This window comes from Anas acuta, chromosome 32 (assembly GCF_963932015.1).
Source record: "Anas acuta chromosome 32, bAnaAcu1.1, whole genome shotgun sequence".
NCBI classification, from domain to species: domain Eukaryota; kingdom Metazoa; phylum Chordata; class Aves; order Anseriformes; family Anatidae; genus Anas; species Anas acuta.
In genome coordinates, this window is record NC_089010.1 from 271191 (window position 1) to 331772 (window position 60582).

A 60582-nucleotide genomic window follows, 5' to 3' on the forward strand; every position below is an offset into this window, starting at 1 on the left:
CTGTGTGTATGAGCAGTGCACAAGGCCAGTTCAGAAGTGGGTGTTGCAGGAAGAAAGGCCAAAAACACAACAGACACCAGCATGGTCAGATCATGCTCTCTCTTTATTACCCGAATAGCCTGACTTTTATAGCAAATTTAACAGAGGCGGATAGTGTCTCACACAAGATTAATGGTCAAAAGCACTCAGATAAACAACTGCAAGAAAACAACCCCTTGGGATTAGCAGTCACATAGATCTTGTCCTTGAAGCCATCTGCTGGCAACAATATTTTTCTAAATTCTCAGTCGGGCTATGTGGAAACACTGTCATGGGAACTTCTCATAGTTGTCCTAGTAGCTTGGTTTGCTCAGCTGCAGCAAGTCACGGCCTCCTTACTGTTTCAAAAATCCCTCAACAATTCCCCTTTTTTCTTTTTGAGCAAACCAAGCCCAATGTAACAGTTCTGCAAGTAACCCTTTAACCACATTTATTACAATACAACACGCAATGATGATTAACAACACAATAAACAGAATCCTTAATCCCTCTTTGATTAATCCCAGGAACCATCTATGCATTGTTCCAAACAAATCAGTGAGCCATTGATTGAAAGGATTGATATCATACTGAATCTTTCTCATGTGCTCTTTCAGGAAAGTAATGGATTTGTGAATTGACTCATAATGATTAGAAAGGTTTAAACAGCACATTCCCTCAAAGTCCTCACACCCATGCCCTTGAGCCAAAAGCAAGAAGTCAATAGCAGCTCGATCCTGTAAGAGCGCGTGTCGCAGACTATTTTGAACATGTCCTCAAGCATCTCTGTCGTGCCATGGGCTTACAGCATACCAATTTTTCTAAATCATTAAGTGCGGCCGCAGATGCCACTCTAGTCAGAACACCAAGCAACTCAACATTATCATTGCAATCCGATGTGAGCAATGCCCATTTATGTCTGGTGATTTATGCAAGTGTGACAAGCTAGGAGCAAATCTAGTGAGTTTATCTAAGTAACAGGACCTCCAATAGCATTTGCAGGGATACCTTACCAGGCCCTATCTCCGCAAATCAGAAAAACATCAGGAGGTAAGGCCATAGCTGTACGATTGTTCCAAACGCTATAGTTGTTACCCCTTGTCTCCGTGACATAAGCCCCTAAACCCTGCTTAGCAGCGTCATTGTAATCACAGGTGTTATTTGTATTTCTGTACCCGAATGGCCCTTTCCAAGTTCCTGTAGCAGGATCTCAGGTAATTCACTCTTATTTGTGGTAACGCATTTGGTGCTGCTCTATTTACTGTTTGAAAATGAATACTTGCAGGAGGGTCTTCTCGGTCACTAGTCAAACATAAGTGGTTCAAGACAACCAATGCCTTGGACAATCGCTCATCGATGTCCTTGATTTCTTTTAATCTGGCTAATTGTTCCTTTAAAACCTGATGTGATTGCTTGACAATCGCTTGGCCCGTGGGAGAATATGGAACACCTGCGATATGCTTTACTCCCCACATTTTCATAAATTTTCTAACCCTTTTCCTGACATACGCTGGACCATCGTCCATCTTGATCTGCTGTAGCACTCTCATAATGGCAACACACACCGTCAGATGTCTACATACATGGTGTGCTTTTTCTCCCCCCTGCGCCGTTGCCCATATGAATCTTGAAAAAGTATCAATACTCACATGAACATATCTTTTAGTACCAAATTCCAGTACATGCGTTACATCCATTTGCAATACCTAAAGTGCCTTAACACCCCGTAGATTAATACCCAAACCTAGCCCTGGTCCATGATGACTACAGGAAGAGCACGCTCTTACTATTCCTTTTGCCTCTGTCCAAGTAAATCCAAGCATCCTCCAAAGACCCCTTGCATGCTGATGGAAATTTTCGTGCGACACTCGCACACGTGCAAAATCACTCTCAGGCCCCTCTGTGACTATACTCACCAACTTGTCTGCTTGTGAATTACCTTCTGCTAACCCGATCGAGAACTGATGACTATGTATATGGATAACACAGTAAGGTGCAGTTCTCCCCTGAATGGCATCTCGCAGCTGCAGAAATAATCTGTCCCTCTTAGTTGGCCTTATCAAGGCATCCTCTATCTGGTTTACCACGTTGACAACATACACAGAGTCTGAGAAGATATTCATCGGCTCATGCATCCAGCATTGACAAGCCCAAACAACTGCAGACAATGCCAATGTTTGTAATGAATCCCCTGTCTCCTCCGGAATTATGTATTTCTCCCAACTTTTGTTCTCGTACCACACACACACAGCCTTTCTACTTGCCACACCTGCATCAGTGTATACAGTGCGACCCACCACTGGTCGGGACGAAAGCCATGGTACTACATGCCATTTATATGATCTTATAACTTGCCAGAGAGGCCCCTTTGGAGTTTGGGAATGTACCAATCCTGGGTAATCTAACACAGCTTCTTGTAGCGGTATGGATTGCTGTAAACACCATTCCAAATGGTCCTGAGTCATCGGCAGACTAATATCTCCTGGTTTCTGCCCGCTGATCTCAATATTCTGAGAGCGACCCTTAAGTACTAACTCTGCGATAGCTTCCGCCCGTGTCTGAACACGCGATTTTTGCTGAATCGGTAGAAAAATCCATTCCAGAACTCAAAAATGCTGCCCTATCATTCCACCCTTGCTATCACCTGTTTCCTTTATGCCATTCCCATTCCCAGTGCTGTTAGTGTCAGTGGTATCCTCCTGATACCGTTTCTGTCTTTGTTGCCCCTGACTCTCCCCCTTTTCTTTTTGCCACTGACCAAGCACCGCAAATGGATGAGACACACGATTGCTTACCAGTAAGGAGAGTGCAGCTTCTGCTATACGTCTACAAACAGCGCCAGCTGCAACCTGAGAAGCTACTTGTGAAAGAGCCTGCTGTTGCTCATTTGTTAGCGTAATCTGGTGCTTTGCACTCCTGCACCGCAATAAAGGTAGTAATATAGCTAAGACATCATTAGTAATCTGGACAATGTGGCAACCCCACTGAATATTATCCAGGAACATTTGTACATTTATCAAATTATGTAACACCGTAGTTATATCAACTTTCTGGGGACGAATAGTAGAGTCTGATATTTTCCAACCCAAATATAGCCATGGCTGTTCCCATTGAACCTTCTCTGGGGCTATCTTCAACCCTTTTGCTTCCAAAGTATCACAAATAAACTTGAAATCGGAATCCTGGAAGCATTCTGGCCTACCAAACCGAATGTTATCCATATAATGGTAAATAATTACGTCACACCACGCTGTCTGAATTGGTTGTAATGCCCAGGCCACAGATAATTGACATAATGTAGGGGAATTCCTCATCCTCTGCAGAAGCACTAGCCATTCATAGAGCTTTGCCAGGTCCTGTTTGTTAATGGAGGGTGAGATGGGGAAGATGTTAAATGAACTATCTGAATTAGTATCTAGCTACATTACGTATATGGTAAAATATCTTAAGTATTGGGGATGTGGATGAGAACCTCAAAATATCCTAATTATAGGGATGTAGATTAGAAGGAGATGTAAAAAGAAGGTATCGTTCAAGGCTAATGGATGAGGGAAGAATGAACGTCTTGTTAAAAAAGAATGAACAACTTGGTGGCAGGAAACAAGGCAAAGATAAGCAAAAAAGGCTTAAACTGTCCAACAGAATGTCAAAGTCCACAAAGGCAAAGAGAGCTTAACCCCCTCTTCCTCGGTGCCTTCATCCTGAAAGACCCCTGCCCACAACCACCAGGATACATTGCGCAGGCGCAACCAAAAGGAGCTAAGGGTGGGGAGTATGGAAATGAGTACTTGGAAGAGGTCTGCCTTTTCCGGAAATTAATGAATATGTATTAGAGCTCATGTAATATGTAACAGTGTTTGTGCATAAAATTGTGAGAGATGACCGGGCAGGTGAGCACTTTTTGAGGGAAGCTATTCCCAGTGCACCCGGTGCCCTATAAGAAAGTATACCTACGTTACAACCCAATGGTTGTGGAGTCTTTTCCACACGTCAGTTTGGCAAGCCAGGCAGGAGGACTCTGTTCGGTTGTGGGATCGACTGTAGAGTGGACCTCCTAGGTGCACCCCAAGCCCCTTTTTTTCTTTCTCAGAGTAGCTCCTTTCCCTGCCGCTCACTACGGGGATAGAGGAAGATCCTGTGGTTGTGGACAAACGGTATATGTTAATAAAGTTAAGCCAATTTGCCGGGGAGGTCGATAAGTCTCATAGAGACGTCTAGCACGCGACATGAACCCTGAGGGTGTCCTGGGAGGTGGCCGGTAGAGCAGCCAAAAGGGTTTTTGGGGGCTGATAGAACGGCCAAAAGGGGTTTTGAGTATAAGCCATTATACCCTGGTTCCAAGAACCACAAGGAACCTCCTAAAAGATTGTGAAAAGAGACGGGAGGGGGGGTAAGTGAGCCTTAATGATAACTGTTATAGCGTTTGCATCTGCTGGGGGAATAATTCGAATTGGAATAATAATTGTATGTTGTATTTGTAAAGGCCTGGACATTTGTTGTTAAAGTATTCTTTTAAACATCGGTAAATACAGTGTAATATAAGGACTGCTATTGGGGTGTATGCCAAAGGGAACTAAATTTGCTCTGGTGTATTATCGGTCTTTCAGGCTCAGCTGTCCATGGTGTAATCGTTTACAGGCAGTTGATTTACGGTTGCCTGATTTTAATTGCATATACTGTGGATTTTGGAGGGATTGGGATAAATTAGTAAACAGCTCCTTAGAGGACGGTGGAACGTTAACTGCTATAGATTAGAATGGGACAAAGTCAAAGCAAAGAAATCTCACAGAAAAGTCCCTTAGGATGTATACTTACACATTGGAGGGATATAGTGGGGCAAGGGGGAACAGAGAGTAAAAGAACTCTTATCAAATATTGTGTTAGGAATGTTTTAACAATTTGTGTCAATAAAGAACAGTCCTGTCTGCCTCTGGGTCCTGCACTGGCAATTTAATTCTTGAACCACAGATGCAGTGTGTCCCAGTCTCCCCCTCATTCTAGTCAATTTATCAAGTCTTCAGAAAATACTCCTCAAATTTATGAACCCATTTGCTTTTGTTATTCCAAACTTCTATTTCTAACAGTTACAGCCCTTTTTTTTTGTCTTCTTCGAGATTAATTTAACACGGCTATAGGTGTGACTGTCCCTGTGAACGGCTGGTGAGGAATGTTTTAATTACTCATGAAGTGTCAATAAGAAAGCTATTTGTGTTTGTATGAAGTCTTTGATGTCTGGGGGTTTCAGAACAACTGATAACAACTAGTGACTGTTATGGGATACTCTGCAGTCCTCTGATATCTGGCCAGGTGGCCAAGAGATTAAGAAGAAGAAAAAAAAGAAGCTGAAGGATGGCTAGGAGACAAGACCTGCAGGGGATGCTGTATAAACTTGACATGGTGCCAAGGAGTACAAAGGGGAAGGACAAGAAAAAAACTTGGAGAGGAAGACTACGAGCCTTCAGCATGAAAGACCCCTAGAGACCCCCAGAGGGACCACCAGAGACTGATGCGCATGCTTCAGTAGGAGGGACTGGACCCCGGAAGCTAATTATAATAACCTATTTTTTTTAGAAGTAGTAATGAATATGTATTAGTCTAGGAGCATAAAAATCAGACACTTGATGTAACTGGTGTGCGTCCTGGTGGAGCGGAGGCTCCTGGTGCACCCAGCGCTGTTTGCTTACCTCTATTCTTTCAATAAATCCTATTTTTTTTTTATTTAATCTTATTTTGAAGGCTGAGCCATTTCTAGCATTTCAATCAGTGGTGGCCACTTTATAAATTAGAGGATGGAGAGAAGTGGCCCCTCAATGGAACTATTACTTATAACACTATATTACAGTTGATGCTGTTTCTGAGAAGAGAAAGAAAATGGGATGAGGCTGCATATGCAGACATGTTTTTCACTCTCCGAAATCACCCAGAGTGGCAGAGGGACTGTGGAATTGTGCCTCCACAGGACCCCATGGTGTTAGCCCTTGAGCGAGGAAACAGTAAGGGACTTAAAGGCAAGTTGAGATGGTGTTGTTCAGCGTGCAGCATCGGGCAGAGGTGTACTAAGACAAGTAAAATTCATCAGGGACCAGAACAAGACCTGACAGATGTATTTAAGCCTCCCCCTCGACCACAGGAACAGGGTGATGACTCAGATGAGACTGTGACTCCTCCAGATAGTCATGTATCCTCCCGTACTAGTGTCCTGGTTTCAGTTAGAACAGAGTTAATTTTCTTCCCAGTAGCTGGTAGAATGCTATGTTTTTGCTTAGGATGAGAAGAGTGCTGATAACACCCCGATGTTTTAATCGTTGCAGAGCAGTGCTTATACTAAGCCAAGGACATCTCAGCTTCTTGCTCTGTCCTGCCAATGGGCAGGCTGGGGGTGCAGTAAGAGCTGGGAGGGGACAGACCCAGGACAGGTGACCCAAACTGGCCAAAGGGGTATTCCATACCATCTGACGTCATGATAAACAATATATAGGGGTGGCTAGACGGGGGATGGGGGCCAAACTGCTTGGGGTTAGGCTGGGCATCGGTCAGCAGGTGGTGAGCAATTGCATTGTGCATCACTTGTTTGTACACATAATTATTAGTAGTACTATTATCATCACTGTATATTATTATTATTGTTATTGTTGTTATTATTATTATTGTTGTTGTTGTTGTTATTATTATTTTCCTGTCTTAATAAACTGTCTTTATCTCAACTCACGGGCTTCGCTTTCCCGTTTCTCTCCCATCCCAGAGAGGGAGGGGGGAGGGTGAGCAAACAGCTGTGTGGTGTTTAGCTGCCGGCCGGGTTAAACCACTACAGGTCCACAAATGCCAACAGGACATGAATGCACAGCAGCCCCAGCACGGGTAATTGCAGACTTATCCTTCACAGATGAAAAAGGTGACCCTGCTCAGTCTCTTGATAATACTGCGCCTATCTTCTGAAGAGGATTCACAAAGAATGGCTTGATATATCTAGAGATTAAAATATAACCCAAAAAGGTTAAAAATATTATATTTGTAGATTAACTTATAACCCCAAAACAGAAGCATATGCCACCACATCCCAAAACCAAGTTAGCCAGCAACTGATGCTAAATATCCCCCTATTAAGAGAATTCCAAGCACTTAAAATCCAGAAGGTTACAAGACTCTACAGCCAGCAAAAGAGCAGCAAAAAGCTCCAAAAACAAAAGAAACTGTCTCCAACCCTGAAAAAGGCTACATCTTACATGCCTACTGCTGTTGTTTTCAGATACACTCTGGCACAGGGAACTTGGATGATACATTTCCCCTAAACCCTGCTCCATCACTTTACCACCAATGTTGCAACTTTGATAATATTTGAAATAGAGGTGAAGGCATAAGGTCACAATTGCAGGAAGCCCCGTAATTCTGCAAAAATCAGAAGGGACCTAGAACCACAGAGAAAACACGCAAAATAACATCATTTGTTAACAACGACGTAAGAAGTTGTTAACAAAACAACAACTATCCATAAGCACGCTGTAAAAATTACTCACTTGAAGAAGAGCTGCATGCAGTAAAGGCACCTACTACTACAAAGATGGCTTTACTCGCAAAGATCCTACGAGTTGTTACCTCAAAAAGACGTGCTTCTCTCTCTCAACTTGGAAACGCATCAGCCCATACTCTCTGACCCACCTAAAGAACCCTGCACGCTGGCAGGATGCAGCGGTGCTGCGGGATGGGGACATTTCCTGCCTCTGCAAGTGAATTCTGAAGCCTGCTGCACGCACTCAGGGATTTCCCCACAACACTGCGCTCATGGCATTAATGCATGCCATTACCAATGCTGCATGCATTAGTGGAGATGCACTTCACTTGGGCCATTGCCTTCTCTCCCAGCCTTGCCATTGTCCCCCCGGCACAGCTCTAACAAGCTGTTTCAGCCCCGTCCCCCGTCTTACCTAGTTTAAAGCCCTCTCAATGAGCCCCACCAGCTCCTGGCCTAGGATCCGTTTCCCCCTTAGAGACAGGGAGATACGATTATGTAAGGGGCAATATCTGGGTAAATATGACAACCCTCACCCCTCCCCATCTACCCCCAAATGTACAGCTCCTCCAGGACGTACGTGCAGGAGGAGCAGGCAAAGAAAGGCTAATTCAATTAAGGCTAATTTCATGGGCACCATGTTTCTTCTTCAGCCTTGATTTTGTGGCTAGAACTCAGTCTTATATACAAAAGCAAGGCCGATACAACAATTTATCAAGTTCAGCAATCCCTTCAGCTTGCTATGTTACATCTTTTCTGTTTTATCCTCATTGTTTCAAAGAGAGGAGAGAAGCCACAAAAGGCACTATGGCCCTTAAGGTGGAGTCGATCTTCAACATTGACCCTTGCGGAAGGGGACAGGCAGGGCTCCACAGGGTGCTGAAGGGTGTTCCCCGGGGCTATGGGATGAGCTGGATGGCAAGAGACACGAGAGCAAACGGGGGCCTCGGCAGACCCTGAAAGGAGCCCGGTGCCCACAGGCAAGCTGACTTAAAGAAAAAGGAGTCCACAATCAGTAAGCTTGTAAGCGCTGGGCAGAACGGGGGGTAATCCCACCAATGACTACCTGACGTGGCAACTTGCCTTGCTTATCTACAGCAGAGTTACATGGGCCTGAAGTTTCACAACGCGCCCGTACATATTCATAGCCTGTCCCCGCTTCGTCTTAAAATTAGTCCCAAGCAGTCATTTCCGGAAACTCCTCCCATTTGCGCTTGCGCAGTGTGTCTTGGTGGCACACACGTGGTGGCACGCACCACGGTTAGCAAAGACACTGAGTAGCATCCTAGCTTAATGCCATCAGCGCTCTATCTCGACTCGATGAGATTCCCCCACCTCCCTCTCTCCAAGCTGCCCCTGTGCCCCTGCAGGGGACACCCGGCCCTCCCTGAGTCGGCAGCGGGTCACAGAAGGGCCCTTTGTGACATCACCTGGGCACTCCCCACTGCTGCGTATAAAAGCCAGAGCAGCCAGCCCCGGCCACCCAGTGTCCGGCACAGCTGTGACGGGACAGGGCAGGAGCACGAGGCTGCGGAGCAGTCCCCGAGCATAGCCCGCGTCTTCACACAGCGCCGAGCCATTTCTGTGAGATTGCCTCTTCTCTACCCTCAGCCCGCAGTATGGAGGAGAGACGACCACCCAGCAGCCCCATGCTGGCATGGGTGGAGGCCGAGGCTCGTCAGGACAACACAGCTCCCAGTGAACACCATGAGCACGTCAGGGAGCTGCTGTTGAACGGTGAGCGAGGGCTCCCATCAGGGGGAGCAGGGCTGGGGCTAGGGAGCGGGGGGGGGCCAGCAAGAACACCCTGCTCAGCGTCAGGACCAGCATGGCAGCCCAGCCCCCGGACACCCCCAGGGAGGTTGTGCCAGGGGAGCAAGCACGGGGCTGGAGGGAGGCCAGAGCTCCTTCCTCTCCTCCCTCCTGCCTTTGGCCACCCTCTACAACCCTCCTTCTTCTCCTGCCTTCTTAGAAGCTGACAGCTTAGCTGTCTACGAGAAAGAAGAGGAGAGCTTGTACAGCATTCTGACCTTCGTCAGCAGCACACAACAGGTAGGTGTGGCCTTGCCATGGTGGCTGTGCCTGTGTCTCCTGAGGGTCGCGCAGCTCTGCTGCCAGGATGCTGGCGGGCTGCTGGCGAGGCAGAGCTGCCGCCCTCCAGGAGCCCCGCACAGCCCTGAGCCCCTCGAGGCTTTGGTCCTGCTGCCGGCCATGGGTCTCCCCTCTCACACTCCCCGTTGGTCTCTCTGCCACCCGGCTGCCAGGATAAAGACCTGAAGATGAAGTTCCTAAGGAGCATCATCAGCGTGTGCAGAAGTGCCAAAAACTGCGACCTGTGGTGCGGCCTCGATGCCTTCTGCAAGAAATACCAGCTGGCAGAGCATATTAAGGTGATGGGACACCCCCTGGTGGCTCTGGGAGGGGTGCAAGGGCAGGCTGTGGGGACGGGACTCTCGAGGGCTTTGGCGGGGGCAAGCGCTGCGTGGACACTCAGCTGCCCCTGACGGCCTTGGGGCCATTGAGAAGCCCCGCCAGCGGAGAGCTCAGCAGCAGGGAGGTGGCAGGGCGGCCCTCTGGGTGCCACAGCTGGCTGGGGGCACTGGGGCTCCACCGGCCCTTCTGACCTGGACCAGCTCTGCTGGCGCTGCCGAGCTGGGCCGCCCGATGCCCGGTGCCATCCCGGTTGTGCTCTGCAGGTGCTGCTGGAAGAGGAGCCCTTGGACGTTCTGCACACAGCGGTGCAGCAGCAAGCCATGCTTGCACTTGGCCACTTGAGGTACGTGCCCAGCCCCTGCTCTGGCCCTGGGCCTGGCTTCCAGGCTTCCCCTGTCTAGGCAGCAGCCTGGCAGTGCCAGCCGCGGGGCCGCTGCTCGCCAAGCCTCGGGGCTTCTGGAAGGTGGAAGGCAGTCCCCATGGCAGGGACCGAGGCCCCGCAGTGCTGCGTCCTCCTCCCTGAGGCCCTGCTCCCAGCACCGTGACAACGAGGCCCCTTGCTTTCTTTGCAGCTATGTCAACTCAGTGCTGGAGGGCAAGAAGAAGAGCATCCTGCTCGCCTGTTTCAGCAGTGTCTTCTTGCTGCCCTCACACGAGCATTTGGAGTGCGAGAGCCGCATCTACTACTTGAGGGTATGCTCTGGGAGAGCTCTTGGAGCACCCATCCCTCTGGGTTGATCCCTGGCTGCTCTGTGCTGAGATCTGTGCAGATCCTGGCAGAGGGAGAGGGACTGGAGATCCACTGCCACCCCTTTGTTGTCCTTGCAGACCCTGGATGCCATGGACCGCATGCTGAGGCTCTTCATAAGAAATTCTCCCACCTCTGGCTTCACTGAGCTGCAGGACATCTTGCAGGTCTGCCACTTGCCAAGAGCAGTGTTCCCAGGGGCGCTTCCCCACCCGGAGGGAATTCAGCATCCACTCCGGAACGGACAGACCCTACTTCAGTGCCACGCACAGGCAGCACAGGGCAGGAAGGGTGCCCGCCTCCCTTGGGGGAACCGGGGGCTGCCCACTGAGGTCTTCTGGCAGCCCCGTATCCCCTGGCTGCAGACCTTTCCCCTCCACAGACTCCTCCTGTGTCGGAGAAAAGCCTTGCCCATGGCACTCCTGGGCTTCCTTTGCGTCTACACAGCGGCAGGAATTGGACCCCTCTTCCCAGGCACTGCACTGGTCACCACTGGTGCTGCTGCTGTCCACCTGCCTCCCTGTCCGTGGTGCTTTCCTCCCGAGATCGGAGTGCTGCGGGAGCCCAGCACTGATGCTCCTGCTTTAGCGGGCATCAGCTCCCAGGGCAGACCAGCACTTTCTCCCCTCACAGATTCTGCTGCCCTTTGCCAACTCCCACAGCGAAGCTATTTGCGAGAGGGCCGTGGGGAGGGCCGCGAAGCTGACCAGCTGGCTAGCCACACGCTTCTCACCGGAGGTAAGGAGCCACGCACCCCTCCAGCCAGCCCACCTCCCCTTCCCCGCAGACCACATCAGCCTGCAGCTCAGGGGTGCTGCCGAGGCAAGCCCGGCTACAGACCCTCAGCTAGGGCTCAGCCCTGAAGCAAGGGCCTTCAGCCCTCCTTTGCCCATGGACCCCGAGTGGGGGATGTTCCCAGTCCCTGAGAGCACTCTTGGGAGCCAGCTCTGCCCCCCGTCCTGTGCAGGCCTCAAGCGCCCAGGGAGCACGGTGGGAGAGCAGGCATGGCCAAGGCTGCTGACTCACCTGGGAGCCAGCCCTGGGCACACTCTTGGCTCCAGGACTTTGGCCCCAGCTGCCTCCCACAGCACTTCCCTCCTCTCTCTCTCGCCCAGGACCACAGCGCTGATGGAGGATACACTGAGTGCAATGTGCCGCTCCTGGGACAGTTGGTGGGATGGCTCCTCCTTTGCCACACTTGCGAGAACAGGCAGATACGATGGGAGGCTTCGGATGCTCTTCATTACCTCTTCCAATTCATCCAGAAAAACAGTAAGAGAAGCTGTGTTGGGCTTCCTTCCCCTCCAGACACAGGCACTGCCTGAGGCACTTGCTTCTTCTCCTAAGTAGTGCCATGGAGCGCTCTTGTGGAGACCTCTAGAGCGGTCTTCCTAGAGAGAGGATCCCTGTATGTCCCCCTCGTATCCCTGCACTACAGCGCTCCAGCCCTTCGAGCCACCCCCCACACCTCAGTTAGGCCAATAGCGTTTTAGTTGTGCGATTTGCACGCAGGGCTCTCGTTCCTTTGCGTGTCCCAGGCTGGGAGCATTTGCATGTGTACCCCTGAGGCACACGTCAGCCCTTGCTCTCTTGCCATCTCCGTTGCTCCCATCAGCTGTCTGCCTTTGCTTTCCATCTCTGTCCAACACTGCCTCCCTGGGCTCTGCAGCATCTCTGCCCTCCTCAGCCATTCCTACTCAAAAGCTCTTTTCACCACTTGGTAAGCCTCCTAACAAAAGTGGCTTGTCCTTGTGAATCTTCTTCTTTTTGTCCCCCTCCGCTGCCGTGTTTAGGAAGAACAGCACCAGAAGCTAGTCAACAGCCTCAGGGGAAAGCTGAGGCCATACCAAGGCTTCCTTTACCCACTGCCACGGACATTGCCACGGTAATGAGTTCCTCCCTTCCTGGCACACTTGTCCCAGCAGCAGCAGGAGACTTGTGGGAACACAGGGCTCCAGCATCAGTGCGGCTGGTGTGGCCTCGCTGTTCTGGCCCGCGCGGTCCTGCTGTCCCTGAGTAGGGCCTTTCCATAGGCCTCCCAGCAGCAGTTTCTCCTGGCCCTCCTGGCCACCAGCAAGCCCCGCATATCTCCAGGGCCAGCACCCTGGGCCCATGCCTCCAACCCTGGTCCCTCACCCCGAGGGCTCTTCTCAGCCCCCACCACGCAGGGACTGCAGCCCCTGCTTCCTGCTTTCCCGTGGGCACTGCTGCCAGCACGCTCAGGCATCTGTCTCCAGAGCTGCTCTCACCGCTCAGTTCTGCAGCACCATCGGGGCACTTGCTGCAACGTGTCTTACGTCCCTTCCTCCTTGCAGAACTTTGGAAAATACCTCCAGCAGTCTCAGAGGACAGACGTCATCCTCAAGGTCATTGAAGCCCTGAGAGACTCCAACACATACGACAAACAGGAGGTCAGCGGTGTGCTGGACATGGCCATCGAAGACCCTGCCTCCTGGCTGACCGACGTAAGTGGCCTGCAGTTGGATTGCCCTGCCCGTTAGCCCATGTCAGGCCCCGCTTCCTCCCTCCCACGTCCAGCCCTCTCAGGCACCGCAGGCAATCCCTGGAAGCCATCCCAGAGCCATGGGAAGGGCAGTTGTGTGAGTAGTGGCTGAAAGTACGTCTGCACTCCACTTTTGCCTCTCCAGGTGCCAGAGATCGTGAGGTGCATCTACAGACACGTGGAGTACATCAACACGGCATCAGCCCGGCGCAGCCTGGACATCCTCATCCTCTGTCTGGCCAACCAGCGGCCAAGGGAGGTGGCCAGCACCCTGCTGCAGATCTCGCCATCATCTGACAGGCATGCCAACCTTCAGGGCTTCTTGTATGGGAGGGGAGGGGACAGGAGAATTTCTGCCTCACACATCCACAGCAAAATCCACGCTGCGTTTCCAGAGCAGGGCCCTCCACGCCGCCATGCTTTCCAGCCGTGGTTGGCCACAGCCAGGGCAGCCAGAGCTGAGCAGGCCAGCCAGGATCCCTGCCACCACAGGGAACGTCATCTCTGCCCTCTCCTGCTTGCCTGGACAAGGCTCCCAGGGCACCCCAAGGGAGGGGGGCGGCAGGGCCAGGGCTGCAGGACAGCCTGGGGCCTGCAGGGCCTGTGCAGGCCACGGCGCTGGGGCGGAGTGTGCCCTGCTCACTGAGTGCTCCGTCCTTGCAGCGCTGCCCTGGCCATGTGGGAAACCATGTTCTCCCAGAACCAGACGATGGAGAATGTCCTGAGGGAGACACTTGGCGTGCTCCAGGAGCAGAAGCTGCGCGGGCTCCCGGGCTTCATCCCAGAGGACAACTGCATCCCTCACTTGGCGGTGAGTTACTGGACGAGGCCTTGCTCCTCTTCAGGGCCGTGTGTGTGCCTCTGCCCATCTACCCCCAAACTGGCAGCTCCTTCAGGACGTCTGTGCGGGAGGAGCAGGCAAAGAAAGGCTGCTGGGTGCTGCCAGGCACAGGGCACTCAGGGGCCCTGCGGCCCTCCTCAGCCACAGCTGCCCCTGGCCTGAGGCACCGGGAGAGCCAGGAGCTGCCTGCAGCCCTGCAGGCTCCGACAGTCTCTCAATGCTGTGTTCCTTTCAGCTGCTGGCCCACCCAGATGTTGGAGAAGACGACTCGGAGGCCCTGCGCCACCTCCAGAGGCTCTTGGAGCATCCCAACCGAGTGACGTACTCGGTGGTGCTCAGCGCTCTCCTCCCAGCGTCAGAGACACCTGTCACGGTGAGCAGGGCACACTACTGTGAAGGCCGGTGGGCCTTTGTCCTGAAGGTATCATGGCCTGCTCCCGGCCAGCTGGGAGGGCTCTGCTCTGCCCGCAGCTCTGTGGCGCAGAAGAAATGGCCAAGAAATGAGCTGGCCATGGAGGGGCCCAGCGGCTCTCTGGGGAGCTTTCCATGCATGCCGTGTACCTTTTGGAGCGGGTCCGAAAAGGGAGCACAGAGTCTTTGCTCAGCTGCCCTCCTTTTCCTACCCTTGCTCCCCTCACATACGCAAGGGCTGCCCATGGCCATCGCCTGTCTGGTGGCTGCTGCCCGCTGCGACTCTCGTGCTGCCTCTGCGCGAGCAAGATGGCAGCCTGGTGCTCTGGCACCACAGGCTTCTGGCCAGGGTGGCCTTTCATCGTTTCACCAAATGGAAACTCTGTCCTTCCTCCAGGCAAGAAAACTTCCCGTGCTGCTGCCAGGCATCATTCAGGGCCTGCACGTTGCCAGGGCTGACACCAAGATGAAGGCCCTGCTTCTCATCCGAAACCTGATGGATCACGTGAAGAGGAAGCAGGCCAGCTCCATCGCTCTGCAAGTGGCTGGGGACATCCTGCCACTGTTTAACGATGTAAGGCTGCTGCAGGACCTGAGCCCACAGATGGGCACTCTCATGACAGCTGCCCCCCGTGAAGGAGGCCTCTTACGTTCCCTCTAGTGGGGCTGCGTCCTTTCAGTGTGGCTACAGATCTGGCCACAGCTCCTTTGAGCACACTCTGATTCTGTAGCACCTCCGTTCACGTCAGCCACCCTAACGCCCCTGCTCACCGCGGGCAGGGAGCAGCTCTTGCTGAAGTCTTCCTCTCTTCCTCCCTACCAGGAGTGCAGCCAGCTGCAAGAGCTCTCCATCTGCCTCTACAACAAAGTGATGCAGGCTGTGTTGTGGAACCACAAGAGGCAGCTGAAGAAGGTCGTGCAGAGGGGCCTGCTCCCACTCTTTTTTCACCTGAGTGACCAGACCCAGAGCGTGGCCAAGGTGCGTATGGCATATCTGACTAGAGGGACTAGCAGACTGACACCACAGGGGTTGCCTGGGTGTCCGGGGCCAGGGCTGAAGGTAATCGGGCACTTGGCATGTGTGTCCCTTCGGGGTGCAGCTGCCTGTGTCATGGAGAATGGGGGCACAGCTCCCCTCCTTCCTTATGCCAAACACAGTTCACACTCACCCCCCACTGCATTATCCCACCGGGGGCTGGGAAAGGCCTGCAGCCCTGCCAAGAGGTGGGCGTTGCCAGGTCCCCTTCCCTGGGCTCTGGTGCCATCTCTCAGCCTCTGCTGCTCTGCAGGCCTCCCTGGAAGCCCTTGTCACCGCTGCAGACTTCCTGAAGCAGGGAAAACTCAAGCACCTGGCGCAGACAGAGCAGACCTGGAGGATCGCAGAGTACTTGGTAAAGACAACAGCTCTCTCCATACCTCAAAACCCCAGCCCCACAGGGCTCGTGGCTGGGAGATGGGAATGGCCTGAGGGGAAGGGGGGGTGTTGGCAGGAGGGGGTGGTCTGTCCAGCCGGGCAGGGTCTGCAAGCCCTGTAACCTTGCGCTCTCTCCAGCTCGTGCAGGACAAGGGAAAGGTGGAGAAATACCTGCAGCAGAGCCTGCCGTACCTGCAGCACACTCAGGTCGCCTTGCGGGAGGCAGCCGTCAGGTTCATCGGTGAGCCACAGCCCCCGGGGTCCCTCTTTTGTCAGCGTTTAGCAGCCCCAGTGTCCCTAGAGACCCCCCCGGGACTGGGTCCCCATGCAAGTGGGCCTGGGGGCAGCCTTGCAGGCTTCTGACAGCAGCTTTGTGCCTAGGTCTTGCCGCGCAGCACTGCAAGGACCAGAGCGAGATGAAGATCCATGAAATCTGCAGCAGTGAGTGAGGGCAGCGGGGTGTGGGTCCACGACCGGTGGGGCAGGGGGCATTCACCTTTCTCAGAGGGAAGGGAGAAAGTTTGTATGGCCAAAAGCTCGGCTGGGGTTGAAGCTGGCCAGTACTGCGCTGGCTAAGAAAAAGGGCTTTTCTGGAGTATGTTAACAGCAAAACACGTCTGTCTACAACTTCCTTGTGACGGGGAGCAGAGAGGGAGGCACCGAGCTCTCCTCTCAGGCGACCGGTGATAGGAGGCGAGGGAGTGGCTTAAAGCCGGGTCAGGGGATGTTCAGATCAGATTTTGGGGAAAAGTTCCTCCCTGAGAGGGTGGTTGGGCACTGAAGCAGGCTCCCCAGGCAAGCAGGCATGGTGCCCGAGCTCGCGGGTGTTCAAGAAGCATTTGGACAAAGCTGTTGGATATGTGGTGTTAAGTCCTGTGCCATCCAGTGTGCAGTCAGGAGTTGGGCTCAGTGATCCCTTCCAACGCAGGATAGTTAATGATTCTCTGACTCTAACCCCTTGGTCCCTCTGTGTCTTTGCGGGAAGTGACGGGTGGAGGGGTGACAGGCTCTGCCCGCAGTCTCTGCAGACAGGTGGGTTTAATTTCTGCTCTGTTTCTCTCCATTGCAGTCCTCCGGCCCTTGCAGAATGACGAGGAGGAAAGTGTTGTGTCTCTGGCCACTCAGACCATCTTCATCCTGACACGTCCAAGGGAGCAGCTGACATCGAGCTGGTGCCGGCGGGCACTGTGCTGCTGCCTCTCCTAAGCCAGGGAGAGGCACAAAACCTTCAAACGCCTGCATTCCATTAAAATTCCAACACCACGTGCAGGGCCGTGGAATCCTTTGCATGGTGTGCTGAGCATTCCAGCCTCTACCGTAGTGGGCAGCTGTAAGGGTTTTAGGTGGTGTGGTGGGGAATGGCTTAGGGGCGGTGGATTATGGAAAACGGACTCCACAATCCATAAGATTGTAAAGTAGGTGTGTTTATTCAGCGCTGGGCGGCACGGGGGTAGTCCCCCTGTGAGAAACAAAGTTGTGTTTTTGCAGTACAGAACTAATTTTCTGTATTGCAAGGTAGTTGTGTAGTCATAACAAGGAGAAATGCTAAGTAGATGAGTGGACGGTAGAAGGCCTCGCTGTTCCAAAATAAGTTGCAAGCTTGAAACAAACAGGATGAGCAGTATGAGAACAGTAAAACAAAGATCACAAGACCTCAACACACAAGAAGGGAGAAATTCAAGGGTTGAAAACAAGAAAAATGGTACATATATGGTATAGAGGAGGGTCGAGCAGCTTGTGAACCTGTAGTACTCTGCCAATGAGGAAACAGGGGAGGTGATCAGGTGTCGGCTAATAGGGAATAAAAGGTTAGGATTTGTTTACTAAAATGCGCTCCTGATTGACAGGACGCCCGCCCTTGCAATCGCAAATAAAATAGCTTCACAGAAGATTCTGTCTAAAGAAAGTTATGTGAGATTTTCCTCACACCACCAAGGTCATGCGCACCTCATGCGGCAACTTGCCTTGCTTATCTGCAGCAAAGAGTTACTAGGCCTGAAGTTCCACAACGCACCTGTACATATTCACAGTCTGTCCCCACTTCGTCTTAAAATTAGTCCCAAGCAGTCATTGCTGGAAACTCCTCCCATCTGCGCTTGCGCAGTGTCTCCTGGTGGTCGTCATCAGGGGTCGTGGGGATGAAGGTTGGTGACTCTTCCTCGTCACTGCAAAATAACATCATCTTCCTATCCATAAGCATGCTGTAAATATTACTCACTTGAAGAAGAGCTGCATGCAGAAAAGGCACCTACTACTACATAGATGGCTATACTCTCAAAGATCCTAAAAAAAGCTTCTTGCTTTAGGTAATTTGCACAATGTACCACGGCTAGCAAAGACACTGAGTAGCATCCTAGCTTAATGCCATCAGCGCTCTATCTGTGCTTGATAAGAGTCTCCTAACTCCCTCTCTCTGTCCCCCCATTTCTATATAGTTAGTGCATTCATTTCTAAAAAGGTACTAAATTATTGTATTCTCCTAACTCCCTCTAACACTGACCACCTCCCTGGTGCAAATGGGAGGAGTTTCCGGAAATGACTGCTTGGGACTAATTTTAAGACGAAGCGGGGACAGGCTATGAATATGTACGGGCGCGTTGTGAAACTTCAGGCCCATGTAACTCTTTGCTGCAGATAAGCAAGGCAAGTTGCCACGTCGGGTGCGCACGTCTTGGGTGGGACTATCCCCCGCTCTGCCCTGCGCTGAATAAACATTCGTCCTTTCCAATCCTACTGACTGGGGAGTCGATGGGGACGCCTTGCGGGGTCTCATTTGGGGCAGGGGTCACTGGTAAAGGTCAAGAAGAGGTCAGGGGCTGGGGGTCAGGCTCGCAGAGCGGGACCAGGCCTCGTCTCCATGGCGACCGCTCTGCTCCGGCCCCCACAATGCGCCCCGCGCCGCTGCCCACTCAGAATCGGGTCCGGCTGTGATTGACAGCGGAGAGGCGTGACCACAGAAGGGCCGACGGGGCGGGACCGCAGGAGGCCCCTCCACCAATCGGATCGCGGGGAACCCGGCGAGGGACGGGGTGCGCGCTCCAATGGGATCAGGGCCTCGGGGCGAGCTCAGCCAATAGCAACCGACGCGGATGGCGGCCAATAGCAGCGCTTCGTGGGCGGGCCGAAGGGGCCGGCGGGGCCCAATGGGAGGCGGGCGCCGCGCGGCTGCGCACTGAGCGCCCGGGAGGCGGAGCGGTGCCGCGGGCGGAGGGCGGCCGCCATGGAGCAGGGCTACGGCGGTAGAGAGACCCATGGCCGGCAGCAGGACCAAAGCCTCGAGGGGCTCAGGGCCTCAGGGAGGAGGCCCCCGCCAAAGCCCTCGAGAGTCCCGTCCCCACAGCCTGCCCTTGCACCCCTCCCAGAGCCTCCAGTGGGTGTCGCATCACCTTAATATGCTCTGCCAGCTGGTATTTGTTGCAGAAGGCATCGAGGCCGCACCACAGGCCGCAGCTTCTGGCACTTCTGCACACGCTGATGATGCTCCTTAGGAACTTCATCTTCAGGTCTTTATCCTGGCAGCCGGGTGGCAGCGAGACCAACGGGGAGTGTGAGAGGGGAGACCCACGGCCAGCAGCAGGACGTCGAGGGGCTCAGGGCTGTGCGGGGCTCAGGGAGGAGGACGCGGCGCTGCGGGGTTTCGGTCCCTGCCATGAGGACTGCCTTCCACCTTCCAGAAGCCCTGAGGCTCGGCGAGCAGCAGCCCCGTGGGATACAGGGCTGCCAGAAGACCTCAGTGGGCAGCCCCCGGTTCCCCCAAGGGAGGCGGGCACCCTTCCTGCCCTGTGCTGCCTGTGCGTGGCACTGAAGTAGGGTCTGTCCGTTCCGGAGTGGATGCTGAATTCCCTCCGGGTGAGGAAGCGCCCCTGGGAACACTGCTCTTGGCAAGTGGCAGACCTGCAAGATGTCCTGGAGCTCACTGAAGCCGGAGAGGGGAGAATTTCTTATGAAGAGCCTCAGCATGCGGTCCATGGCATCCAGGGTCTGCAAGGACAACAAAGGGGTGGCAGTGGATCTCCAGTCCCTCTCCCTCTGCCAGGATCTGCACAGATCTCAGCACAGAGCAGCCAGGGATCAACCCAGAGGGATGGGTGCTCCAAGAGCTCTCCCAGAGCATACCCTCAAGTAGTAGATGCGGCTCTGGCACTCCAAATGCTCGTGTGAGGGCAGCAAGAAGACACTGCTGAAACAGGCGAGCAGGATGCTCTTCTTCCTGCCATCCAGCACTGAGTTGACATAGCTGCAAAGAAAGCAAGGGGCCTCGTTGTCACGGTGCTGGGAGCAGGGCCTCAGGGAGGAGGACGCAGCACTGCGGGGCCTCGGTCCCTGCCATGAGGACTGCCTTCTACCTTCCAGAAGCCCTGAGGCTCGGCGAGCAGCAGCCCCGTGGGATACGGGGCTGCCAGAAGACCTCAGTGGGCAGCCCCCGGTTCCCCCAAGGGAGGCGGGCACCCTTCCTGCCCTGTGCTGCCTGTGCGTGGCACTGAAGTAGGGTCTGTCCGTTCCGCAGTGGATGCTGAATTCCCTCCGGGTGAGGAAGCGCCCCTGGGAACACTGCTCTTGGCAAGTGGCAGACCTGCAACATGTCCTGGAGCTCACTGAAGCCGGAGAGGGGAGAATTTCTGATGAAGAGCTTCAGCATGCGGTCCATGGCGTCCAGGGTCTGCAAGGACAACAAAGGGGTGGCAGTGGATCTCCAGTCCCTCTCCCTCTGCCAGGATCTGCACAGATCTCAGCACAGAGCAGCCAGGGATCAACCCAGAGGGATGGGTGCTCCAAGAGCTCTCCCAGAGCATACCCTCAAGTAGTAGATGCGGCTCTGGCACTCCAAATGCTCGTGTGAGGGCAGCAAGAAGACACTGCTGAAACAGGCGAGCAGGATGCTCTTCTTCCTGCCATCCAGCACTGAGTTGACATAGCTGCAAAGAAAGCAAGGGGCCTCGTTGTCACGGTGCTGGGAGCAGGGCCTCAGGGCCTCAGGGAGGAGGACGCAGCACTGCGGGGCCTCGGTCCCTGCCATGGGGACTGCCTTCCACCTTCCAGAAGCCCCGAGGCTTGGCGAGCAGCGGCCCCGCGGCTGGCACTGCCAGGCTGCTGCCTAGACAGGGGAAGCCTGGAAGCCAGGCCCAGGGCCAGAGCAGGGGCTGGGCACGTACCTCAAGTGGCCAAGTGCAAGCATGGCTTGCTGCTGCACCGCTGTGTGCAGAACGTCCAAGGGCTCCTCTTCCAGCAGCACCTGCAGAGCACAACCGGGATGGCACCGGGCATCGGGCGGCCCAGCTCGGCAGCGCCAGCAGAGCTGGTCCAGGTCAGAAGGGCCGGTGGAGCCCCAGTGCCCCCTCTAGCCCCCCTCCCCCTTTTTGCCCCCAGTCCGTCTGCCCATCCCCTCATACCCCCTCTTTTTACCCTACCACTTGTACCCTATTTCCTCCTTTCCTCCTCCCCCCCTCTTTTTACCCTTTGCATTTACCCCCCACCCCACCAGGGGTTTCCAGCCAGTCCCGTTTTTTTGGGGGGGAGCCTCTCAGCTGGAGGGGAGGGCAGCCCAACACAGCTTCTCTTACTGTTTGTCTGGATGAATCGGAAGAGGTAATGAAGAGCATCCAAAGCCTCCCATCGTAGCTGCCTATTCTCTCAAGTGTGGCAAAGGAGGAGCCATCCCACCAACTGCCCCAGGAGTGTGAGAGGGGAGACCCATGGCCAGCAGCAGGACCAAACCCTCGAGGGGCTCAGGGAGGAGGACGCAGCGCTGCGGGGCTTCGGTCCCTGCCATGAGGACTGCCTTCCACCTTCCAGAAGCCCCGAGGCTTGGCGAGCAGCTGCCCCGTGGGATACGGGGCTGCCAGAAGACCTCAGTGGGCAGCCCCCGGTTCCCCCAAGGGAGGCGGGCACCCTTCCTGCCCTGTGCTGCCTGTGAGTGGCACTGAAGTAGGGTCAGAGCAGCCAGGGATCAACCCAGAGGGATGGGTGATCCAAGAGCTCTCAATGGGACCGCCCCCCCCGCTCGGGGGGAGGAGGTGGAAGAGGGTGGATGGGGGGGAAGGTGCCTTTGGTTTCTTTCCTTTGTTTCTCACTTCTCTATGATCCTATATATATAGGATAATAAATAGAGAGCTACATATATAGAACAAAAATATCAAATAAAAGTACTTAAATATGTTTAAGAAAGGTCAAATAAACAAATTTAAAATATCTTAAAATACGTATATATTAAATTTTATATCCCTATATGAGATACTATTTACTAAATTGCTTACAAATAACAGAACAGTGTGCAACAAAAGTCTCTGGAGAGGAAAAAGTATGTTGAAGACTACGTGTCGGACCAGAAGGCTGAGATTTCTCTCTTAATTTCCTAGTAAGAAAAAAAAAAAGACAAAATTATGACTCAAACTACTATCACTGATCCGGGGCACAATCAAATGCAAACACGTCCCCTATTCATTCATAAGTGAAGGATTGAGACCAAAAACACAACTTCATGATGAAAGCGCCCAAGTGGACTAAATAATTAAGTAAACAGGTACAACTTTGGGAATGAAAGGTTTGGTTATAGAACTAACTACCTGGTGGTATCATCCTGACCATATATATCCAGTACCAGATTTGCCCTCCATGGAACAATGCAGTGTCTCCACATACCACTCTTTTGTTCAGGTTGTCAATTTTTTTTCCCCTATAAAGTTGGACTTTGCCATGGTAGCACTAATGTTGAATTTCAGTTCTCACCTCTGTATTTAGCAAGTTGAAGAGGAACTCTCTGTCAAAGCGTCCTGGTCTTCGTAAAGCAGGATCTATAGAATCCAGTCTGTTGGTAGCTCCGATTACCACGATCTCCCCTCTGTTATCTATGCTGTCCATAAGCGTCAGAAGAGTTGAAACAATGGAACTAATAGAAAAATACAAGTTTTACTTACCGGTTCAGTAAATTTTGTTACATTCCACATGACTTTCTTCCAGGAGTAGTCATAATGGACAAGCTTTTTAAGGACAAGACTCGTTTTAAGACATAAAAAATAGGTAAGTTAACACAGACCACATGCTGATCTCAGGCTTAGTAAATTGGTTTCAACTATCGTTTAGAAGCACCTGTTTTGGCATTGAGTTACAAGTTTTCAGGATAAATTAACGTGTTCACAGTAAATTAAACAGGTCATCATCCTTTTTTTGTTTTTTTTCCATTCCCCAAAGATCAAGCAGATTTTATGTAGGTGCAAAACTGTAATACCTATGAATGTCAGAATTGCGTGGAAGTGCACTTAGAACAGTTGCAGAAATCTAGACTCAGGCCAATCTTTATCACAAAACTTTGTCATAGCCAGAACCAAGAAATCCCTACCCAACCACTAGCACATTGTAATCTCTTCACAGACCAAGCATTAGGAATCACCAACCCCATAACACAGTACTTTTCCCACACTGATGTATTTTTTCCCTAAGACTAAGATTGCAGTCACCAAGCAGATACCTCAGTGAGAATCTATACCAGCCTTACCACATTAGGGAAAGCACACCAAAACCAAGTTAAATATATTAGAAGCCACAAACTTGCTGGACACAAAGTTTAATCAAGACGTTTTAGCTGGGGTGCGTTTCATTTCTTAAGGGTAAGGCTATGCTGCAGTCTGCAGAGTGGGAAGTTTATTGGTCAAATAAATTGATTAGTACTCAGTTCTGTGGTGATGCAGGTCCACTGCTCCAATCAGGCATGCCAAGTTCAATGAGACCAGACATCTCAGCACTGCTACTCCAATTTCCAAGTTCTGTTCGGGTCTCTGAGACTGCTTGATCTCAGCATATAGATCGTGCAATTAGTGTTAAACTAAAAATGAAACTCTACAATGAAAGTGTACAACTGAGTATCAAGTATCCATTGTCTATGAATTCAAACTTGTTTATATTTTACATTTTCTTTGAAAGCTATACCTCCATACTGTATGTATATGGAAAACAATCTAAGTACAGCTTCAGCTACCTTAGCGACATTTAAGTAAAAACAGGAATTCAAAATACTTGTTAGAATCTGCAATGCGGAAGGCAGTGCTGTGCAAGGGCTACGGGTTATAAGTTTTGCTACCAGCTTGCCTTGAGGGATGGAACAACTAGGAATATATATATGAAATTTTTAGTTTACATAAGATACGGATATTGAAAAAGCTTCTGAATTCCCCTACAAGCATAAGGCTTAAGATTCCTAGAAAACCGATTTTTTAAACACCAATTTAGTAAGGCCAACAAATGATTAATATTTGCTATAACAGTTGAAAGTTACGCATTTTAGCTAACACCAAAGTTCTGTTTTCCAGGCAGGCTAGAAATTATGGTCAAAGTATGGAACAAAAGCGTAATCAGGTATAGAACTAAAGTGTTTTGAACTAGTTTCTTACTCAGCTTCAAACATTTTTGCTAAGGAATGTTGCAGTTTGAAGACATACTGAAGACATGTTTTCCATATAATTGAGAGGCTGCCTGTGAGAATTCAAACACTGGTAAACATCATGAAATCACAGGCATCATAGGCCAGTTGAAACAGGAACTAATCTGGTGAGTTAGCACCTAGGGGTCTCACTAAAGGAAAAGAGCCACAAAGACACCTCTCATACTATCATTTAAGAAATGTAAACAAGATCAGGGGAAGAAGAGATTTACCAGCTAGCTCATGCCAGTCAATTTGGAGTATTTCTGGCTTTAGTCAAACTAGCACAACTGGCAGAAAGCAATCAGAAAACAGGCAGATGTGAAGGAAAACAGAACTGTCTCCTCCACACTGACCTATAAATAAGCTTTGTGTGAAACAAAAAAGAAAATTAGCCTTACGTGGTTGAGCAACATAGTCATATTAATAGAAAACAAGAATGATACCGAAAGATCAGGGGGTTGGCCTGTTCTCCCACGTGCCTGGTGACAGGACGAGGGGGAATGGGCTTAAGTTGCGCCAGGGGAGTTTTAGGCTGGATCTTAGGAAGAACATCTTTACTGAAAGGGTTGTGAGGCATTGGAACAGGCTGCCCAGGGAAGTGGTGGAGTCACCATCCCTGGAAGTCTTTAAAAGACGTTTAGATGTAGAGCTTAGGGATATGGTTTAGTGGGGACTGTTAGCGTTAGGTCAGAGGTTGGACTCGATGATCTTGAGGTCTCTTCCAACCTAGAAATTCTGTGATTCTGTGATTCTGTGAATGCGGTCTTGTTTACTGGAGCGCACAGGAGCGAGACCATCTATCTCGTCAAAGAAAATAATTGAAGGTCGCATCTGATAGGCCTAGCACGAAAACACAGAGTAAAACAGCATTATTTAAAGGAAAAATGCACAAAAACATCATGGTTGGAATGTCATCTAAACTACATCTTTCATTTTAGCCTCTGGGACCTCTACTGATAGAGCTTCTGGAGTATCTGGCATGACTAACAGAATACAGTCTGTCTCAACCCACTGTATCCGGGTGACAGGAAGCAAATCGTTCCAGTAGTTCTTACAGCTGACATTCACAGCAGAAACACTGGCATTTCCATTTCAGTGGGAAAAAAAAAACTAACAAAATACAAAAAAAGAGCAAGTTCTACTTAAAAACGTTGACCACAGAAAATAATGGTTTCAACTCTGACAGAATACACTGTGCATTTCAACCTCACCTGTTCAAATAACACACGAAGTTGGCATTCTGATTCCCCCACGTATTTTCTCATGCAGTCCGAAGCATTTCTCATAAAAAATGATATTTTCCTGTCACTTCGGCTATATTCACTGGCAAGTGCACGAGCAACTAGTGTTTTCCCTGTTCCTGGGGGGCCATAAAATAGACAGCCTCTGCAATAAAAAAGCAAAAGTAGGCAGGAAAAACAACTGGGCTTCCAGGCAACATGTTACAATTGACTTCCACTAGATAATCCCTTCTTGCTTACAACCTAATCAAGCTGACTTGTACATAAAACGGAGAACAAAACCACTCCAACCCAACTAACCCAACTTTTTAAAAACACCAGATGGTAAAACTTAAAATTTTAAGACATTGCTTTTATTTTTAACCTACAAATATTCTTGATTCTATCCGTTTTTAAGAAACCACTTTTTGCTACTACTAAAACAAACGTTCACCGCTGCCAAAAATGTTGAAGCATGGAAGCATATTGATACCTTAATTGAACTTTCTCCTGAAAACAGCTGACTTACGATTTATCACTGTAATGAGTTACCTTGGGGGCTGAATATTGAACCGCTGAAAAACTTCTGGATACAGGAGGGGAAAAATCACCATCTCTTTCAAAGCTGCGATGTGTTCCGAAAGACCACCCACGTTCTCAAATCCAATCTAAAGAGAAATTCAACACAACAGAGTTTGTATGTTAAAGAAAGCAGCAATCTAGATCAAGGTTTCATCAGAAATTATCTCAGCACAACGGAAACATTCTGGGCAATTTTTGAAGTTGCTTTAGAGAAAACCATCAACAAAGGTAGTTGTAGATGGCACACTGAGATCTTTCGTAATCCCTGGAAACACTCGCTGACACGATGATTAGTTTACGACTTACCGCACTATCTGTTTGCATTGCATCTCCCTGACTTCTTCCAACTTTCTTTTGATCCCTCTGAACTCTTTAGGTCCTGTTTCTGACGTTTCACTCGAAAAGTCCTGATTTGAATTAAGGAGAAGTTATAGGGCTTCTTTTTCTTTAAGACGCAGCTCGAAGATTTTTGTTTTTCATAATAATGCCAAGCAAATGTAGAAGACATTAATTAATATATAGAAGACCTAATTAATTGACATAAACTTACACAGTTACATTCAGATAAACTTAAACATGGCTAAATATTCATTTGAAGGAGGTTCATCCCTCCCCTATTCTCTAACAACAGCAACCTTCTTTGAGATATGCTCTCGCCACCGTCCTCCGTATCACACGTGCTAAGCAAGGGAGATGAGCAAGAGGGTGTAGAATCACTGATGTCATCTGCACGTCTCTGTCTGCAAGCAAGCATATAGACCAGAAAGTTCAAAAGAAAATAGAGCAGATACTCAGTAACACCAAAAATCAAGGGAATTCTATCTCAAAATTTACTCTGAGATCTATTTTCCAGTCCATTGTACTCCTTGGGAATCTGATTTCAAAGGCCATGACATGATTTTCCTCGTGACAACTGTCTGCTTTCAAGAATGCTCAACAAAATATCTGGCAATCAACAGCATTCTCTACGCACTAACTGCTTACAGAATCCAAAAAGCCTTTATCATTACTAAGGCAATTTATGATTTCATTTAGATCTTTTATTGTTTAAGGTTAACTTCACATATAAACATTAGTTGATTCCAAACAGAAACTAGAGTCAGTATTTGAGTGATAATTTTTTTTTTTTTTTTTAAAATCTAACAAAACTTCCATAAAGCCTCTCCCTCTAAATCGAATACAATTATTTTTGGTTTTAAGAAAATCATTTGTATCCTTCAAGATTAAATAGTCTGACTAAGATTTTTAAGGGGGGATTCTGGCTTCAGTTCCAGAACCAAAGAATTTCAGTTACAGAAACCCAAGACACTACCTCCATAATCATCTTATCAGTGACCCACAAATATCGGATTTAAAAAAGAAACCAACTTAAAAGTATCCACCTCCTCCCCTCCAAATATTTCTTTCCTCTCTACCTTAAGACTACCAAAGTACCGTTCATAAACTTACTCTGTAATTACCACTAAACTGAAAACCCTTTGAAGCATTATGCAGTAAGGAGACTGACAGCTCTACGGATAAGTAAGAGCTATCACTAGCCATACACCAACCTGGCACGTCTCCTACATTTTTGTGACCCAGCATTTTCAAGTGACTCTTTCTGTCTGACAGAATGGGGCTGGCCCGAGTTAGTCCTCTCTCGATCTTTGTCTTACTGAAAGGAAAGAATTTAGAATAATGATACAGATACATTTAAGAGAGGACGATATCACAAGATAAAGAAAATGCCACGTGTTTCACTCATCCCTAATTCCAGAAGAATTTTTAACTGTTTTTGCTTTTCATCAGTGCATGGTACAAGTGGAAAACTACGCCCTGCTTAAAGGTGAACTGAAAATCACAAGAGCAAGACTATTAAGTGTGATTAAGTACTGTTATATCAAGGATACATAGCACTAAGTATGCCAAACAGCAAAGAAATACAATGTGCACAGGACACACGTGTCTGATAAAAACAGTGAAGTTCATGTGCAGAATGAAGGTACAGAACTGAAGCAGAACTGTGTGCGCAAACACATGTATTTGCATTCAAAAGTTTTATCTCACTTATGTGCACGAAATAAGGTTTTAAGAGAAACTGTGCGTTCAACCTACTTTCCATAGGAGCTTGGTAGCGGTCAGTAGGTTTACTCTGTCGAAGGTTGTAACGCCTTGGAACATCTTCACCACCATTTTCTTTGTTCTCACTTCCTTTTGATGTTTGTAGTGTACCACAACATGACACCGAATCGTTAATTTGCAAAAGTACTTATATGAAATCCAAAATGCATTACACAGATGCCTGTAAGTTTTATTATTATCATTATTTTAAGGACACAGTGGATCCTGCAAAACCTTAAGATGAATTTATGCAAGTCACGTTTCAGAAATCACAAATCCTAGCAGATGAGCATGCATCTAGACTTTGTTCTGTCCTCTCTGAAACTGCTGATGGACTTGTCATCAGCCTCAGTGTTTAACAACAGGCAAAATTCTGTCCTATTGCTTAGCTAAGATGCAGATCTTCTGAAAACAGCTATTTCAGAAAGTCGCTTCTTAGTTTCAGAAAGTATTTAATGGAAAGGGTTTTAATAATCTGTAGGGCTAAGACTAAGCGTAGTAATCTAAGTCCAAGTCTAGCTCTGCCACAAATTCTGTGAGCAATAATGGGCCAGACACAGGCTTGAAGCTCACCAATGAGAAAACAATGCCAAATGCACATAAGCTTAGGCCATTAGCTTCTGTCAAGTAACCTGAAGTTGTTTCATGAAAGATGGTAAAAAACACAAGAACCAGAGTGCAATTATCTACTGGGTTCTGGAGAATATCCTCTCACGTTAACAGCAGGACACCGAGGAAGGAACATACATACTCCGTTCACCTACCTGTTTGCCAAAAGGATCTTTTTTTCTTGGAAAGCACTGCCCTCTTTGGTTTTTATTTTTTAACCCCAAAGGCTGCATTGCTTTCTGAATGCAAGGTAGGTGCCATGGGTTATACAGACAGCACACGGAAAACTGAGCGATCAGTAAATGAGTTTGTGATCACTACCATCTCCAGTCCTTGGTGTTCCAACCCTTCTATCACAAAAGCATGAATTTCTCTGCTTTATTGCTCCTCTAACCCTTTCCTTTTTCCAATAACTTCCTTTAAAACTTCCTTTATAACAACACTGACACTTTCCTCACTCTTTTCTGGCGTATTTTTTGTTATAAAAGTATATTCTAGCTCTTTCCTGATTTAAAATTGTAGTTTGCATTTTGATCATCAATTAATTGACCCGGGCTCATTTCCCATTCAACATGCTATTTAAAATTCCTCTCTACAAGTCTCTACTGCACAGCTCCCTGAAACCCACACACTTTAACCAAGCTTCTCCCTCTAGACTGGCCCCCGCCTTGTATTCAAGCTACTCTTGTTAAGACTTTGAGCTAGTGTTTTCCTAACTAAACCTCCAAAGGAGTCAACTCTGCTTCTCCCTTACTAGTTCGTGGCCCAGCCATTCTTCCTCTGAAGAACTTCCCTCGGGTTCCCACCTGCCACTGTGCATCTCTCTGCTCCTCTGCGCCTCTGAAGGGAGGAGCAAACTATTTTCTGGGGCTCAGCCTCCTGTCACTGTCTCTCTGAGCTCCTTTGCAGGTGTGCAGGTGAGCTCTATCACATAATCTAACTCGTCAGCTCATCTACTTTTTTTTTCACCTGTTCTGAGCTCACTACAGTACAGCCCTAGAGCTCACACTAAGGCTTGTGAAGTGTCCTGGTTACAGTTAGCACAGAATTAATTTTCTTCCTAGTAGCTGGTGGAATGCTGTGTTTTGGCTTAGGATGAGAAGAGTGCTGATAACACCCCGATGCTTTAATTGTTGCAGAGCAGTGCTTATACTAAGCCAAGGACATCTCAGCCTTTTGCTCTGTCCTGCCAACGGACAGGCTGGGGGTGCAGTAAGAGCTGGGAGGGGACAGACCCAGGACAGGTGACCCAAACTAGCCAAAGGGGTATTCCATACCATCTGACGTCATGCTAAACAATATATAGGGGTGGCTAGCCGGGGGAAGGGGGCCGGCTGCTCGGGGTTAGGCTGGGCATCGGTCAGCGAGTGGTGAGCAATTGCATTGTGCATCACTTGTTTGTACATATTATTATTATTTCCCTATTATCACCATATTATTATTATTGTTATTATTGTTATTATTATTTTGTTATTATTATTTTCCTGTCTTATTAAACTGTCTTTATCTCAACTCACGGGCTTCACTTTCCATTTCTCTCCCCCGTCCCAGAGAGGGAGGGGGGAGGGTGAGCGAACGGCTGCGTGGTGTTTAGCTGCCGGCCGGGTTAAACCACGACAGAAGTCAATAGCAACACAGAATTTTTACAGAAGACAAATACCCAGTAGATTAGCTTGTTTCAATTGTTTAAGACAAGGCTTTTGGTTAGAACAGAGTAAAGAAAACTTAAAACCAGAACTCAATCTCATCTGGACTGACAGGTCCAGTTCTTTCGAAGTCCGACTTCACACAGGTGAAGATATCAAGGTTCTCCTAATTCCAAGCAGCAAGAAAGATCGGTCACAAAGGTGCAGAAAAACAGACGTGCATACACGTACATCCACTGACAGGCACGTCTGTCTGTTGATGCTTACACAGTAACATTATCGAGGCACCCCGTACACACACAAAAAATAAATTATTGCACAAGAGGAGAGAGTGGGAATATGATTGCGTGCACCCACAATCAGTAACAAGAATTTCTGCTCTAAACCAGGGCTCAGTACATGCAGTGGTTAAATACTTGCCCAGATACAAAACTGAGTGCGTTAGTTAATCATAGGTTAATAACCTACAGCGTGACAGAACCAAGGAAAAAGAACTACCTTTCTAGCAGACATACCAAAAGAAATCATACAGGCGTGTGAGAGATGCTAATAAAAAGTACTGTGGACAATTCTGGATTCATTTCACAGCCCTGGGCAACCAGCTCTAGCTGTCCCTGCTTGAGCAGGGGAGGGTTGGACCAGGTGACCTCCAGAGGCCCCTTCTAACCTCAACCATCCTGTGATTTGAGAGAATAAGGACATTCAGAGCTAAACAAAAAGCTATGAAAGTAGGTTATCGGGAAGTTTTAAAATGATGTGCCTATCATTCAAAAGAACAGTAATTTAATAAAATAGTTTAATTTAATAGAGCAAAACTAAGACAGAGGAAGTATGATTGCTGCATACAACTTTAACAGGGGTTCCTCTAGAGACAGGGGTTTATTTAAGCTCTCAGGCAAGGCCAGCACATGAACAAATATACATAAAGTAGCCATCAGTTCATTCAGCTGGAAATTTGAAAGGCTTCCAGTTCCTGAAAACTCTGGGAGCAGTTTGCAACCAAGGAAGAACTCCGAAATGCAAGTTAGGTCAATTAAAGAAAACAGCTCCATTTGCCTGTAACAGACGATTAAAGCTACATGATACTGGAGATTCTTTGTGAGCTCTCAGGAAAAAAAACGTTAACAGGAATCAAAATTCGAGCGAGTGACCAACACAGGAAGCTATGCACTGCCTTTTGTTAAGCTTTCCAAGTAAGCGCGTTCCTGAGCATGACGAGAAATATGATTTAGGAGTTAAGGATAAAAAGCTAAACAGCTTAAACTGCCAAGCTGATGGAAAGCACCAGTCTTTTTGCATATTCAGTCCCCCAGGCAGAGCTTTTAGTAACATTTGGAGTAAAAACCCAAGTCCGAAATAGCTGTTTGTAAACCGTGCCCATTCAAAAAGCAGAAGGCAATTCAGAAACTGGAGTGGAAGACATGCATTGCAGCATCTCCCCGTTATCCCACATCTTCTGCAGAAGATGCTTCCTCCACTCTTAAAAGATATCTGGAGCACAACCGTATCAGTAAGACATGAAGATATAACCAGAGAGCAAGACCAAATGGTAGTTTAGACCACGCTATTCTTTGGAAGGAAGTTATTTCAGTTCAATTAAAATTACAACTAAGTTACTTCCCTACGTGAAATACTCTACAAAAGTGGCAAACTGACGGAGTACTTGCTCTGTCATTTGTACCTCAACATCTTCCCAACATCTTTGGCATCTACGCATCTGCTCCATTTCAGCCATTTTTTGTAGCAAAACTTCCGCAGTACTAAGATACAAAGTTGACATGTAAGAGCAGAGTTAGGCATGTATGAAAAAAATAAAACAGCACACATAATCAGTAAGAGATTTTAATGGAGTATGCACAAAGCAAAAGTCATTGGCACTTAGCCAAGATTTTAGACATTACCAAAAAATCAGGTCAAATCTTTATTTTTGATAGAGATTTAAGAACAAGCTTTTGAGGATTTGCAAACATACGCTGTTTTCAGGTTTATTTTCCCCTCTTACCGAGCACATTTAAAATATATATATATAAATGCAGGAGGACAATAAGAATTCTGACATCCTAGTAAGATGTTATAAAAAAATTATGTCAACTTTTAATCCTACTTAAGTTGCTCTGCACAATAGCATTAAGTCATTTTTTGTTAACCGAGGAAAGGCTGTTTGTTCTTCTCTACATGGGAATCTCAGTTTCGTGTTGTAGAAAATGATGAAATGCAAGGAAAGCAAATTCTGAAGCAGAAAACAATTTTGGCTTCAGAAACAGAAATAAACCATGGACAGAAACGCAGAATCCCTAGGACTACTTTGCTTTGACTGTATCAAACCGTCCTCAGTTTCTTAATCAAGCATTACATTCACTTTTGTGAGTATGGAACAAAAAGTTCATTAAAAATGAACGCACTTCTGATGCTAAGAAAACTGCCAAATGGGGAAAACTCAACGAATTGAACTCTCAATGCCAGGAGCAGCCATACCTCTTTGCTGTCAAAATACAGAGCAAGTCGAGGCCAACATCATGCCATAGTGCAAAGGCTTGCTAAGAAAGATCATTTTAAGAGGTCTGCAAGAAAAGATGACTTACTTTGTTATAAGTTTGTCAAATAGAATGGACGAGTTAGTAGTAGAGTACCGACTGCGTCCGACGCTACAGCTGCGGCGCAGCTCCAAGTCCCTGTTTTCTCCGTGGACTCGTCTCACAGTTTTTGCACCAGCTCTACTCCTCAGTGTTCTGGTGACTGAAACGCAGAAACAAAGTATTTTGAAACACTGAAGATGGGATTCTCCTTATTTCACCGTTGCTCTTGTAAAATGTAAACAGACAAACAAAAAAGGCACCCTGAAGTGGATTGATTTTTCTTTAAATTTCAGATCAGAAGTTGTTGTCACAACCACTGCATTCCACTTACTTACCGCTCTGCACGTTTAAACTGTCTACTTAAAACTGTGACCTGTAGAGAAATTCTTAAAGAGACTGAAAGCTAGCCAGACAAAAACAAACGTGCAACTTTTGTTCCATGCAGGAGGGAAATCTACTCCAGTTATTTCTGTCTTGGAAAAGGGAGAACAATCAACACCTTTCTCTAAGGTGTTTTCACTCCATTCATGTCAAACTGTATCTAACAGTGCTCAAAACAAACACTATTACATTGCAAGCCTCTTCCTAAGAGGTGTATGTTTTATTACTCTGTTTATGCATGCAGCACTTTCATTTCCTGCATTATGATCTAACAGCTCAAGGAGGTAAGAATCGTTTCAAGAGAAACACCCAAACACCACATAACTCAAACTCGTGCTTTTTAGAAAAAAGCCTGCCCATTGTTAACCATACAGCACCCTTTGGCACACGTTTGTTGCTTGCACTGTCATTAAAAGAGCCAAGAGGACAAGGGGAAGGGAAGAGCTACGCCACAGTGGTGGTAGGATCACAGCTAAGGTTTACTTTTGTGGTTGCCAACTATAAAACTAAGTTTGAACCTACCAAGTATCAATTTACTTTGCACAATTAGAACAGTTTGCTTTGTGCCTACCAAGCTGCAATTCACACTGCTCCCTCCCCAAGGAATTCATAAAATCTCCTATTTGCACCTACCTCTCTTCACAGAAAAGTCACTGATGAGTGAATTCAGCTGACTACAGAAGGCTTTGGGGCCAAATGAAAGCGATGGAGTGACCAAGTGCCATCCTCTTCAGTAACCAGCGTAAATAGGTATCCCGGGGAGTTACAGCCACTTACCTGTGTTATATTCTTTTTTTTGTTCCAATTTCGGCTTTCTCAACTGCCTACATTAAGAAAGAGGACAGGGGAGAGAAGGGAGAAAAGAGTATTTGTGTTAGACCCATCAAGGTGGGAAATTTCACCATGTTTACAAGCCAGTGCTCCATGGTATACAAAGAGAAGCCTGTAGGCCTCACGGAGGATCCAGACCCCAAGTCTGTTGCGTACCATATACACGCGGTTCTGTATGTACCCACATTTCCTAGCTTGCTCATGTTGAATTCTCAAAATTATGAGCAATAGCACCCAAGCGGATAAGATACATGTCCTGGTTTCGGTTAGGACAGTTAGTTCTCCTCCTAGTAGTGGGTAGGTTGCTATGTTTTGGCTTAGGAAGTGTGAAAGGATGTTTAGAAGAGTGCTGATACCACCCCGATGTTTCAGTTGCTGCAGAGCAGTACTTACAACAAGCCAAGGACCTTTCGGTGTCTCACTGTCCTACTAGCGATCAGAATCGGCGCACAGCAACAGCTGCGAGGGGACAGACTCAGGATGGCCGACCCCAACTGGCCAAAGAATTCTATGCCTTATGGCAACACGCTGCACCATGGATAGGGCGGGGCAGCCGGGCTGCTAGGGGTTACGCTGGGCACTGGTCAGCGGGTAGTGAGCAACTGCATTGTACATCACTCGTTTTGTACACATTACTATTAGCAGTACTATTATCATCATCATCATCATTATTTTCCTGTCTTAATAAACTGTCTTTATCTCAACTCGCAGGCTTCACTTTCCCGTTTCCCTCCCCCATCCCAGAGAGGGAGGTGGGAGGGTTGGAGAAGGGCTGTGTGGTTTAACCCGTCTGGCAGCTAAACACCACAACAACACCTCAAAGGGGTTGGGGAAAAAAACACATGTTTTTTTAGAAAAGCAGAAGACTTCCACTGAGAAGCGGGATTCTAGTTTTAAGGTACCGGTATGCCATCAGCATGCTCATAGGCCTCTGCTGATTTTAGCCGGAGGTTTATCAGGCCACAACTCACTGCACATGCTTTCTCTCTTGCTTTTCAATCTACAAATCGAACAGAGATTGAACATATAGAAATACAGTACCTTGAAAAGCGTCTTCTGTTGACATTTCCCCTCAGTATCGCCATACTTTCTTCAAAGCTAGAGACCGAACACCGCAGGATGCTTTTTCTCATTGATCTTAAACAGCGTCCGTTGAAACATTCAATACTGGTAGAAGAATAATCCTAGGGAAAGAAGGAAATAAGAATACATTTATGCGAACCACGTAGATTCACATAAAGAAATTCTGCCTCACGCAAGTTTAATTAACCCTCCTGACTTGGTAGAGGGGCAACTAATGGCAGGCAGACACTGAAACGCTGCTGTGCTCAAGAAAAACCTGGGAAAAAAAAAAAAAAAAAAAAGCTTTCAAAACTAAAGCTTCCCTCTCCCCACCATTTTCTTGTGGATAACTTAAGCTTAATATCCTTGGCAGAAAGATATTGCAGCAAAACCTTTCACATAAACTTAGTGTTTCATGAAAAACAACAACAAACTTGAAATTCAATTGGAATTTCAATAAATTCAATTGGAATTTAAATTCTAACCTTTAAATTCAATTCAATTTAAATTAAGAAAACTAAACTAATTAATTTAAATTAAAAAAAATTAAATTCAATTGACTGTTCAGAGGAACAGTCAAGCTTGACATTATACATCCTAGAATTAAAATCTAGTTCGAGTTTTTCTCCCATCTCCACACCTTGCTAAAGATGCTTATTAGGAGCTCTGTCAAAAAAAGTGTAAGGCTTGTTATATCAAAGCTTTGAACCCTTCTTACTGCCCTTGACCTTCTTCACATTGCTGCTCCTACAAGGGTGAGTACTATCATTTTTAGTACGGGAGGGCAGCTGTGATATCCTTGAGTGGGGGGTCGTTCTGTTTACAAAATGAAGTTCCAGGAAGAGTACATCAAATGAACCAACTTTCTTTGAACTTCAATTCATAACTATATTGAATGAATGACCTCTGGATTTCTCTCTCCCATTTTGAAGTACATTTGAAAACAAAATACCTCTGGCATAAAGAGCCAGGCATCAGAGACACCTGTTGCGCCTCAAGAACAGAGAAGGTATGAATGACAAGAGCAGCTGAATAAAATGCAACTTGCCATTCGAAATGGGTGTACTGGCATCTACAGGTGCCGCTGTCATCTCCTCATTTTCATTACTCTCTTCCTCTGGTTTGTCGTCTTCAGTAGCAGGGTTCTGCTGTGGTGACTTGGAGTTGTCACATGGAGCACACGCTGGAGAGGTGCGACCTTGCAATAAAGAATAGATACCAAAGATCTTCGCCGTGCATTTTCAGTTACAAATGCAGAGACGAGTCTTAAAATCCTTAGCGTTAAAGCATATACCTCTTTTCTCACGAGATTCTTTAATTTGTTCACAAAGTCGTCCAAACTCTGTATCCATTTCGTTCCTCACCGTTGAATATGCAGTGTCTTGCAAAACACAGGCTCTGTGACGATCTGAAATTTTACAGACTTTAACCGAATGTTGTCTACCAACCAATGAAACTGTTTTGATCACAGAAAAAATTGCTTTCTTCATAGGTTGGTTCCAAAAGGTTCTCTCAGTGAATATTTTCAGCATAACAACATTCAAGTTAATTAAAACAAAAGCACTAGTTCCTTGGGAACACTTGTATCACAATTCCATGCCCAAGTAGCAAAATGATAAAATATTTACAATGTGGTAAGAGATGTTCTCTGTGGATGTCCAAAATCATCTAATCCATCCAAAGTCTATTGTCCACACACAGCATTTATCCTTCTATACGTCTGACAGATATTTTAAACTCGGGCTAAAAAGCACATCCTCACCTGTAGATCTTTGATCCGGGTAGTACTCTAAGGCATTGTTACAGATTAGATCGATGTCCTTCAGATAGTCTCCTGCAGTGAGGTACTGGCGCGAGTCAATTTGAGTCAGAACTGTTGAAAGATCCATCGGCTCTTTAATCCTTGTGGCATAGTCAGGTACCTGCAGATCAAATACAAGCATTCAGAGGTTTTCTTAACCTTGCACACTGTCTAACAAAATTATTCTGAAAACTTTAAATAAACGACTTCCTAAAAACCCTGAACATTTGCGATGCATCAGAAGATGCTGAAATTAACCAGTTTGCTTCTCAAAAATGGAAGGGCTCTTTCAACTGGCATTAGAGCTGCTAGGAGAGGACAACAAGAAGTAGGGAGGTCAGAAGCACGTGCATGGTAGAGAAGAAACACTGAGGGTGGGAGATTCATTTCACTTTGCTTCAGAAAATCACAACAGTGAAAGCTGAGCAAGCCATCCGACATTCTCTTTGTTGTCGACATTGAGGAAAATGTGCACGAATTGCACCTGTGAAGTACCTATTGCAGGCATCTACTTTAGAATGAGATAACTGGGCCGAGAGGTGCTGATTTCTTCCCTCAGACCAGAAGAGGAGCCTAATGACTAGTTCAGATGAGGACACGTGTATCTGTCTAGATTTTTCACAGCTCAAGAGCCTAGGAGAAAAGGGGAAGAAAAGCCAGTGGATGCCCACATGAAGAGGACTTTTGCTGATCCGCAGGTATATTCAAGTTACATCTGTCTTTGAAACATACACCCCTAGTTTAGGCTTATCTAATCAATTAAGGAGAAAAAGGGATCTAAGCAGCCAACTGGAGGAAAAAGAAAACACACTGCACTTACGGTTGATTCCTATTGAGGAGTTCCAGATGAAACAGAGAACAGGACCTCAAAACTTATTTTTACAAACTGCTGCTCCTATTCCTGTTCCCACAGGAACTGACAGTCCAATAAAGGGCTTTAGACTTCATTAAAGTAGTCCTGAAAATACTGTTTGTAATTATAAGGAAAGATCTCTGTGCTTTTCAGTGCTGTGACATGCCTACATATCAAAGCCTTTTCACGAGCAAACTGTGTTGGCATTTGGACTGGCTTTTTAGAATGAAACCAGGGCTTTCAGTGAATAATCCCATAAGAGACATTTGAGAGTCAGCAGAAGTAAAAGCACTGCCTCTGCTTCTTGCAAAATCCTAATAGTGCAGCCCTAAAAACAAAGCTGAACCTTCCCCAAAGCGCTGAGAAATACGAACACTGAGAAGTTACAGACACACACAGATCAGCACTACTTTACCTTCTGTGGGTCAACGGGCTTTGCAAATTCCCTGAAACGTCTGTCAGTGGCAAGTCTGTGAGTAACGTCCCTCAAGAAAATTCTAAGTTCACGCAAGGTATCCTCCTCTTCCTCCTCCAGCATCCCTACTTCTTCCTCTTGTGGCTTCTGAGGCTCAGCTGCTGGTGCTACAGGCAGGACTTCCAATGTCCGATCAACTTCAATTAATCAGGAAAAATTAGCCAATTTACAGTACTCAAATACAAGCATATGACAAATTACTGACAGAAAATGACCACCAAAGCAAATCCCAAAGAGCTAGTAACTTCGATAGGAAAGTTTTAGATGTACTTCTTATATCCTCCTCACCTGTTTTCTTTACAGGAGGCTTAGCCACTTGATTTAGAATTAGGTCCTCAGAAAAAGCTGCTCTCTCTGCCCTACAAGACAACTCAATATTGCACACTTCTCCAAATTCCTTATTAAATAATTCTTGGATCTAAAGCAGAAGGAGGAAAGACATTTCAGATTTAAGGCCACAAAAACTCATCTTCTATTCCAGAAAGACGAGTACCTTTTAAAATTAATAATAACCTGAAGAACACAAACTGAAAAAAGTTATCTTCCTGGCCTTAAAAGGCTACTTTTTCACAGGCTGGCACGGCAAATTCAAATATCACCTTTAAGAATCACCTGTAGAATTAAAGCTCGCTGAAGGGATTGTACGCTACACTGATAAAGTAATGCCTTTCACCACATCCAACATCGCTTCCTTTGTATTTACTTGCCTTACTGCATCCTTTACTTAGAACCTTTATGGCTATAGAGGGAAGAGAAAGGCTTCAGCAGACAAGTGAGGGCTTTTTGCTGAGTTTTTATTTCTCTACCAAAAGGTGCCTGAAGTAGCTAGTACCTCTACGTCTTCCTCCATTTTCCATTTCTAGTATTAAAAGGTAGGTAAGGAATTTCACTACTTATTTTAGAAGGAATTTAGAACCTGTACAAAAACTTCTGTGGGAACTCAAGCACTTTCAAAGCAGTTGATAATAAACACGTCTAGGTAAGACCCGTTCTCTTCCCCCACTAACTGAGACAAAATAATCAGAATGAGAACAGCGTGTTCCTGTTTTGGGCACCTTCCCTTAATGTAAACTCTCAGAAGTCAATGAAGTCCTGCATGTACTTTTACTACAGTTTATTTAGGAATACAACTAGAATTCCATTCCAAAGTTACTTGAGCAGAAATTGGAACTCAGCTTTCCAGCTTGGAAAGCTTTGGCCTATCTGAAGAAAGAAACTGATTTCTTTTTTTTAATCAAAGTGTTTCAATTCTCTACTAAATTGCATTATTAGCAGTTTATCCAACATAGCATGGAATGGCAGACTGTCAGAAGAAATCTCTTCAGTAAAGACATCCTCTTGTCATTTCAAGCACTGCATATTCTTGACTGAACCACTTTGTAGCCACCGGAATTATTGTATTAATTTATTATTTGCATGCATGAGAAAGGGGTGAACGTCACTTGCTTGACTCAGAAAAAACCTTAAGCAGATGCTTTCACAGTATTCTTTTTCTCTAAGCAAATTTTAAGTGATTTGTTAGGGTGCCTGAGTAATAACAGCATGCATTTAACAAAGCACAGCATTTTGATGCTGAAAGCATTCATAAATTACAAGACACTGAAGAAATAGTAAGAAAAGTATTGACAAATACCTCTTCTGGGAGATCTGAGTGACACACATCAGATGTAGCAAGCAGCAAAACTGGCGAAAATGCTGGAATGTTACGTAGTAGAGTTAGAAAAGTAAGTTTCAAGGCAGGTCCAGCGTTGTCCCACCATAAATGGATATCTGGGACATAAATTATGCTTGGTGCTGTCTTCTGAGCATTTCGGATCAGCTAGTGAAAAGGAAAGCTTGGGTAAGAAAACTAAAACACGGAGAATAACCTGTTAATACATAGCTACATAGCCATCTGACTGCCCCATGAAATGAAGCTACGTGAACAGAGTGGCAAGCATCCTTTCACATAAGGAATTTCTCTGGGCACCCTTTCAGATTATCAGTATTCGGAGAACTCTAGTCAGAAGATGGGAAGGATATATTCAGGCAGTGGCTAGACACCGTAGCTATATGGCCACAGCCACAATCATCACATAACAAAGAAAGGAAATGTCCCTCTTATGGGACACATCAGTATTCAGTCGTGTAACATGTCTGTCCTTACTTGTATGGCTCTCAAACGTTTCCACTAAAGGTAAAAATATTTTGAGGTAGTGATGCCAAACAATAAAATGGATTTCCTGCCTAAACGTAAAAACACCAAATCTGTTCATTTTCTCTAGTTAAAACCACATCAGCGTGCAAATGAAGTGTTTTGTGAATGTTAATGCTTTTATTGCACATACTGCAACAGCACAAGTTGTGTATGTCCGTGTGAAAACAAAATAAACACACGCCCCAAACCTTGGTTGCCTTACTACTATAATTTAAAAGAAGGCTACAAAAAGTAGCTGACATGCAGTCTGGTACAGAGCCATCTACTGGGAGCACACAGCCTTAGGAGGCAATGAGAACTACTTTCTGGATCCCAGGGAGACCAGCAGCATTTCTTTCCACAAAGAGATGTTTATTAGCAACACCGCCCAGCTTCCTGAGCTGCTAGCAACATCCTCACTGTGAAACTGGGTATGGAAAATGTGGACATGTACAACATCCAGATTGTTTGTGGTTTTGTCTAAAAGAAAAGGGGATTTTCAGACAGAAGCAAACATCCCAGCACATTAAAACAAGGCCACCTCCATTACCAATGAATTTTGCTCACCTTACTTGCAACTCAATTGACCCTTTTCATACAGTCAGGGAATCCAATGAGAATAAAAAGAAAAAAGGTACCTGTCCGCAGATTTCTTCTGGCAGTGCAACGTTTGTAAGCAGAACAGAAAGGTCCAGGGTGTGAACGGGAAACTTCTCCAAAGCCTGCAACACCGCGGGTGCCACGTATGAAACCTGGCCGTACCCTTCTTTTCCTACTATTAGCAGACGGGGCCGGCGTGATGTTGGTTCGCAGAAAGCACTCCTAGAACAAGAGTTAAGAAAACAAGTTTATAAATGAGGTGCTGAATAGACAGACACACAGATGTTCCAAGTACTTTTCCTATAGACTTTCTTTTCCCTCCCCAAATAATCCAAATGGCAGTGGTATATTAAATACATGTAAGATTTCCAGTTAAGTTATTCAGGCATTCCAATTGTTTCATCTTCTTCCCTTGTGTTTCCTATTCTTTACTAAACCAAGACTGCCAATTAATATCCCTGCAATCTTGCTTTACTACTAGGAAATAAATTTGCTAGGAGCATTTCTTTCCCCACTACAATCAGGCTGTACCTTTGCTGGCTTAAATCAAAGATGCTAGAGACTTAGCCTTGCTCTGAAGCACAGAAAGTCTTCTGGACAGCACAGCAATAGAAACTGAGAAAAATAGCTGATCCAGCTGCAACATGATCTAACTTTCCAACGGTGGGCTTGCATGACTTCCATACTAAAATACCACAAGATTAACACAACTTGGTGGCTTAACAAATAAAGACACCATTCAAATTTTTCTCAAGGTGTTTTAACAAGCCATTTCTCAGTTTTCTTTCGGCTACATAATTCACTACTGGTTTAACAATCCTGGAAAACAGAAGGGCAAAAGCTGGCAACACAAACCCATAAAGTTGGGGTATTTTTAGCTAAAAGGACAGACAGGACATTTATGTGGTCTTGAGTCTTTCAAAGAATGCCATGGATTAAGTCAACGTGTTCTGGTAGTCTACGGATCACTTTGGCTTAGGAAGAGAAGCCTGGGCTTTTCAATTTGGTCATTCACAGCAACTTCATTACAACTTTAGTCCCTTCACCCTTTCTTCTTGTGAATACCAAGCACCCCTTCAACACACAAACTTGATGTTACCCCTTCGTCTACCACCCCTCGCACTTTTAACAGCTGGAACTGTTTACAAAGACTCAGCAGACCTGAGAATTTAAATGTAACAGGGATCTATCTTTCTTTACCTGCTGAAACAGACGCGTTTTTTCTCTGGTCTGTCAGGCATTGCATCTTTTAATTCATCTCCAGAAACCAAGGATGCATCGTCATCACTGTCGAACATATCATCTTGTAAAATAGGATTTAAATGGTCTGAAAGGCAAAAGAGGTTTGTTAACTTTCCTGAATAGCCTTTGTCTCTTTCTCTTACATTAATACAGCTTCTAAATCAGTGCCAAAACCCTTTCTTCATTTGAGAGCACACACTGAAAGCTATTTCCTAGAGTTCATCCCACCACAGATTTAAGGAGATGGCACAAGGCCCTACAAAGCCGTACTAAGTCCCACTGATGTGTACGTATAAGGTATGCTACTCTTGGTGACTTTTTTCTCCCCCTTGGAATAAAGGAGATTACCAACAATTTCTGCAGTTGCTAAATAACTAAAAAAAAAAAAACAAGACCAATCCTTTCTGGAGGAGGTTCCCACAATGAAAGCACGGTGATAAAGGATGTGATGGTCACAGAATTCCATTCATCTAGTAAGTATCAATGCTAACTGATCTCACGTGCACGTGTATAGTATGATCCACAAACATTTACATTAGGAGACTGGTTAAAAATGATGATAGCTACAACAATATTTAGCTTAGATCAGTTATGCTTGTATCCTGGTCCCGACATTCTTCAGAAAGGAATTAGAAACATTGACCTAGAAATGCTTCCCCTCCAAATACCTGAGTTTTGAGTTTTTAAAGAAAAATAGGTGCCTTATACTTCAAACCTCAAGTCAACCTCTACAAATGCTAATTATCTTAGCTGCCGTCAGAAGCAGGATGCTTCAGTAGAGAACGCATCGTCCTTTACTGTGTATTGAGTCATTCAGAGCTTCCATTTGGCATTTCAGTTTTGAATCCAGAGTAAAACCTATGCGTTATATTCCAGACATGCCCAAAAGAAAGACCTGCACATGCAAAAAATAAAATTCTACCATCATTATGTCTGAAAGGTTTAAGTTGATTGCACAAACCACAAGTTTTTGCTTTAGCAGAATTATAAAGAAGTGGATGCTGTGGTTATATCTTGCTGTCGGTCCTCCTTTAGCGCAAGCTGTGCATACGGGAAGATCTTCTGCACAACTTGTAAAATATTCTCTACTGATCTTTTAAAAAGTGCCATGAAAATTGGTGAGAGTGCTTGTCCGGGTGAAGCCAAGATCCTGTTTGATGCCGGAACAACCTTCTTCCTACTGGTCATTCAAAACTGCGAAAAAAATAGTCTACCAAGTCGCGTTCTTTTGATTTGATAATAAATCTGCAGACTGTTAAGTCATCAAGCACTTCAAGACTGTTTGAAATAATCTCTACATTAATATAAAAGGAGTACTACACACTTCTGCTCAGGAAGAAAACCACGGAAAAATGTAACCTTTGATTTTAGATGTTGAATTTGTTGCAGGGACATCCTCCTCATCGCATGATTCTATTTGGATTTAAACCATATTATCTACGGAGAGACCAGGATTAGGACAAGAACAGCACAGAGTGCAGCATGAAGCCAATCAGGAGCTCCAGTTTGTATTCTTTGCATTCAACTTTATCCTTCTCTTGCTGGAAGGACCTGCTTTTTGACTCTCCTTCTCTTCACTAGGAGCATGTTCCCTCTTGCTCTGGTAACGCCCTTTGTCAGTGTTTTTAGTCTCGTCCTTTGTATCTTGGCATCTCTCTGTAATAGCTGAGGAGGAAAGGTTTTTAGAGCTACATTCAGTGTCAGACTCGAGAGAGGAAGTTTGCCGCAATTTCTCACCAGGCTCAGAAGACTCTTTGCTGGACAAAACGTTTTCTTTGGAAAGGAGGTCACGTTCTTTTCGTCTTCTTGGTTTCTCCTTCTCTCCACCATCATCACATTGGTACTGGGCGAGGTATTCATCATTCCCAGCAGGTTTCGGAGGGTCCGCGACACTGCACAAAAGAAAATCACATTTCTCACTTCTGCGGAAGGACGTGAATATTAAGAGGAAAACCTTCCAAAGTCAAACAAAAACAAACAAAAACCTCCGGACTACAGGAACACTCACAAAGATATGCCATTTAGAAACCTCTTCAGTGATTAGGACACCTTCTCCAGCTCCCAGAGAAAGTGCTTTTTCGCCTCTTGCTTCTGAAGCCGTTGCACTAAAAAAGCAAACGCATCTCTCTCCCTCCACATGCTGCTCTGAATAAGAGCCAGAATATTCAAAACCACCCTGTTTGTTCTCCCCACACAGCTGAAAAAACACCGGTTGAAACAGTTTTCTACCGCTCTCCCAAGAATTTACATTCACATACCCTATGACTGAAAAAATACAAGGCGGGGCTCAGGAGGAACAGCCAGTGTTGGAAATGAAAAAAAGCAGCCCGTTTCTTCAGAATCTTAAACCTATGCTACTAGGAAAAAAACAAAACAAAACAAGAGGAGAGGAGAACAACAGCGGGAAATTTACCTATTCTCCATGTGTTCAATTGCAAAGCCTCCTCTGGAGGATCAACAGCTGTGAATTCAGCGTGCTTAGGAGAAATCAGATCTACATCTGAACCACAACTGTTTCAGTAGTATCACTAACTCATGTTACTCTGAAGAAGCAGTCAGCACTGTGTCTATGTTAGGAAATAGCTGAACATAGTATGTTATTCACAGGAATTATTCAGGCAGCTTTGTTTAGGAAGGCTGGCTTTCACTACAACATTACTAGCCTGTAAGCCTCATGGCATCACCTTCCATCCTGACTGCTAAACCTCCTTGCTCCCTACTATCTTCTTTGCCAAGATACAGCTCTCCACATTTACTTTTCCTACTTGGATGGACTGAATTTAAGTTGTCCTCCCATTCTTGTTTAAAAGTGATCATCCCCCCCCGTCAAAGATCAGTCGACAAGTTTGTTTTATATCAAACAGGAGCATATCATCTCCCCCGAAAACACCATCTATGGGGGTGGAGATCATTGCAGAATGAAGCCCTTTATCCGCAATGGCTTTAACAATCGCTTGTACATCCTTAGGGTTTATTGGTGAGTGAACCCTCTGCCCCCCGTCTGTCACCCAGACCGGGAACGCTAGCACGGCCGATAGAGCCCAGACGGCGCACGCAATCTTAATTTTCTCAATCCGTGAGAGGAATCTCTCCCCCTCGCGGTGCAGCTTTCTTTCGGTTGGGGATGTTTTCGCTATCTGTCCCCATTTCCTCCTCCTCCGAATTTGAATCGCTATCTGATCCGGAGTCGGAGCTCGGCTGACTGCTCACCTCCGAGTTCCGGTCCCCTCCCGTCGAGTCCTGGCCCTGCCCCCCACCCCTGCGGGCGGGCCGCTCTCTCCCTCGTGGCTCTCCCCGCCGCCTTCTCAGCGAGGCGTTTGAGCCACTGGAGCGTTTTTTCGGATGGCCGTTCCGATCGGCTCTCTGCCCCTCTCTCGCGCTTCTACCTCCTCCCCGGTCGTCCCCGCAACCGTTTGCTTTCTCCCCTTTGCACGTGTTAGTCAAACCTAGCACTTCTTCCCCGTTCCCGCAGGAGGCTTCTTCACCCGTCTCTTCGTTTTCTAGTTCAGCACCGTTCTGGGGCGCACATGGCCGTGGCCGCTCCCAGATTTCCCCAGGCTCTGGGTCCCCACCGGCACCCCTGGCTTCCTCAGCTGAGCCACCCCACAGCTTCCACAACTTGGATACGACCTTCACAAGGGTTTCCATCTTCCTTGTTGGTCCGGGAGCGTCCTCCCCGCCGGGCTGGTCCCGCCGCTCCGGCCGCCGTTCTCCCGAATCCCGGAGTTTTCCCGGGTTTCGGCACCACTTGTTGCCTTCAGGGGGCAGCGGCGACCAACCCCAGGCCGCTCGGTCCATCGGCTCACAGACACCAAGGTGGTGGGTGGCAAACGGCGTTTACTGTCGAGTCCCATGGGCTTATCTACCCGAGGCCCATAGCGCCACTTCCGCTTGCTTACAGCACAGCCCACACGCTACTGCCCATCAAGGGAGGGGCTCCACCTTTCCGTGCAGCGCCACATCTTCCGGCCGCCAGCCCCCAACTACCCACACACCTAACTAGAGGACCAAACAGCACCTTGAGAGACCCAAGCCTCATGGAGGTGCCTGCATGTTCAAGGGAGGTGTTTGTGTGGCCTGGGGAGATTCTCTGGTGCTCTGACATCCTGCTTGTGTGCCCCAGGGATACGTTATCTAATGCCCAAGGGAGGAGCCTTGGGGCTTTTGGAAGGTGTAGGGATGACCTGGATTGATGCCTGTTTGCTCTGGGGAGATGCTGGGATGTCCAGAAAGACGCTTGGGTGACCAGGGAGATGCTTGGGTGCCAGATGGAAAATGCTGATGCGCCTTGATTAAGGAGGTATTGGGGAGGCATTGGGGAGGCAAGGACAATCCCCAGACATGGACTGTATATCTCGAAACAAGACACTGGAACTCATGATAAGGAAGCGGCAGACGGACAGAGAAACAAATGTAAGGACTATAAATCTCAAAACCGGACATTGGAATTCATTATAAAGATACAACAAACGGAAGAATTGGCAACAACCAGCTCTCGCAATTAAGAAACGTGCCAATTCAGCAGATTCCTGACCAAAGGTGAAAAGTACACTGTGAGGAAGACTCGGGGTCTTCCTCCCAAAGACCCCTGCCCACGTCCCAAAGACCCCTGCCCACAATTCTTGGGAGGCTCTACGCAGGCGCAAGGTGCCAAAAGGCTAATTAGTATGAGAAGCGAGGGAAGGCGGGGATAGGTAATGCATATGTATAGGTGCTTGTAGAATATTGATAGATTGATTGTATAAATTCAAGACTGCTTTCTGCTTTGGGTATGCACGATAGGTGGAGAGATCCCCCGTGCATCCAGCGCTGCAATAAAGAATATACCACTTAAAGGAATTTCGGCTTCGATCTTTGAATCAGCCTTCAGATGATGCCTGGCAGGATCTTGTGCATCCCACAGAAGCTCTTGGGTGCCAAGGGAGGTGCTTCCCATCTGCAGTGAGAGGTTTGTGTGCCCCGGGTGGTGTTTTGGAACCCTGGGGAGATGCTTGGGTTCTCCACTCAGATATAGGCATGTGGTGGGAAGATTTCTGTGTGCTCCGGTGAGGTGCTTGGTTGTCCCAGGGAGGTGCTTCTGTGCTGCAGGGAGATGCTTGGGTGACAGGGGCAGAACTCTGTGTGATTAGGGGATAACTTTGTGTGCCCCAGGGAGGCTTTTCTTGTGCTTGTATGCCCTAGGGAGGTGCTTGTGTGCCCTGGGAATATCTTTGGGCTCTCCAGGAAGATGCTCTATTCCTCTGGGGTCACTTGGGTGCCCCAGAAGATTCTTCAGTACTGCAGAGAGCAGTTTGTGTGCTCCAGGGAGGTGCTGGAGTGCAACTGGTTTGTTCTTGTGTGACTCTGGGAGGTGCTTGGGGCTGTGGGAAAATTCTCGGTTACCCTCAGCAGCTCCATGGGTCCTCCAGGAAGGTGTTTGTATTCCCCAGGGTGATGCGGGTGCACCCAGGAAGGTGTTTGGCTGACCCAGGGCGATGGATGGTTTCTCCAGAGACGTGCTTCGTTGCTGCAGGGAGATTCCTGGGTGCTTTAAAGATATTCTTGGATGACCTATGCAGATGCTTTTTCAGTGCTCCAGAGAGATGTTAGAGTGCTGTGGGGAGGTGCATGGGTCCTCCTGGAAGATGGCTGTGTTCCCTGGGGAGAAGATTGGCACCTCAGGGAAATACTTGTGTTCCCGTGGAAATGCCTTGGAACTCCAGGGAGATGCTTGGATGCCTTGGGGACATCCTTGAGTTGAAATCTTGAGAAGTGATGGAGTTCTCAGGGGACACCCTATGATTCCCTGGGGAGTTGCTTGGTTGTCCAAGCAGAAACCTCTTTGCTTCAGGCAAGTTCTTGAATGTCCCGGGGAGATGCTTGTGTGCCCCAGGGAGATGCCTCACTGCCCTCTGGAGATACTTGCTGGCACCACTGAGTGCTGGGCAGAGATGCTTGTTTCCACTGGGAGTATAATGAAGTTCCTCAGAGAGCTGCTTCGATGGGAATGGGAATGGTTGGCTCCTGCAATGGCATGATTTTGTTCCTGCTGGGCATGTTTTTGTGTCCAAGAGAGGTGCTTGGTTATACCAAGGAGATGCCTGGCAAACAAAGCATTGCCCTGGTTCACACCAACAACTCCCTTAGGCAAACAAGCACATCCCAAGGGTACGCAGGCTTCTCCCTGGAGCACCCACAGATCTCCCCAGACAACTCAAGAATCTCCCCAGACCACCAACCTATCTTACAAGGAGGACCCAAACACCTATCAAAAGCGGAAGATATTTTCCAAGGAGCATTCAGGCACCTCCCTGGAGAAGCCAAGTACCTCCTTGGGAAAGCAAAAAATCTCCCCTGGGAATACAAGCATCTTCTCGGAGAACCCTCTATAGCATCCAAGTATCTCCCAGGAGCACTCAAGCACCTCCCTGGGGCTGAACAACATCAATGTCTGTAGCCAAGAATCTCCAAAGAGCATCTTCCTGGAGGAGACATCTCAGTGGAGCACCAATGCATCTCCCCAGGACACCCAGGAACCTGCCCGGGGCATTCAAGAACCTCCCTGGAGCACCCTACTGTCCACCAAGCCACCCTGGTGTCTCCTGGAGCATGCAAACATCTCTGTGCAGCACCCAGGCGTCTCTCCCAGGCATACTAACACCTCCTTGGGCATTTCCCTGGGGTACACAAGCACCTCCCTGGGATCACCCAAACATTTCCTCAGGGCACCCAAACACCTCCCTGGAACACCCAAGCCTCTCCTTTGAATTATCCCAACATCTTCCCAGGGAAGCCAAGCACCTCCCTGGAGATATTAATCAATGTCCATGTGGCACCCAAGCACCTCCCTGGTCACCCAAGCATCTTCCTGGACATCCCAGAATCTCCCTGGGGCAAACAGGCATCAATCCAGGTCACCCCTACACCTTCCTAAAGCTCCAAATCTCCTCCCTTGGGCATCAAAATATGTGTCCCTGGGGCACATAAGCAGAATCTTGGTGCACCAAAGATCTCCGCAGGAAACCCAAACACCTCTCTAGAATACAAATACCTCCATGAGGCACCCAAGCATCTCCCCAGGGGACCATAACATCCACCTGGAGGACCAACACTCCTCCCCACAGCACTCCAGCACCTCACTGCAGCACCAAAGCATCTCCCCTGGAACCCAAGCACCTCCTGAAGCACACAGACATCTCTCCAGGTCTGCTTAGTGTCAGGCTGAGTCACCAAGCTTCCCCCTGGAATGCGCAAGTCCTCCTTGGAGAAACCAAGCATGGCCTTGGGGCACAGAAGCACCTCCCTGGATCAGCCCCACAGAGCCTTGAAGTAGGCAAGAATCTCTCCGGGCACACCAGGGTATTCCCAGGGCATGCAAGCACCTCCCAGTGCTCTGTGGAGGTGCTGGAGTGCTCTGGGAGATGCCTGAGATCCCTGAAAATGCCTGGATAACTGGGGAAGATGCCTGTGGGATGCAGAAATCTGCGTGGGTGTTCCAGAGACATGCTTGAACGCTGTGGGGAGACGTTTTGGAGCTCCAAGGTGACACTTCTGTGCCCCAGGGAGACACGTGCTTTCTGCAGGAAGGTGCATGGCTGCTGTGTGGAGATGCTTGGGTCTTCCAAGGATGATCCTGGTGCCCATGGAGATGCTTGGGTGCCCCCAGGTGATACTGTGGTGCCCCTTATTTTGCTCAAGGAGAAAAGACGGGGATCCAGAATGATGCTTGGACTTGATTTATATCTCCGAGCCAGTGTTTGGATTCCCTAGCAAGATGTTTGAGTCATACATAGGATATGCTTGTGTGATCCCGGGAGGGACTCCAGAGAGGTCCTGGCATACTTCAGAGAGGTGCTTTTTGAACAATCGAGATGCTGCAAGAACTTGCCTGGGAGCTCTGGAGGGACGTCAGAGTACCTTGGGATGTGCTTGGGTTCCCTGGGGAGATGCTTCAGTACCGTTGCAGTGGGATGCCTGAGTGCTGTGGGGAGATGCATGGGTCCTCCAGGGAGATGCTTGGGTTCTTAGGGGTGATGGTTGGGTGCCTCAGGGAAATATCTGTGTTCCTGGGGAGATGCTTTGCAGGAGATCCCTATAGCACCCTGAGCACCCAAGGTTCAGGTTGAGGAACCCAGACATCTCGCGGGAGCACCCAAGCATCTTTGCAGGGCAACCAAGCATTCCAGAGCAGCAGCAATGTGCTGTGATGCCCTTGCATGATGCCTGACAGATAGAAGGTAAAGCTTACGTGTCTTGGGAAGATGCTTGTCTACTCAAGTGCACTGCTTGTGTGCCTTTGGGAAAACCTCAGTGATTCCAAGAGGTGCTTGTGCGCCCTGGGGAGATGCTTGGGTGCCATGGAGGGTGCTCCAGGATGATGCTTGTATTCCCAGGGGAGATGTTTGCTTTCCCTAGCAAGGTATGTGGCTTCTCCAGGGAGGTGCCTGAATGCTCCTTGGAAAAAAATCATGTGCTTTGGGGAGGTGCTTGGGTCCACCTAGTAAGACAGGTTGGTAGTCTGGGGAGATGCTTGGGTGCTCCACGGAGATGCCTGTCTGCTGCATGGAGAATCCTGGGTACCCTCGGGACATGCTTGTGTGCCTAAGGGAGATGTTGGTGTGAACTAGGGCAATGCTTTGCTTCTCCAGGATGGATCTTGTTGCACCTAGTGTTGTCACCTCAAATGTCTTCTGGGAAACCCAGCACCTTTCTGAACCACCAAAGGATCTCCCAAGCATGAATCCAAAGAACCCAAGCATTCCTTTGGAGATCCAAAGCATGTCTCCAAGGTGTACTGCCTTGATCAGCCCTGCAGAACCTTGGAGGAGACAAGAGTTTCCCTGGGCACATCGGGCTCTTCAATAGGTTGCTCAGGAACCTCCCTGGAGCACCCTGGAATCTTCCTGGAGCAACCAAGGAGATCCTTCGAGACTCCAAGCATCTTCCTGAGTCACCCTGGCATCTCAGCTGTGTACCCATTGAGGACAATTTCCGGGAACACAGAGATCTTCTTGCATTACCCAGGCATCTCGTTGCTGTACCCAAGCACCTCCCTTGGACACACAAGCATGTTCATGGGGAACACAAGCATTTCACTGCAGTAGACCAGCATCACACTTAGCAGCAAGCATCTTGCTGGGGAAACCAAGCACCTCCCACAGGAACATAAGCATCCTCCTTGAGGAACCAAGCATCCTCTTGGACACAAAGCAAATTCCTTGGGACATGCAAAAATGTCCACTGGAAACACAAACTTTTTTCTTGAAAACGCTAGTACATGAACAAGACACACAAGCATCTACCTAGAGCACCCAAGCATATATCTGGAGCTCTAAAAAGTCTTCCTGGAACACACACAGCTATGTCCCTGAGGTACCAATCTTCTCCCCAGGGAACCCAAGCATCTTCCGGGTGGATCCATGCACCTCTGCACAGCACTCAAGCATCTCACTGGAGCTCTGAAGAATTTCCAGTGTGAACCCATCACCTCCTGATGCACTAAGATATCTCCCAAAGGCATACAAGCATTATTCTGAAAAACCCAGACATCTGAATAGAGAACCAAACCATTTCCTTGGAAGAACGAAACACCTCCCTTGGGAACATTAGAATAAACCCATGGGTGCCCAGGCATCTGCATAGGTCACTCAAGTGTATGTTTCAAGCACCCAGGAATGTCCCTCGAGCAGTGAAGCACCTCTCCGGAGAAACCATACATCACCCAGGGTCAAACAGTCATCTCCCTGGGTACACAAGCATCTCCCTGGGGAATCCAAGCACCTTCCTGGAGGACCCAAGATGTTCCTTGGGCCCCATAAGCATTTTCCCATGGCACACAAGCACCTCTTGGGGCACACAAGCACTTCCCTTGGCACCTCAATTATCTGCTTATGCATCACAATTACATCCAGGGTCACCCAAGCATCTCACAGGGGCAACCAAGCAGCTCTCTAAGGCACTCAACAGCACAATTGGAGCACTCCAGCACCTGTCTGAAGCACACAAACTGCTCTCTGCAGTACCCAACTGCCTCCTGGGGCATCCAAGTGTCCCCCAGGGGAACTGAGCATCTTCCTGGAGAGCCAGCGCTCCCCAGGGCTCCAAAATGTCACCTGGCGAACACAAGTATCTCATTGACTAAGATTTTAGGCACCTCTCTTAGCATGCAACAGCTTCCATGGGCTGCAAAAACACCTGTCAGGGTCATTCAAGTATGTCCCTGTGGGCACCCAGGCATCTCCCCAGGGGACTCAATCACCAAATTGCAGGAACCAAGCATCTCCCCGAAGCCCACCAGCATCTCCCTGGAGCCAAGCATCACACAAAAAGCACCCAAACATCTCCCTGGAGCACCCAAAATCCTCCCTGGAGAAACAAAGCTTTACCCTTGTGGTGTAATTGCCTGAAGTAACTAGGAAAATAAAACTAACATTCACATTTTTAAGAAAAAGGTACAGCATTGAAGAGGCTTTCAGGGTAGGGCATAACTGCATTACCTCAGCATTCCCTAGGCTCCCAACCTTAGATGCTATCGCGCTGGGGAAACTTGGCGTGCTAGCACTAAGGAACAGCACGGAGCGTAGAGTGGAGTGGAGACACCACGGCTAGGCTCTGTAACCAGGTGGGGACTCAATTTATCTTGTGCACAAAGCTGCACTTTTTGCCACCCTGAGCCAAGGACCTGTCATGTTTTGACAAATGCTGTACCCTAGTGTACATTTCGCTCATCATAATATCATTATAATACCAAAACACACCTCCATCCCAAAAGCTACCTGCCTCCAAGGTGTGACCACCCCTCACTGAGCATGCGCCCTGAATTTCTTGGAGACTATTACTTTAAACGGAGACGGGAGAACTTTTCACCAATCATAACTAAGATATGCTTGACTAGAGCCACTCAAGCTCCACCTAAAAGATAGAAAATAATATTAATTGGCCCAAGATAGAGGGGATGGCAGGGAAGATACCATCGTCAGGGGAGATACCATCCCAAGGAAATCCAGCATCCTTAGGACCTCCTGACTCCTGGGGTCAGTTGACGGGCTGAGCCTCTCTTCCCCCCTCATTGGGACGCCTTTGGGTGAGATCTGAATACTTGCTTACAAATCTCTCTAGAGTCTTTGTTCCTTTTAACGCGTTTATTTCTAGGCTGCGCATCTGTAACACCTGTAACACCTGTGTATTTCATGCATGATAGCTTGCTTTTGCAGACAGTCACTATCGCCAGCAATAAAGAACCTGATTATCTGTTGCTGTAATAAACCATATTTAATTGCATTGTGATAGCTCTCATTAAGTGCAACTAGGGTAAGGGTGGTTATCCGTGACAGTTCAGTGTTCTGAATCCAACCAGACCCCCAGACGGTTAATGTGTTGTTGCTGAACGTCTGACTGGAACCCCAGATGGTTAACGCGTTGTTGGTGAATGTCCGACTGGTTCAGTACCCTGAATCCGACCGGGCCCGTAATGGTTAATCAGCTACACCCCTTAACGCGACAACCCTGAATCAAACAAGCATCTCCCTTGGGCACGCAAGCACATCTCCTAGGGTACACAAGTATCTCCAAATAGCACTCAAGCATTTCTATGCAGACACCAGGAAACTTTCGGGATCACAAATCCGTCTTCCTGGGACGTCCAAGAAGCTCCCTGCATCACCCAGATGTCTCCTTGGAGAAACCAAGCATCTCCCTGCGCACCCAGGGAGCATCTGGGCAGAGCAGCCAAGAAGCCCGGGGAGCACCCAGATTGTTCTTGGGATAGCCAAGAACCTCCATGGAGCAAGAAAGCATCTCCTGAGGCACCCAGGCACCTCAGGGGTGCACAAAAGTGTCTCCAGCACGCACACCAGCACGTTTTGAGAACACCAGCATCTCACTGGGGAATGGTCCATGGAGCACCCAGCACACAAGTATGATCTCAGGGAACACAAGCAATGTCAGGAACGCAGCACCCAGGCACCCCCTTGGAACACAGGCATCCCCCTGGAGCAGAGGAATGTCCGAGGCTGAGCAGGGCCAGAGTTCCGCTGCAGCCTAAGCAGGGGCTGGAGCTCAGCAGCTGCTTGAGCAGGGGCTGGCTTTGAGCAGCCCCACAGCACAACAGGAACCAAGAAATGTTGTTGTAGACCTTCCTCCTAAGTGTGATACGAAGGTTATTGGGTGTCCTGGGAAGATATTTGGGTATCCTGGGGAGACGCTTGGTTGCTCCGGGAAGAGGCATGGGTTCTCCAGGGATACATTTTGATGTCAGGGGAGGTGTTTGGTTGCCCCGAGCAAGACAGTTGGATGCTCCAGGAAGGTGCTGGATTCCCAGGGGAGTTGCTTGTCTGCTCCAAGAAGATGGGTGTTGTGCCCAGGAGGGTGCTTACACGTTCCACCGAGATGCTTAGGACCTGCAGGGAGATGCTTGAGGGACCAGGGGAGAACCTTGGGTGCAGCAGGGATATTCTTATGTGCCCTGGGGAGGGAGGTGCTTGTGTGCCCTGGGAATGTCCTTGGGCTCCCTAGGAAGATGCTCTTATTCCCCCGGGAGATACTTGGGTGCCCCAGGAGGTGCTTGAGTAATGCAGAGAGCAGTTTGTGTCCTACAGGGAGGTGCTGGAGTGCTCCAAGTGTGCTGTTGAGTTCCCTGGGCTGGTGCTTGTTTGCCCTGTTGAGATGCTTGGGTGCTCCCAGGAGGTGGCTGATTGCTCCAGACTGGCGCTGGAGTGCTTGGCGGAGAGGTATGTTTCCTCAGGTGAGAAGCATTGGTTTACTGGCGACATGTTTGTGTACCCCTGCGAGGAGCTTGTGAACAACAGGGAGCTGCTGGGGGTCCCTAGGCAGGTGCTTGGATGCCCCTGGAGTTGCTTGTGTACCCTGGGGAGATGCTATGGTGCATGAAGGAGATGCTTGGGTGCTCCAGAGACATGCCTGGGTGCCCACGTATTGTGCTTTGTTGCACCAAATCAATGGAAATGTGAGTGCTCTGGGAATGTTCTTGGCTGCCTCTGGGCACTTTGGGATCCAGGAAGGGGCTCGGATGCCCTGAGGAGATGCCAGCATGCCCTGGGAAAATGCTTGGGTACCCCAGGAAGATCCTTGGTCTTCAAGAGAGGTGCCTGGGCTCCCCAGGGAGATGTTGGGCTGTTCCAGGGAGGTGAAAGGTTTCTCCGGGGAAGTGCTGGCTTCCATCCAGGAGATAATTGTGTGCTACAAGGATGTTCTTGGGTGCGTCATGGAGATGGCTGTGTGCCCATGAGTGATGTTACTGTTCCCCAGAGAGGTGCTCTGTTCCTCCAAGAAAGTTTTGGGGTGAAACGGGGGAGGTACATTGCCCTGGGTCAAACAATCATCTCCCTGGGTACAAAAACATCTCCCTGGAGAAAACAAGCACCTTCCTGGAGGACCAAGGAGTTCCTCGAGGTCTGTAAGCATTTTCCCATGGCACACAAGCACCTCTCTGGGGACCACCAGTACCTTCCTATGGTTCACAAGCACCCCTCTGGAGCAACCAAGCATCTCACAGGGACAGACAAGCACCTCCCTAAGGCATTGAAAAGCACACTTTGTGCACTCCAGCACCTCCCTGGAGGTGCACAAACCACCCTCTGCAGTACTCAAACATCTCATGGGGCATTCAAGTGACCCCAGAGGAATAGAGCATCTTCCTAAGAAGCCCAAAGATATTCTCAGGGGACCCAAGCTGCTTCTCCCCAGGGCATATAAGCATAACCCTGGGGCACAGGAAAAGCCTCCCCGGAGCACATACATTTCTTCCCTCATAACAAAATGTTCTGCCCCTGTCACTCAAGCATCTCCCTGTGGCACAGAAGCACCTCCCTGGAACACCCAAGCACCTCACTGGAGCACTCAACAATCTCCCCACTGCACTCCTATATCTGAGTGGAGAACCCACTCGTCTCCCATCTCCCCAGGGCTCCAAAACACCACCTGGGGCACACAAACCTCTCACTGGAGATGGGAAGCACCTCCCTTGGCACCCAAGAGCTTCCGTGGGGTGCACAAGCACCTACCAGGGTCATTCAAGTATGACCACGAGGCACCCAGGCATCTCCCCAGGGGACACCAGCATTTTAGTGGGGCACTCATGAATTCCCTCTTAGCACTCAAGCATCTCACTCCAGATGCACTGAAAAATTCTCCCAGACAACTGAAGAGTTGTTTACAAAAGTCAAGAACCTAACAAGAACACTGAAACATCTCCCCAGGGCACAAAGGAACATCCTTCAAGCACCCAAATACCTCAAGCGTTTCCCCAGAGAATGCAAGCAGCTATACTGAGGAACAAATGAGGACTTGAGGACTCCACTATCAGTCCAGGGCACACAGGCACCTTTGGGGAAAAGAAGGCACCACCCTGGAGCACCCAAGCAGTTTATTGCAGCACCTGACTGTCTCCCTGGACACACAAGGTTCTCCCTGGAGCGCTCAATCTTTAAGAACCAGGCTCCTGCCCTGGAGCACTCAAGCACCTCTGGGTGAACACAAGCACCTCTTTGGGCACCTAAGCATGTCCCCTGGAAAATCAGGCTCCTCCTGATGTACTCAGACATTTCCCCAGGGGTACTTAGTTCCTTGCTGACTCACCAAGCATCTCCCTGGAACACCCAAGGTCCACACTGGAGAAAGTTAGAATGGCCGTGGGGTCAACAAGCACCTCCATGGATGAGAGAATCAGAGAAGTGTGGAGATGCTTGAGTTCCCTGGGAAATTCCTGCCTGCCTATGTGAGATGATTGTGGCACAGCGGGAATTGCTAGAGCCTGCAGCAACCAAGCACCTCCAGGGGGCACAAAAGAAACACTCATGGGCACCCCACCATCTCCACAGGGCATACATGAACATCCTTGGAGCTTCCAAGCACCTCCTTACAGCCATCAAATACCTCCCAGAAGAAGCCACACATCTTCCTGGGATGGCCAAGGATCTGCCTGGGTCACCCTCGAACCTCCATGGACTCCCTAAGCCCCTCAGTTGGGCACAACACATGTCTCTGGGGCACTCAGGCATCTCTTTGGATCATGCAAGCTTATGCAAAAGGTAGACAAGCATCTCCCGGGAGAAGCCAAGCACCTCCTTGGGGGTAACCAGGCATTTCCACAGGGCACCCAATCATCTTCCCAAGGGAAACAAGCACCTCGCTTGAGGCACCAAGCATCTCTGCACAACAAGCATCTCCCTGGAGAAATAAGTATTTCCCCCAGACACATCCCCATCGAGTACCCAGGCACCTTCCCGCAGCACCCAAACATCTCCCCGCGGCATCCAAGCACCTCCCTGGAACACACAAGCAACATTTTTGAAACACCTAAGAATATCACTGGGGGACTTAGACTTCCTCTAAGCTCGGGATCAGTACATCCTGACCAGAGAGAGGTCAAGCAAGCTGTGTGGTAGACCTGTGTTGTGTTCACTTCCCCACATGCTGTTTCTTTCCTTATCATTTGGCACAAATGACCAGGTTTGGCACCCATCACTGCCTCCCCTACATCATCTCTTGGTGCATTGGAGAAGGTCCTTGACCAGATGAAATGGAAGGAGCAGGTCCTCTGCTTCAGCATACCTTTACACAAAATATCCAGGAGGATTTGGGAGCTTCTTGAAAACATCTTGATGGAATGGGAGACAGGGGAGCCCTGCAGGACCTCATGTTATAAACCAAGATGAGGTGCTCAGGAGTGTAAAAGGCAGGGATGAGAAGACAGAGGTGAGGCTACTGAGAGAGGGGACCAAGGCAAAGCAGAGGCCTTGAGGTGAGCAAACATTGGCCAGTTGGTGGGCCTGCGTGGAGGAATCCAATGGAATATGGCCTTGCAGAGAGGAGTGGTACAAGGAGCAGCTTAATGCTTGAGGATCTTCTCTTTGAACCCAAGTGCTGTCCACCCAGACACAAATGAAGTCAAGAAAAAGTGGCAGGAGCCTGTCACAGATGAGGAAGGAGCTACTAACCAAAACCAGAGAGAAGACGGAAGCAGTTAAACCACTGCATCTGGGTGCCTTCCATTATCATTGATGCTGACAGAGGTTCAGTGATTCAGTGTGGGAGATTTCCATTGGAAGTTATCTGCTCAGGGAACGTGAGGGGATCTTGGGTCCTGCTCCTGGCTTTACACAGGGTTCACGACCAGCTGCTGGAAGAATCCACATTGCATGTGTGTCTGTAGAGGTATATATTTCCCCAGAAAATACCCTAGCATACAAAGAGCCCAACACATGTTTCCTCTGGTCCTGGCTTTGCTTGCTTCATAGTGTCATTGGGTGTTTCAGAGATGGTTCTCGTGGTAATTGCCTGGGTAGGAAATTCCACTTAAGAAGTACCTCCCTTAGTGCCTCTGGAGTCCTAACACTCCTCACACTGTTATCTTGTGAGAGTCACCACCATCAGGGTGAGCCATCTGCACCTGACCATGAACAGCTGACAAAAGGGAGCTTCAGGGCAGGGGAGCCTTGGGAATCTCCAGCCTTTAGCTGACAGAAACCCCCTGAACATGGCAAGGAGCTGTGGCCAGTGCTGCACGTGGGGCAGAATACCCGCATCCATCAGGGTAGGGTTGGACGTGAGCAGCTGAGGGGGGACCCTGAGGAGAAGTGCCTGGGTGCTACGAGGACACCATAGGAGCCAGTGGGACATGCTGACAGGGAGGAAGGCCAGCTCCTTACGGGGCTGCACTAGAGGCAGCAGGGGCCACCCAGGCCACTTGGGTTATCGTCCTCCTCGACTCAGTGCTGCTGTGGCTACCTCTGGAGCAGTTTGTCCCAGGGTGTGGCTCCAGGTTTTGGAGGAGTGCAGAGGAACTCAAGAGAGTGGAGGGGAGGTCTGCCAGGCTTCAGTGGCTGAAGTTCTCCATCTGTGTGGGGAGGTTGAGAGACCTGGGCTTCTTTGGCCCTGTGGCATGGAGGCAGTAGAGGAGTAGACTGAAACTGGTTTCAGAGCACGTGGAGCTTTTCTTTCTAGTGGGAAAGAGTATAAGAAATATCAAGTGCATCAAGTGCAGCTTGGGGCACTGAGATTGGGTCTGAGGAGAAATCTTTTTTTTTGCACCTGTGGTGCTACAGGTCCCCCAGAAAAATTCTGGAGAACCCCTTGGCTTTGTATTTCATGGAATTCTCAGGGCAGATGCAGAGACATCAGTCAAGGCAGGGAGGTGCTCAGGTGAGAGCAAGGTGGGGAAGCAAGGTGGATGTCAGAGGCCAGCAAGGAAGGAAAAAGTTGCACATGCATGGGACACCATAGAAGACCCTGTGGTGGTTATGGTCAGGGATATTTTGCAAGGCTGAAAGCCTTCAACAGAGCTAACAGCTTTGTATGCTGGGCTCTGGCTTTAGTCTCTGTCATAGAGGCCTATGAGGAGACACCTTCTCCTTACAGCATCACAGTCTCATTGCCTCCTCATCCTCCTTGGGGAGCCTAGGAGATGTCCTCCTGTAGCCTTGTGCTTGGCATTGCCCATCCCCATATTGCACTGACCCAGGAAGAGCCCTAAACCCCACTGGAGGGACAGGATCTCCCTTCCCAGGGGCTGGAGTCAGGGTCTGACTGGCTCACATCAAGGTTTCCTCAGCCTCAGGTCCACGTTTCCTTGGCCTTGGTCTCCCTGTAATCACTGCCTGCACTTTTCTGCTCTAACAAGGCCATGGGGAGACTTTGTCAGTAATGTCCCTCAGTGGAATCATTAAGGCTGTGAGAGGCTTTGGAGTTTGCATCAGACTTGGACTACTTGAAAAGCTGCTTCAGCCACTCAGGAGCAGCTCCTCTGCCAGGGGCAGCAGGGCTGGGGGCACTGCCTGCAGCTGGCATGGGGGAAGGAGAGAGAAGAGAGAAGTGGGAGAGAGGTTCAGGGCAGCCTGGGGGGGAAGGCAGAGGAGAGCTGGCAGGGAGAGAAATCATCAGAGCCACCTCCCCACGGTAGGTCTCTGGGTGCAGGGCAATGCTTCTGCATGCCCTGCCAGGCTCTCCTGGAGCTGCCACAGCCCTCAGCCGATGGGAGCTGTCAGGAGTACAGTCAGTGTTGGAGTTGAAGGGCATGCAGGGCTTGTGTGCTGCAGGGTCAGCGTGCAGGGCCCGAGGGCTCCCTTCTCTTGGGGCTGGCTGCAGGCTGTGCAGCCGGGGGTGCAGGCAGGGGTGCCCAGGGCTGTGGTGCAGAGCAGGGT

At 48.4% G+C, this 60582-nt stretch overlaps 5 protein-coding genes across 11 annotated transcripts; 2 read left to right on the plus strand and 3 right to left on the minus strand.

Annotated features, from left to right (window-relative positions):
- Nucleotides 1-9329: 9329 nt before the first annotated feature.
- Nucleotides 9330-12364, plus strand: LOC137846425 (maestro heat-like repeat-containing protein family member 7). Of its 2 annotated transcripts, XM_068664362.1 has the most exons (6): nt 9339-9915; nt 10222-10301; nt 10531-10651; nt 10787-10873; nt 11340-11444; nt 11822-12364. In XM_068664362.1, the coding sequence occupies exons 1-6, from the start codon at nt 9805-9807 to the stop codon at nt 12029-12031; spliced, it is 714 nt and encodes a 237-aa protein (XP_068520463.1). In that variant the 5' UTR covers nt 9339-9804; the 3' UTR covers nt 12032-12364. The 2 variants fall into 2 exon arrangements, with proteins under 2 accessions (XP_068520462.1, XP_068520463.1); XM_068664361.1 differs by having other exon boundaries at nt 9330-9915; nt 10787-11444; nt 11822-11866.
- A 1511-nt stretch (nt 12365-13875) lies between these two features.
- LOC137846422 (maestro heat-like repeat-containing protein family member 7) lies at nt 13876-17160 on the plus strand. Its single transcript, XM_068664359.1, has 8 exons — nt 13876-14020; nt 14286-14423; nt 14859-15035; nt 15285-15440; nt 15751-15852; nt 16014-16116; nt 16257-16316; nt 16945-17160. The coding sequence occupies exons 1-8, from the start codon at nt 13886-13888 to the stop codon at nt 17079-17081; spliced, it is 1008 nt and encodes a 335-aa protein (XP_068520460.1). The 5' UTR covers nt 13876-13885; the 3' UTR covers nt 17082-17160.
- Nucleotides 17161-22191: 5031 nt separating this feature from the next.
- Nucleotides 22192-26710, minus strand: LOC137846428 (ATPase family AAA domain-containing protein 2-like). 2 transcript variants are annotated; one of them, XM_068664369.1, is made up of 4 exons: nt 26400-26709; nt 26064-26179; nt 25503-25677; nt 22192-22761 (listed from the first exon to the last, which is right to left on the minus strand). In XM_068664369.1, the coding sequence occupies exons 1-4, from the start codon at nt 26415-26417 to the stop codon at nt 22717-22719; spliced, it is 354 nt and encodes a 117-aa protein (XP_068520470.1). In that variant the 5' UTR covers nt 26418-26709; the 3' UTR covers nt 22192-22716. The 2 variants fall into 2 exon arrangements, with proteins under 2 accessions (XP_068520470.1, XP_068520469.1); XM_068664368.1 differs by lacking the exon at nt 22192-22761 and adding an exon at nt 24797-25131 and having other exon boundaries at nt 26400-26710.
- Nucleotides 26711-30427: 3717 nt separating this feature from the next.
- Nucleotides 30428-35624, minus strand: LOC137846427 (ATPase family AAA domain-containing protein 2-like). The gene is made up of 5 exons (XM_068664366.1): nt 35278-35624; nt 34183-34229; nt 33031-33184; nt 32130-32208; nt 30428-30614 (listed from the first exon to the last, which is right to left on the minus strand). The coding sequence occupies exons 1-5, from the start codon at nt 35367-35369 to the stop codon at nt 30528-30530; spliced, it is 459 nt and encodes a 152-aa protein (XP_068520467.1). The 5' UTR covers nt 35370-35624; the 3' UTR covers nt 30428-30527.
- Nucleotides 35625-36257: 633 nt separating this feature from the next.
- LOC137846473 (ATPase family AAA domain-containing protein 2-like) lies at nt 36258-46297 on the minus strand. 5 transcript variants are annotated; one of them, XM_068664436.1, is made up of 7 exons: nt 42404-42549; nt 41242-41425; nt 40061-40246; nt 38368-38564; nt 37061-37220; nt 36593-36706; nt 36258-36496 (listed from the first exon to the last, which is right to left on the minus strand). In XM_068664436.1, the coding sequence occupies exons 4-7, from the start codon at nt 38488-38490 to the stop codon at nt 36273-36275; spliced, it is 621 nt and encodes a 206-aa protein (XP_068520537.1). In that variant the 5' UTR covers nt 38491-38564; nt 40061-40246; nt 41242-41425; nt 42404-42549; the 3' UTR covers nt 36258-36272. The 5 variants fall into 5 exon arrangements, with proteins under 5 accessions (XP_068520537.1, XP_068520538.1, XP_068520541.1 ...); XM_068664437.1 differs by having other exon boundaries at nt 40088-40246; nt 42404-42530; XM_068664440.1 differs by lacking the exon at nt 36593-36706 and having other exon boundaries at nt 42404-42530.
- Nucleotides 46298-60582: the final 14285 nt, after the last annotated feature.

Coding starts and splice junctions, on each gene's coding strand:
- LOC137846425 (XM_068664361.1), top strand. CDS start 9,805: ATGAAGTTCCTAAGGAGCATCATCAGCGTGTGCAGAAGTGCCAAAAAC. Junction 9,916..10,221: donor AGCTGGCAGAGCATATTAAG/GTGATGGGACAC, acceptor TGTGCTCTGCAG/GTGCTGCTGGAAGAGGAGCC. Junction 10,302..10,530: donor CTTGCACTTGGCCACTTGAG/GTACGTGCCCAG, acceptor CTTTCTTTGCAG/CTATGTCAACTCAGTGCTGG.
- LOC137846422 (XM_068664359.1), top strand. CDS start 13,886: ATGTGGGAAACCATGTTCTCCCAGAACCAGACGATGGAGAATGTCCTG. Junction 15,441..15,750: donor AGACCCAGAGCGTGGCCAAG/GTGCGTATGGCA, acceptor GCTGCTCTGCAG/GCCTCCCTGGAAGCCCTTGT. Junction 15,853..16,013: donor GGAGGATCGCAGAGTACTTG/GTAAAGACAACA, acceptor CGCTCTCTCCAG/CTCGTGCAGGACAAGGGAAA.
- LOC137846428 (XM_068664368.1), bottom strand. Junction 25,678..26,063: donor TTCAATATTCAGCCCCCAAG/GTAACTCATTAC, acceptor TTTTTATTGCAG/AGGCTGTCTATTTTATGGCC. Junction 25,132..25,502: donor TTCGTGTGTTATTTGAACAG/GTGAGGTTGAAA, acceptor TTTTCGTGCTAG/GCCTATCAGATGCGACCTTC.
- LOC137846427 (XM_068664366.1), bottom strand. CDS start 35,369: ATGAGAAAAAGCATCCTGCGGTGTTCGGTCTCTAGCTTTGAAGAAAGT. Junction 34,230..35,277: donor AACAGAAGACGCTTTTCAAG/GTACTGTATTTC, acceptor TTCTTAATGTAG/GCAGTTGAGAAAGCCGAAAT. Junction 33,185..34,182: donor AAAAAAAGAATATAACACAG/GTAAGTGGCTGT, acceptor TCTGCGTTTCAG/TCACCAGAACACTGAGGAGT.
- LOC137846473 (XM_068664436.1), bottom strand. CDS start 38,490: ATGCTGGAGGAGGAAGAGGAGGATACCTTGCGTGAACTTAGAATTTTC. Junction 37,221..38,367: donor AGCCCGTTGACCCACAGAAG/GTAAAGTAGTGC, acceptor TTTGATCTGCAG/GTACCTGACTATGCCACAAG. Junction 36,497..36,592: donor AGAATCTCGTGAGAAAAGAG/GTATATGCTTTA, acceptor CTTTATTGCAAG/GTCGCACCTCTCCAGCGTGT.